The sequence below is a fragment of the Rutilus rutilus genome (assembly GCF_951802725.1).
Source record: "Rutilus rutilus genome assembly, chromosome: 11".
NCBI classification, from domain to species: domain Eukaryota; kingdom Metazoa; phylum Chordata; class Actinopteri; order Cypriniformes; family Leuciscidae; genus Rutilus; species Rutilus rutilus.
The window spans coordinates 16,850,671-16,922,759 of NC_140216.1; the positions used below are offsets into that span (position 1 = coordinate 16,850,671).

Below are 72,089 nucleotides of genomic sequence, written 5' to 3' on the forward strand. Positions count from 1 at the left end.
CGCGTCTGCAAAGGTAAGTTATTGTCTACCTTAGGAATAGGCGAGTATTCTGCCCGTAACTGGGCAAAGGAGGGGACACACGCAAGCAGACACAGAGGGACAAACACACAGCAACAAACGTCGTTCAGTGGCAACCCATGAATTCATTTGCAGCTTTTTGCAGGACCTCCCAAAGGTGCCCTCACACTACTGCAGATCCACAACATCCAAACAGTATCTGGAACCTGTGTTTCAGTTGATGGCTGATCTGTATGCAGTGTATTGTCGTGCTGCAGCAGAGAAGAATGTAACACCTTTGTCAAGGCAAGTGTTCACAGATGAGTTCAAGCATCTCAACCTAGGCCTTTACCACCCAAAAAAGGACCAGTGCAACATCTGTTGTGCTTTCAACAGAGGAGGGAGACTCGAGTCATATGACTTGACTCGAGTCAGACTCGAGTCGCAATTTTCTGGACTTGACTAGATCTCTGAAAAGACTCGACTTGACTTTAGACTTGCTCCTTGTGACTTTAGACTTGACTCGGACTTGTGCCTATTTACTTGAAATGACTTGTGGAAAAAAATGTTTTTCAATTATTGTGATTTTTTTATATATTTAAGAATGAACTATATATTTTCCAATAAGTCAGCGAACCCAAGCTACTCTTCTTTATACGCATGCGTAAACTGCTAGACGCTATCTACAACAGCAGATCCCTCCGCGGACAACATGGACACTGCACCAACAACACCAGCCCCAGCCCAGAGGATAATAAAGTTTGGGTTTAGAGATTATGCGTACACGGCCAAGAAAAGAACGACTGTGTGTAATATCTGCAGTGCCAAGATAAGTGATTCATCGGCCACAACTTCAAATTTCATTCGTCACTTCAAGTTGCACAGCGAGAAGTAAGTGGTTGGTCACTGGGCCAACGCAAAGGTTTTGCTAGTTTTCAAGCACGAGGTTTTCTGTGGTATCTATCTACTTCCAACTTAAATCAAACAGCTAGCGATATAATGTAAACTTGAGGTCCACATTCACCACGGGTGTGTTATCCGGTGCCTGTCAAAAACCTACTATGTAATGTCCAAATGTGCACCTCGGTCGATCTCAGCTAATGGCTGCTAAAACAGAGAGCTTTTAGGATGATAGTGGAGGGACAGGGACGTTTTTACTGCTTACCAGGTGAGACCAATTGGGACGGGCGTGTCGAAAATATCTGTACCGGTATTCCTGTTGCTCAAGAACATAAAAGAAAATGCAGTAAATAAATAATACAGCCAATTACCTGTGCTCCTTGAAAGCTCAAATGCTGCATTTATGCCGCTAAACTATTGGTTTGTCACTGTAACTACGTATACTATTGTGGATACAAGGCCAAATGCTTTTACATGTCAGAATCAGAGTTGAAACGAAAATTGCATTACACAAGTTATTTGACAGTAGTCAAACCACAAAATTTCTTTACGTTTTGGGTCAATTGGTTAAAAAAAATGAAAGGAAACACGTCGCCATTGTGGAGGGTGCCGATATTGGCATATCGACACACATGATTGATCATGTGTTGATAGGCTAATATCGGCACCCTTCGCAATGATTGACTTTGCTTGATTAGATTTGTTTTCTTAAAATTTCCATATAATATTTTGTGTTATGGGATCAAATCACCTGGATATTTAGGAGTAAGAACATACAAACTTTGGCATACAGTACTAATTTAGAATGCAATATCTTTTTTTTTTTTTTCTTTTTTTTTAAGATTATGTTTATAATTACTCTAGCCTAATGTTTAAAATGTGTCTATTACATCTTGTATCTCCGATTAAACATGATTTTGGGGAAATATTGTGTTAATGTTGGTACACAACAGTATATGATAGCAATATAAGGTATAGTAGTAGTAGTAGTAGCCTTTATTGTCACTTATCTGTATATATATGTAAGAGTTTGTGTATGTGTAGGCCTGGAGAGTCGCTACGCCTGGCATCATAACCTAGGTGCCTCAGTCCGCAGGATTGTCATAGCGATACACAGCAAGTTGCCTTGATCAGGTCCCAGATAGAGTCAACAATCAGCAGGTGTCTTTGGGGAGTAGGGGAAGGAACGCAAGAGTGTCTCACTGCAGTGCTCTTCCGGGGTAGTTGTTGTTCCAACAGCGGCCTTGGCCAAGGCCAGTGCTGGTTGAGGGGAGCTGAAAACAGATAAGATTGGGATTGTTTGGTCTTGGGGCGAGTAGTCGCATTCCAATTTACACGCCTATTCTCCTTGTCCATTCTGGTCTCCGAATCGATCCATTTGCCTTTGCAAAGCTGTGAGCTTCTCCATAATGTTATCCATATTGTGGTCCATAGTCCCAGTCTGAGTGCTGACAGCTCTACCCACTGCTTCAATCATGACGGGCACCCTTGGGCTTTGGACCGCTGTCACCGTCTTCTTCATTCCTCGATAAACCAGGGCAATGCCTAATCCAATCAGCAGAAGACCTGTTATCATGGTTCCGAATAGGTAGATATCTTCAATGTCCTCCACGGAAAGAGCCGCCAGACACATGACCCGCCACCTCTCCCACGCGTCCATCGTGTAGCCAGCTGCGAACGTTCCGGCAGGGCAGTCAGGTTCCCCCGAACCCAAGCTTCTCGTCGAGAAGATGGTGTCAATTGCGTTGAGAGACCAGTTGATCAAATCCATGATTTCTTAGTTTGGAGAGCAGTGCGGAGAGAGTCTCTCAAAGTACAAGACAGTAGACTAGACGAGACGAGAGGAGCAAAGCAGGGGAGGTAAGGGGTAGGAGAGGGAGAGAAAATGCGACCGCCTTCGTTGAGAGCCAAAGAGAAAGACTATGCAACAGGGTTAACATTATAATAACGCTATAATACCAACGTTAACGATACAATGTTTAATTTCCTGAAAAATAATGGTTTTGGAGATGTGAGGATTCCGACGGCGACAGTGACGATATATTTATATGGTGAAGGCAAGGAAGAGGTGATGAGAATATAATACCAACCATAGTAACTTTATTAAAAAAACAAGAACGTAATTCAACAAGAAAACAGTCCACCGGAGAGAAACAACACAACAGGGAACAAACACATGCAGGAAACTAGGAAAAGATAACAAAGTCCATGGATACAAATGCAAATCTGACTATATACACAGCAAATGTCAGAGTGTTAAAATCCCAGAGTTTTGATGACCAGAGTATAATTTATACACTTTGGAGTAAACTGGGCTTAAAGTACACTTGTCAGGTTTCACCATAAACTCTCTCAAGTGTTGTGTGTTGGTTCAGTGTTGATCTGGAGCTGTTGTAGTGTAAATGGTGGGATGATGAACTCTTTGAGAGTCAATCTGTTGCTGTACCGTCCGCACATGAGTTTAGGTTTCGATACGTCATCAGATCGACTACGCGTTGTCATTGGTTGAATCAAGATGCAGCCTCGACACCAGTTTCTTTCCAACTGACATCCGAAGACGTCGTCGACATTTTGATTTCGCAGGACTGCAGGTAAGAAACCACCAAGTGAATCATGCCGAATATTCCTGTTTGTCTTCTTGTTTTAATTCTCATAACTAAAACGCTAATGTAGAAGTAGAAGTGGTGTGACGTCTGGTAATTTTGTTTAACTAGCTAACTTACTATACATTGGTAACGTTAGCTAAAGTAATTGCCAGTGTTAAATCTGGTAAAACAGTTTTTTTGGTGGTAACGCTAATCAAATGATCAACCATTAAATGAAATTTCAAAATGAAAATGCAGCATTCATTTGTAAGCTGCCGCTCCCTATCTCGGGCCTTGTGCAGGCAAAATTGACTAACGTTAGAGCGTTAGCCTTGAAAGCTAACGTTAACGTTACAGATTCCCGTCTGAAATGACTGAGTATGACTTTATTTGCACTACATTTGGTATTGTGCGTGTTCAATAAACCAATTGCATTTTTATGTTGTAGTAACGTGAGGAAAACTACAGCAATGCTTTTCAAAGTGCAGTACCAAGGTCCTTGGCAAGGAAAGAAGTACATCAAACTCAATGAAGCATCATATCCAGCATTTCTCAGGGAGGGTAAGTTAATGTTAATAGCATTCTTCTCTTCGTTCTCTTTATAATGGAAGTTTAGATCAGTGGTCGTGTTAACCGAATATTTTCCGTCATTGACTGATTTTTTTTAGCAGTGACGGAAACAACTGAAAGTCAAATCAGGGTTCCTACAAAGTCGCGAAAGTTTGTAAAATGCTTGATTTTAATTTATTTTTTTATGACGTCAGATGTAACTAAAAATATAAATAAAACTGGCTGACAATCGTTATTTTTTATTTTTTGTTTAATTTCGCGAGGCGGCATCCTCTGTTACGAAGCACGTCTCGCATAATTCCATGTATTTGGCGCCTCGTGCAGCCTATTCGCCTGGCGCGCAAACATCTACATTAAGAAATGTTGCTTGCTTTCATTTGATCGATAACTGGCCTAGAAGATGATAAATAAAAACTGACTGCGTCGACGATCAACAGACAGAAAGGCATCCCGTTCTGTAAGAAACACACTGATGTGAGCGCTATGGGAGAATCAGCCTTCACCAGCCACTCCAAAGGTAATCGGAGACAAATATATACAATTATGAATTTGAATGAATTCTTTAAAAACATTAATAAGTTAATTAACATCGAATCAATATATAATTGTAATGTAGGGAGGGGAGGGGGATGTTCTTTCCGTCGTGCACGTTTGTGTGAGCGCTCTGGTTTCCATTTACAAAAGCTAAAGTAAACACCGAGACCATACTGAATGCTATCAACTCTCTCGGTCAACGTGTAGACGACCGCATGGAAGAATTTAGCACGCAGTTGCAACAGCACAGCTCCATGCTAGCTTCTATTGCTAAATCGGTGCAGTTCAACACAGAAGAGCTAAAAGAGTGTAAAACGAAAATAAAACACCTGGAAAAGAAAGTGGAGACACTGACTAAAGAAAATGAAGACATGAGGGGTCAGGTATTGAACAATGACAGATACAAAAGACGGTGGTGCCTGCGCATCAAAGGGAAAAAAGAAACGGCTAATGAAAACATAAGAACGGAGGTGGTGGAGCTTCTTCGCAGGATTGCACCGGACCTGGCGGTAAAGATGGATGAAGCGGTCGACGTTGTCCACAGAGTGGGAAGAAGGATGGACAACCGGCAACGACAAATAATCATTTTATTTGTGCGACGAGCAGTGAGAGATGACATCTGGAGGCGAACAAAAACTTCTCCAATCTGCAAAGAAGAGGGGATTCGCTTTACTGAAGATCTGACTCAAGAGGACTGGCGTTCCAGACAGGCTCTCTGGCCAATTTTGAAACCCAATTTTGGAAGCTTTTGCTAATAATAACCAATTGATAGACATCTGGAGAAGTTTACATAGTGGGGTGAAACAGTTTACCTGGCATAAACCTAATGGTCAAAACAAATCACGAATTGATTATTGGTTGATAGCAAACTCAATATCAGATCATGTCACAGAAACAGAAATTGCTAACTGTCCTTTAAGTGATCATTGTATTATTAACCTGAAAATCCGAAACAGTAATAAAACTAACAAACCAAAAGATTATTGGAAATTTAACTCTCAGTTACTAAAAAACTCAGAGTTTTGTCATTCCATTAAAAAAATTATTTTTGATATAAAAAATGACAATACACTAGACACATATATACGAAAATGGGAATTTCTGAAATTTAGTATTAGAAAGTATTCAATAACGTTTGGTAAAAAAGTGAATAAAGAAAAGAGAGCTCAAGAAGTAACAGTGGTTAAAGAACTCATGACACTTTATAGTAAATCAGATTGGAGTGAAGAGGACAAAGAAAAAATAAGTAATTTGCAATCCAAATTGGATAGAATGTATATAGATAAAGCTAAAGGTGCATATATTAGATCCAGGGCCCGGTGGATTGAAGAAGGAGAAAAGAATACTGCATACTTCTGCAAATTAGAAAAACGCAGACAAGAATATAATTCGATTTGTAGTCTAACAGTTGATGGAGAGGAATGTACAGAACCCAAACGCATTGAAAAAGAAGTTTTCAATTTTTATAGGAATCTTTATAAATCTTCCTACTCAGAACAAGATGCCTCATCTTTTTTTGATAAAATTAACAACTTGATTCCTGTTATTGATGAAAATTTTAAAGAAGTTTGTGATGAGGAACTAAGAATTGTAGAATTTGACTATGCTATAAAAAAAATGGCTTCTGATCGTTCGCCAGGTCCAGACGGTATTACATCTAATTTTTATAAACACTTTTGGGAAGACTTAAAATACCTATTGTTTCAGGCTATATATGAATGTATTAATCAAAAAGAACTGATGCAAACTATGAAACAAGGTATTATAAAATTGATTCCAAAACCTGGAAAAAATAAGAAAATATTAAGCAATTTAAGACCTATTACACTGTTGAATACAGACTACAAGATTCTAACAACAGTTTTGGCAGCAAGATTAAAGACGGGTATATCTAAATTAATCAGCCCAACACAATCTGGTTTTCTTAAAGGAAGATCCATCCATAATAACATCCGCCTGGTCCTGGATCTCATTGATTATAATTATTTAATTAAGGAAGATGGTTTTATCTTTTTTTTGGATTTCCATAAAGCATTCGATTCAGTGGAACATTTATTTATTGTTAACACACTGAGACACTTTGGCTTTGGAAATAAGTTTCTTGATATGATCACTATGTTGCATACGGATATTAATAGCTGTGTTTCCCTCTCAGAAGGTACATGTCCTAGATTTAAGGTTGAACGAGGAATAAGACAGGGCTGTAGTATTTCTCCTCTTTTATTCATTGCAGTGACTGAACTACTAGCAATTGCGGTCAAAAATTCAAATATTAAAGGTTTAGAGATAAACAACCACAAGTTACTCATAAGTCAGCTCGCTGACGATACAACTCTGTTTTTACAAAATAAGGAACAAATACCAGAGGCTGTAAAAGTAATAGAGCGGTTTTCACTAGCATCGGGCTTATATCTGAATCTGAGTAAATGTGAACTGATGAGCATTCATAACTGCTCTGAATCCTCACTATATAATATACCAGTCAAAAATGACATTAGATATCTAGGTATTTGGATTACCAAATCCTCAGATACAAGTGAAAAAAAGAATATCCAAGATAATATTGATAAATGTGGAAAAATTTTAAACAGTTGGCTACAAAGAGATTTAACATTATTTGGAAGAACGATGTTGACCAAGATTGAATCTATTTCCAGACTGATATATCCATCCTACTCTCTTGCTATTTCTCCAAAGTTAATTAAAGAAATTCATAGAATCAATTTTAATTTTATTTGGAAAAATAAACATCACTACATTAGAAAAGGAGATCTGTTGAAAAATTATGAGGAAGGGGGCATAAAGGCAATCGACTTTGAAATTATGAATGGAATATTGAAAATTAAATGGCTCCAATCCTTTTTGAGGAATGGCGAAGAGATATGGTTCTCCTTACCGGCATATATCTTTGATAAAGTGGGAGGTATTACATTTTTAATAACATGTGACTTTGAAATATCTAAATTGCCTATAAAACTTTCAACTTTTCATCAACAGGTTTTGTTACAGTGGAAACTGATGTTCAAACATAACTTCAGTCCCCACAATGTTCCATTATGGAACAACAGAGTTATATTGTGTAGAAGGAAATCTATGTTTCTGAAAGACTGGTGGGAAAAACAAATATGGTCAATTGTTCATATATTGGATGAAAATGGTAATATTCTTGAATTGGAGGAATTTAATTCTAAATATAATATTAACTGCTCAATTGTGGATTACAACAAAGTAACACAGAACATTCCAAAGGTCCTTATTCAAGCAATAAAGAATAATCTTTTGAACATTGCATCACCAAGACTACACAAAATTAAAATCGATTATTTGGACCTGGTAGATACAAAATGTAATAATAAATTCCTTAAGCAAACTCTTGTTAACATTTTGTACCCGGGTAGAACAAGAAGCACTCTCTTCTTTCTTGGTTATAACAAATCTGAAATATCTTCAATTAGAACAAAATTCCTAAAATATCCAATTCTCCCTAAATTTAAGGAAGTACATTTTAAAACAATAAATAATATATATCCCTCTAATGAGTTTGTAAAGAAAAGATTCAAGTTTGAGGTAGACAATTGTCATATCTGCAACATTAATGTTGAAACAACTGAACACCTGTTTTATGAATGTCAACTGGCTCAGAATTTATGGAAATCTCTTCACAACCTGTTGTCCTCCAGATCTATAAACATAGATTTCTTTTCATATCAAAACATTCAGATGGGTGTAATCCTACAAAATAAAAATGATGAATTTTTGGTCAATAATCTAATTATAGCAACAAAATATTATATACATAAATGTCGATTTGCTAAGTCCTCCCCCACATGGTCTGCACTTAAAAATGAACTTTTGTTGTTTCAAAACTGTCTTATAAAGGTTGAGAATGCCCAGGCTAAAAAACTGCATAAGAGTTTAATAACACTTCAGATGAGCTGAGTCCCTCTTATTTGGTTTGTTATGTTATTTATTTTGTTTTAGTTTATTTTTATTGTTTTGAGTTCTTTCAATCTAGTTTGTTCTCCCTTGTCATGTGAACAGTATAGAAAATGTCTTTTCAGATGATTTGCAGGAGGTGTGACTCTTAGTTTATAATACAATAAGATTTATATTGTACATTTTGAGAATGTCATTTTTCTTCTTTGGCAAACGTCTTCATTGTTTATTGTGATGAGGAAAAACTCAATAAAGTTATTAAAAAAAAAAAAAAAAAAAGCTAAAGTTTACATTTTAACGTCTGCAGCATTGTATGCATTGTAGCCAATCGAAAGTTTAGTTTTTCATGATGCTTATGGACTAAACTTTAAGGAGTGACCACCGCTTTTACCAGAGTGAGTTCTGTAAATATTAGTTCCGTGATAACCATAGCAATGGACGTGACAAAAAAACTCTGATATGACAATATAGCCTACTGTAGATCTGTGCATCATGTCTTACTGTGTAAATACAGACTAACAGAGCTGCCACTGCAAGAATAAATAAAACAAATCAGTGTTGGCTGAATATGTTTAGATTCAGTTAAATAGTCTATTGATAACACTTAAACACTCTTTTTCACGTGTCCTTTTTAAAACAATGTTTATTTATTAAAATAATATTTTAAGGAATTTAAGGAAGATATTCATGCATTGTATACTCATTATTATCATTATTATTATTCCAACCATCTACAAAAAACTCAACCAGTTGACAACAAATATACAAAAATATAACCATATTTTTAAAAAGTATCCAAAGAGTGATTTAATATACATAAGTTGTATTTATATTGAAGATTCTAATATTTTAGCTTGTAGTTTTTTAAAGGGGAGCCGTTTATACTATTTATATTATTATTTTTGTTGCTGCTTGAAAAATGGATTTAGGAAATAAAATGGAAATAAAACGAAAGCTATTTAATGTCTTATAATTAAAATATGAAATAGATTATAGTGCAATTTTTACGACCATATCCATCTAAATAAAGGGCAATGTGAAAGTCTTACGCAACCACTGGTTTAGATGTATGTGTATATGAAATTTTATTCTCAGCACCATGCTAGTCTACTGTAGCTTTGCCCATTACGATAGAAATAGTGCTAAAAAACATTATTGTTCTCCCAATTTGTTGCATTTTTAAACGCAAGTACATATGTTTTTTCTCTATTCAAAGCTAAAGAGAAGTTCAGCATACCCCCTAAGACAAACATGTGCTGGATGACACTGGAACAGAGGTTGACGAAGAGGTCTTCAGCGACATCCTGGATAGTAACACTGTTCCCCTCTCTAAAACATCCCTACTCCAAAAAAAGGCTATGTGAGTACATATTTAAAAGTAAGGTTAATCTTAATAAACAAATAAATAATGTTCTGGTGCATTTTAGAAGTCTCACACTTATTTTCTAAAGATCCCTATTGATTCATGCTAAAACAATTTTTTTTAAACATTTCCATCTTTGTTGATACTGTCTTTAGGAACACTTTTTTGACATAGACAGCAATGAGGGCTACATTACCTGGAAGATTAAAAACAATTTACTATCGTTTTCATAGGCTTCAATTTGCACAATGTTTGAAGGAGAGCATTGTGCAGAATAAAATTTCCCAGATAAACTACAGAAAATTAAAAAATGGCTTTTTAATCCAACCAATTGATTAATAATTGACAGGTTAATCGATTATAAAAAAAAAAATGTTAGTTGCATAACTAGTATTGTTATTGAAAAGAGTTTTGAGTTTTAATATTGATGTAGTATCAAAAGTTTTGGTCAGGTGTATATCATGCTTAAAGCAGGTGCTTCTGCCTTCTCAGGTTGGGATAGTGACATGGCCTCACTGCTGCTGCTGGTCTACCTACTGCCACCACCTCCAAGTGGAAAGAAGGGAGCTGTAAAGATCAGTACCCGGGAAGCTGTGGACCATGTAGTCAAATTTCATAAGGTCAGTGTGTCCTGATCTCCAAAGGCAATAGCCATTGTCAAAAGGCAATTGTGTAACCCCCCAGATTATTGATCTGTTTCTTTTCAATGTCACCTTCACAGAATTTTAAGTCTGATAATTTATGTTTTGCCTCCTTGAAGTGCATAGCGAATAGAGAGTGGGGTTCACCTCTTTTGACTGCAGTCTTGTGCTCGTTCATTCTTATTTTTAGTTGTCTGTCTTGCCAACGTATTGGAGTTTGCTGGGACATGTGATAAGGTAACCAACATTGATGACCTCTCTGTTTAATTCTCTCTCTTTGTGTGACCGTGGTACAAAAACCTTGGTTACCTTATCACATGCTGAATATATCCTGCATGGGAAAGCTAACTGTGCAATCAAAGGTTTCTATCAGAGTGTGACTTATCCATCAAAATGTGATGTTCAGTGTAGATTCATTTCAGTTTATTGTTATCTTACAGTCATGTCGCAGCCTTCAGGAGCACTCTGGTCCAAACCAGCGGAGGCAGCCCTACATCCTGGCAGTTAGGACGACAAGAAAGCACATCCACAAGTTCTACATTGCATTGGATGGTGATCTCCTTCCCTGCAAGGGCAAGTCTTCCCTGTCAGCCTTTGATTAACTTTTCAAAGCACATTATGTTTTTGGCATCTCCTATGATCAAGCCTTAAATGGCATGTACACATTTGTGCAGACCACCATCTACAACATTGATGTAGATCATTCTCACGGAACTCCCAGAGTCAAGGACCTTAGAGCTAAGCTCCTCAACTAAAGAGTTATGATGTTCAGATGCTGTGTTTGCAAGTCTGGGTCAGTCAATTGATGTGTGACCAGACTGGATGCCACCAGAGATTTTGGACTTTTTCAGGCTTTAGAAAACATCTCTATAACAAACATAACGTTAAAAGTCTAGATCAATTTGAGAACAAACCCGTCATAGTTGACGTATCTGATGAACCCGTAGTTAATTTAATTCTAGAGCAACCAGAGAATTCTCAAAGCTGTAATGAGACCAAACTACTTATGGTTTTGATAGAGATTTTCAATATATGGTTCCTGTACATGTGTTTGTATGAGTTTGTGGTTTTTGAACATCCATGAACATTGTTAAACCTGTTAACCGTTGCCAGAGCGCGGGCGCACTGAAGCGGTTTTATTTATATATAGTTCAAAGTTACTATCAGATTTAAAGTTATACCTTGACAAACTATACATCATTAAAAAGATATAAGACTCAAGTTTCAGAATTTGACCACTATTGTATTCTGAGAAACTTATAGCGACAGTTATTTCTTAATTTGTGTCAGGAGTTATGAAATGAAAAAATGAGTCGATACCTTTGATATGAATTATGCGCGTCAGCCGCTTTCATTCATAAAAAAAACTCCGTGCTGTCGTCATGACAGCGATACACAAAACAACGTCCTTCAGGGCTTTAGCTAAAAAAATTGCAGATTTGGAGAAATATTGATATATTCTCATAGGTTTACATCAGATTTCTATAGACAGGAATAATATTTATTGAATTTATACCCAAATGCGTCGATGTAATCATTATGAGCGTTTGCATACTCTGTTAATGTGTTTTCAATTCATACCAATAGCCTGAGGGCGCCCTCGCCGCCCAGTGCACAGTATTAGAACATGAAGAAGTGCCATAATCATGTGACAATCCAGGAAGCCTCGAACACACACACAGCTAACAACAGATCGCGCTGTAACTATGGCTGTAACATGCAGATACAGACATTTTGAAGACAATAAACATGTTTGCTATGATATTTGAGTTACCTGTGTTTTTCAATCCATGCCAGGTATTTCCATAATAATAGATTATATTTATAATGTAATGCTAATCTATATAGAATCGTTGTGCAGAACACTATCCAATAGTATATTTTCTGTCTGATTTTTTATCTGAAGCCAAATTAGATCACAGAAAATTATTTAAAATACTCGATTTGCTTTATAAAGTAAGTTTATAAGTACAAACATGGTTTTAATCTCATAAATTGTCGTGTATTGATGGTGTGCTAAGCTAACATGCTAGCTAGCCCTAGGTGCACCTGCCACCTAGAAGTTATATTTTTATTATTTTTTGAATGCTTACTGAAATGTTTCTTTATTCAAGAAATGCATTAGATACAGTTTAAAATGTAAGGGTGAACTTTGAGAAAAGAAATTAGTGACTGAAACCATATGAATAGCCTGTGAATAGCCAGTCGTTAGTAACTATAATGCAGACAAAAGAAATGCATATTTACAGCCATAACCAGGCTGGAGAGGTGTGAATGTGTGCAGGGGGAGACTGAGACTGAATGGGGCTCGTTTGCACCACCAAACAATAAAGAAAATATACTGGATAGATGGTTAGAAGATGGCAATAAACATCAGTAGCATTTTAGCATCAAATCAAAATAAAGTCACATGACATGGTCTTGAAAAACATTTCACTAAATACAGAGTTTTGGACTTATTATCTTAAGATTTTAAACATAAAATGTTTAGACATGTGGCATTAGCTGTAGTGCATTTCTAGATTGCTCCAGTGCCAACTTCAATTTTATTTTCATGAGGATATTTCATAAAAAATAATTTCTAATAACTTTACAAAACTTTGAAGCTATTTATAACAATTTTTGTCATTATGACAATAATTAATTCTACATTTACAATAAACTGCCAGGTGTCAGCTTTCAAATGAGATCATACTTGTGCTTTTAGTACAAAGGGTTCATGAACTGTATCTGTTTCAGTTTGGGTATGTCATTTCTTGGGATTTTTCAAAAGTGGGGTTACAGCTTAACAGGTTAAATAAACGGACATTGCACTGGAAAAAGCACTGACTTTGCGTATTTTTCACTTACTGATGGTTCTAGGTTTACACTGCAGGTGTTGGAAACTATTGTAACACTGTAAATAAAAAAGTACCAGCTTTAGAGTACATTTGTACTCTCCAAGTGTTAAATAATGAGCTCTGCAAAGGTTCTAGGTTTACACTGCAGGTGTTCAAAAGCACTAAAACGGTGTCAAAAGTACTAGTTATAAGAGTACATTTTAACTCTCCAGGTGTTCAAATGTAACTCTATTTTGAGAGTATATATTTTACACTTTTTACAGTGTTCACTGAACACCGAACTCTTGGACCTATATATACACTGAAACCAGTGTTCAGTGAACTCCTATAGAGTACATTGAACACTCTGATTTTTGCTGTGTATAATGTCATTGTTTATGACAACTTGCATTGCATCCTTAGGTACCTATGTACACAATGCACTTCACTTAAGCTCTGTGTTCCATCATCTTTATTGGGAATCAGCGAGAGGACTATTGCTGAAAGCATTGAGGCTGAGAAACAAACTCACTTTTATATGAACTCTGTCCACATACACCGAGTCTCTTCACACCCCACACAGATAGACTGTAAAAACAGCACAGTATTTTTGGTCTGGCAGTTTATCATGCAATTCGGAAGTATGGGCTGTGTCGGTTAAGCAGCACAGAGAGGGCCTTGCTCCACCCGGAGAGTTTCTCTCTTACCCAGTTGCCTGTGATGAGCGGCAGGGGTGAACCTGGTCAAGGGCTCTTTTATTCCCAGGCACTGGCAGACTCTTGTCCATGCTCTGTGTGTTCCTGGCTCTGTGACTTGGGAGAATTTGTCAATGTATAGTATTGCTGTGTGTGCCAGCGGCCCCAGAGGAGAAGGTAAAATAGGCAGCTTGCGAAAAACCTCAGAGTTTGTTCACAGACCAGCCTGCCGAAAAAGATCCCGCAAAGATTTCCCATATGTAATTAACTGTTTTAGGTAGGTAGCTATAAAACTACACTTTTTTCCTGCTGTTTAATTTCTTTTTCTGTAGCGTGGAATAGGACATTATTTCACGCTTGCTCAGCGCCCATTCGCAGACTGCTGTCTTCTTGTGTCTGTCTTTTCAGCTCTGCTCCAAACCAAGACAGCCAAGATATCATAGTTGTGCTTCTGACATTAAACCTATCCAAAATATGTTATTTGAACTTTGCTGTCACATTTACATTGGCTCTGTTAATTCCATTGGTTGAATTTCACTTATTTGTATCTGCACAATCAGGAATTTCATGTGAAGATCCCCACACAAATTTCACTCATGTTTATTTTGGCTCACTGACCAACAGAAAGCTGCTTGTTTTGAAATGACTTTAAACTATGCTTCATACATCTGTACATTATTGACAATAGACACTGTAACTTATTTTGCACACATTCTTGTGACCATGTATCCTTTTTTGAGAAAGTATTCCCAGATATTCAAATATTGAAAATGTATTAACGCAGTCGAATTAATTAAAATATTTGATTAATATTAATATTTTGTATTTGACCTATCATTTCTGTGTGTTTTATATGCTTGTTTGACAATAACATTATTAGCTTAGCAGCATGCTAACCCCAAACATAAATTTTGCATCTGGGTCTATGACATGATGTTCATTTCTTTGGTCTAAATCTATTAATTTATTTTAGAATACATTACAAATAAAAATAAAATAAAAATCAAACAATGATTCATTTTTAATATAAAAAAAATGTTTTATATTTTTGGGGAGACATGAAGTCAAAAACTTCAGGGTGATACTGCTATCCTAAAATTGTATGTGGTGTGACTCCCTTTTCATCCATGTATTTATGCATTTACCTCATCATTTGTATCAAAATATCATAACTGGAACTTCCGGTGAAATTAAAGACTTCTCTCTGGTGATGTATCCAGGATGTCTCCAATAATTTAGTCCACTAAACTCTACCCCTGCAAGAACAGGTTCATCTGCCCACATCTCAACATCCAATCAACAAGCGGTGCACAGAAACAAGGCCCCACCCTATATTTGCTGTTATTTAAAAACATGTTACACTTGTATGCATTGCTACATAATTCCATTGTATCACATTTTTTTACTTCATGGTTACACTACATGTTATTTTAGAGTCATTTCATTGAAACCAACATGATACAAAGAGTTCAGTATTTAGAACTTGCCACATGCAGTAGTGCCGTTTTGTCTGGCTGCTATCTATGTTGAGTGTTCAAAATCAGTCTGCCTATGTAGGCAGTAGACAGCAAGGCAGCTTGCTAGGTTTTGGAACATATGTTTTGTTCCCCCTCTTGTGGTTCTGGTCAATGCAGTGGAAAGCAGTGGGGAGTTACTCGGGCATAAAGATGAGGTTCAACCAACCCTGAGTGCCTTAGAGGTGAAGAGTCCATGCTAGAATATGTTTGTTGCTCCTGTATGAAAGTCAAGCAATGTGGGTCGTTTAATGGTCTTCAGCAGCTAAAGAAAATATCCCACAATTCCCCTTTTTCACACACGGTAAGGATTTTGGGCAATCAAAACAAACCCTGTTAACTACTGTGGTCCTTGGAAAAATTTGAAGGATTCTTGTGCGGTGTACGAAGATGTGTAAGTATGCGTATGTGTGTGTGTTTTTCAGCAAGACAGGTTTGCATTAGATGCTAATGACAGTAATCAAATGGGTTTACCGTGCATAGCGGTGCTGTCTGCCTCCCATGTCTTTGCCAGCCCTTAATCAACTGATCTGTTTCTAAACTAGTATCTCATGCCCAGTGTCGTTAGTTATATAGTGCTCACAGCAGGCAGCTGGTAGGCACGGCATCACAGAGCGCTTCTCGACCTCTGCCCAGAGGAAGACATGAAAGCCAATGAGGTTATTCATTTTCTGGGATGATGTCATTCTTAAATAGCCTATAATCAGCAGTTTCCTGCTAACTGATTGGAGGAGACAGACCAAGCTGGCTGCAGTGTACGGTTAGGCTTTGGACGCCCATATATCCTCATTTATGCCAATTAGAAAATGGCACAATGGCAAGATTTTTTTTAACTTCCCATGAATGTCTTTCAAAGGCAGGGATTAAAAACGAAAAAATAAATAATCAATTGGTTCACTCTGAGCAGAAACAGTATTTTAATGTTTCTGTTCATGTGTTCCTTCTGTAACATTATAGTTTTGAAAACTGTTTAATTAGAAAAAAATACCGTTAAAATGTTATTGTTATTTTGCCTATATTTTATACCAGAGCTTGAATTAAAACGTATACTAGTTATTTTCACTTAACCTCTTAACTCGTAACTAAGCTGTCGGCAAAACCTCATACAGTAGTTCCCCATCCACCTCAACATGAATGACGTCCTGCACACATTTTGGAGACCGTCTCTGCTTGTTTGCAGTGCAAGGGTAAATAAAAAAAACTGTTTCTTTGAATAAGTACAGGGTTTTCTTTAATCAAAACATGATGTGTAAAAAAGATAATGTTTTTTAATTTGACGTACGGAGAAGATTGTCATAAGCCCCGCGCAATGTCCGAGTGACGCAATTTTCATTATCAGGAAGGTCTGTGGATGTCAGCGCACACTGTTGCGTGCAGCCCAATTACTATTAATTTTTTTTTTCTCTTTTCTGGAAAATAATAAATAGTAGTGGTTCTACAGTAACCTGCAATTCTCGCTGGTTTCAAAACACACCACGCTGGAAATATCCAGCCATGGTAACATATCCTCGGATAAACTCCTGCGATCCAACAACTAATGCCAGCACATTGCCTTGCGACTTGCAAAGGAAGACTTGACAACTGAGCGCGGGCATTTCACTCTCATTGGAATGCGTCAATGTCACATTTGCATAGGCCGTACCATTTGAATTCATGATTGGTTGACTGCCAAATTAAAATCTTACACAGAACCATAAAATATTGTTATTAACCAGTTAATGGTAATTTCTAGTAAGCGTTTCTGTTCATATTGTTTAAACTTGAACAAGGTTTTCCGGTTTTTGTTTTTGTTTCTTGAACTGGATCAGAGAGCTGTCCAAAGGTCTCTCTCAAGAAGAAAGTGACAAATGCTAAAATGCCTAATATTATGGGTCAAACTAACGGAGATTGTCATAGTTTCTAAAGAAAATGTGAGTGGTATGCTGCTGTCACAGGTCGGGGTGGGCCAAACCAGACTGCACCCACCCCTAAACCACTATCACCCAGAGGAGCGTATCAAAGGAGGAGGCAGGAGGCAGGAGTAAAAGGAATAACAACTTTATTTTGTATTAAAAAGCAATTAAGAGGTCCTAGTCTAAAATTCCTTGTCCTCTCCTTCCCAGGGACCCAGAGCAGCACCGCCGCGGGTATAAACCGGCGAAACTCCCAGTGGGAGAGCGTTGGACAGGTGAATATCCCAGGTGAGTAGAGAGAACAGAGATCACTTCCTTCGCAGACGGGCGTCAGACTCACAGTGGGAGAGCGTTGGACAGGTGAATATCACAGGTGAGTAGAGAGAACGAAGGCCACTTCCTTCACAGACTGGCGTCAGACTCACAGTGGGAGAGCGTTGGACAGGTGAATATCACAGGTGAGTAGAGAGAACGGAGGCCACTTCCTTCACAGACTGGCGTCAGACTCACAGTGGGAGAGCGTTGGACAGGTGAGTATCACAGGTGAATAGAGAGAACGGAGATCACTTCCTTCGCAGACGGGCGTCAGACTCACAGTGGGAGAGCGTTGGACAGGTGAATATCACAGGTGAGTAGAGAGAACGGAGGCCACTTCCTTCACAGACTGGCGTCAGACTCACAGTGGGAGAGCGTCGGACAGGTGAGTATCACAGGTGAGTAGAGAGATCAAGGCTCGGCTGCAGCAGACTCCAAGTCGCAAGCGGAACGGAGCTACACTAGGACAGACAGAATCAACTTCAACAGCAGTGTACAGTTCTCACGTGTATTGCAGGGGACAGATAACTTCACACCATGCAGGTAGGCTTAGGGCTGCAGCAGACTCACAGTCGCAGGCTGAACGGGGCTTCTCTAAGACAGACAGAATCAACTTCAACAGCAGTGTACAGTTCTCACGTGTATTGCAGGGGACAGATAACTTCACACCATGCAGGTAGGCTTAGAGCTGCAGCAGACTCACAGTCGCAGGCTGAACGGGCTTCTCTAGGACAGACAGAATCAACTTCAACAGCAGTGTATAGTTCTCACGTGTGTTGCAGGGGACAGATAACTTCACACCATGCAGGTAGGCTTAGAGCTGCAGCAGACTCACAGTCGCAGGCTGAACGGGGCTTCTCTAGGACAGACAGAATCAACTTCAACAGCAGTGTATAGTTCTCACGTGTGTTGCAGGGGACAGATAACTTCACACCATGCAGGTAGGCTTAGAGCTGCAGCAGACTCACAGTCGCAGGCTGAACGGGGCTTCTCTAGGACAGACAGAATCAACTTCAACAGCAGTGTACAGTTCTCACGTGTGTTGCAGGGGACAGATAACTTCACACCATGCAGGTTGGCTTAGAGCTGCAGCAGACTCGCAGTCGCAGGCTGAACGGGGCTTCTCTAGGACAGACAGAATCAACTTCAACAGCAGTGTATAGTTCTCACGTGTGTTGCAGGGGACAGATAACTTCACACCATGCAGGTAGGCTTAGAGCTGCAGCAGACTCACAGTCGCAGGCTGAACGGGGCTTCTCTAGGACAGACAGAATCAACTTCAACAGCAGTGTATAGTTCTCACATGTGTTGCAGGGGACAGATAACTTCACACCATGCAGGTAGGCTTAGAGCTGCAGCAGACTCACAGTCGCAGGCTGAACGGGGCTTCTCTAGGACAAACAGAATCAATTTCAACAGCAGTGTATAGTTCTCAACAGCAATTACACAGTTCTCACATGGGGTGAACGTTATCTCACAGAGGTTCTTCTTTCTGAACACCGCACGTAGATGTAAGCAATCTCACTCAGCTCTCATGGTAAATAGTAGATCCCCAGGGCACATGGGCAGTTGCGGGGCAATAACAGGTATTCTTCCACACACACACACTGCAATCCAACTCTAAACATGTATTCGTGAGGGGAAACGTCAATTTACACACGGCAATTCCACTCTTCCAGTGCGCATAAGGCCAGCACTCACCCACAGCTCCTGGTCTACCGGACTGATGATCGCCAGGGGCGGACAGAACACTCGAGAGATTGGTCTTCACAGTCACAGACGGACTTCACTCTGCTGGACTCCAATCGGAGAGAGGAGATGAGGAAATCAACAGGAATCAATATTTCACTCGGTGAAAGGTGTACACATGCTCCAAACACTTCAATCCAATACCCAATTTAGTGTAAAACACATGCAGTTATGAGATTCAGTCTGATAACTACTCATCTCTCTCTTCCCCAGCTCAGTCAGCGAATTTCACTCCTCTTGACCGTCCCCGAGTCCTCTCAAATAACACTCCTTTTCCTTCAGGACGACCCCTCAACTGCAGTTCCATACACAAATCCCCACGGGAGAGAAGCCACCAACAATCAGGGGGAAGAACAATCCAGATCAACGGGCAGAAAAACAGCGCAACACCACACAGCACAACACAGCCTTCTCTTCCTTGTGTGTTTTTATCCTGTCAAGAAGCGGGAGTGGTCTCAATCAAACACTCAGCGTGAAGCCCTTACACCTGTCACCAATCTGCCGTTTAGTTGTCATGACGACAAACACTCATACAGGTCCGGGGATGGTGTTACGCTGAAAAACGTCCCGACGGGAACAATTCTCCAGAGGGGAATTGTTCCGGGGCTGTTTGTCACCCCGTGACATACCCCCCCCGCCAAACCGTTCTAGTCCCGAGAACGGTCTCCCAACACCCAGTCTCCGTACCTGGCTGGAGGCTGGCCCCGATTCTCCCGCTGAGAACGTCGAAGTGGAGAGCGGGGGGCTTCAGGTCGTGGTCCTGGGCCTAGGCCCCTTGGGATCACTGCCCATCCCACCAGTGGGAGCGTCCACGTCATCTCGGCCTGTGGGTTCTCTACCACTGGCTTAGAATAATTCGGGCAGGGGCGGATCAGGTTGCGATGTAAAACTCGTTCCGGGCCCGTCTTCCCTTCGGGCCGTAAGGCATATACAGGTTGGTCCGGATGGGGTTGTCGCTGAACGACGTATGGCTGAGCCTCCCATCGGTCGCTCAATTTTCCCTTCCCCCGTCGGCGATTATCCCGCAGCAGCACCCTCTCCCCGGGCAGTAGCGGAGCTTCTCGGGCAGTCCGATCGTATAGCCTCTTGTTCTTTAGCGCTGCCTGATTAATCCGGGCAGCGACTTGTTCATAGGCGGACTGGAGGCGTTGATGGTGACTTACTACCCAATCGGACAGACTACCTCCCTCTTCTTTCCCAGCGGTCCCCAAGAGCATATCCATTGGGAGCCTCAAATGTCGACCGAACATCAGGTAGGTAGGAGCATAACCGGTGGTACTGTGTATGCTGTTGTTATATGCCTGCATCACTGCTGGGAGCCTATCTGCCCACTGACCCTGCTGTTCTTCCTCCAGAGTCCCCAGCAAGCCCAATAGGGTTTGATTAAACCTCTCACACCCTCCGTTCCCTTGGGGGTGATACGGGGTCGTATGGGTCTTCTTACATCCGTACAGTTGGCATAATTCACGGATCACCTTCGACTCAAAGTTAGCCCCTTGGTCTGAATGGAGGATTTCAGGGCTTCCAAAGGGCTGAATCACATACCTCCAGAGAGCGCTGGCAGTCGTGAGGGCAGTTTGATCCACGGTGGGAATGGCCCAAGCATACTTGGTGAACAGATCGGTGACAACAAGAATATTTTGGATCTGATCCACCGGTCGTCCCAGAGTGAGAAAGTCCATTGCCACCATATGCAGGGGTGCCTTGGCCTGGATCGGGGCCAGGGGTGCCCGTGCTTCCCTCCTGGACTTGAACAAGGTGCAACGGGAACATCCCTGAAGGTAAGTCCTAATGGTGCCCTCCATCCCAGGCCAGTAGAAATGTCGCCTCAGCAAAGCCAATGTCCTCTCCTGCCCCTGATGTCCCATCCTAGCATGATACGCCTCCAACAAAGCCTGCCTTCGGCCTTCGGGGACCACGATCTGACAGACCTCCTCTCCTTGGCCTGGGTCCTGAAGCGCCCTACAGAGCACCCCGTTCCTCAGATAGAGTCTTTCTCTTTGTCCCAGCAGGCCCCGCACACTCCGAGGCTGAGTTCGACGTTCTTCCCCCTCAGGCCAGATCCTCTGCTCTACCCATGTCCGCACCCGCAGCACATCTCCATCTTCGCCCTGCCACAGCCTCCAGCGTTGTGGTTCCCATCCCCAACAGGGAGGGGGATCCTCAGGCGTCTGTCCCGGTGCTTCAACAACTCCCACCATCAGCCCCTCGTCGGACCCTGATCCTGGGGTCGGTATATGGCCGGCCGATCTCTCACCCGGTAGCCTGGATAGCACGTCAGCATTGGTGTGCTCTCTGCCTGGCCGATACTGAATCTGGTAATCAAAGTTGGCCAGTTGTGCCACCCAGCGTTGCTCTACTGCCCCCAGTTTGGCTGTTTGTAGGTGTACCAGCGGGTTATTGTCTGTAACCACCTGTACCTTAGTCCCCCACAGATAGTCTTTAAACTTTTCGCCCATCGCCCACTTCATGGCCAGTAGCTCGAGTTTAAAGGAGCTGTAATTCGAGTCATTCTTCTCGGCAGGATGTAAACTTCGGCTCGCATAGGCAATCACCTTTTCCTCCCCCTGTTGCTTCTGGGCCAAGACAGCTCCCAACCCTAGCTGGCTAGCATCGGTGTACAGGATGAAGGGCTGGTTAAAGTCGGCATATGCCAATATCGGGGCCTGTAGAAGCTCCTGTTTAAGCTGTTGGAACGCGGCTTCACAGGTTGGGTCCCATTGAATGGGAGGGGATCCTCGGCCCCGTGCTCGACCCATACCCCCCAACAGCTGGTTAATGGGCTTGGCGATTTTGGAGAAGTTCTTGATGAATCGCCTATAGTAGCCCACAAAGCCCAGGAATGACCGAACTTGGCGCACCGTTTGGGGAGCTGTCCACTCTTGCACTGCCCTCACTTTTTCTGGGTCAACGGAGATCCCTGCCGCACTGACCACGTGTCCCAAAAACTTAACCTCTTTCTTGAAGAGCTGGCATTTGTCGGGCTGTAGCTTTAGTCCATAGCGTTCTAGGGAGCGGAAGACTCGCCCAAGATGCTCCAGGTGGGACTCGAAATCGGGAGAGTAAGTGATGATGTCGTCCAGATAGACAAGGGTGGTATCCATCACTTGGCTGCCCAAGCAGCGCTGCATCAGCCGCTGGAATGTAGCGGGGGCGTTGCAGAGGCCGAACGGCATCCGGTCCCACTCATAGAGACCGAAAGGGGTGGTAAATGCCGTCTTCTCCCGGTCTCGCTCGTCCATCTGCACCTGCCAATAGCCGCTGGCCAAGTCGAGGGTGGAGTACCAGGCAGCTTGAGTAAGGCTCGTCAAAGAATCTTCCACTCGGGGCAGCGGGAAAGCATCCCTCTTGGTTACCTGGTTCAACCGACGGTAATCTACACAAAACCTCCAAGACCCTGTCTTCTTGCGGACTAACACTATCGGTGCGGCCCAAGGGCTGCTGCTCTCACGAATAATCCCCTTGTCGAGCATTCCTCGCAACAGAGTGCGGATCTCAGTGTACAGGGTCGGGGGTACAGGTCGGTAGCGCTCTCGGCTCGGCGCGGCATCCCCAGTTGGAATCTGGTGTTTCACTACATCGGTGCGACCATAGTCTTCCTCGTGAGTGGAAAACAGGTGCTGCCACTTCCTCAAGAATTCATGAAGTTGTCCCACTTGCTCTTCCCGCAGTCCGTCGCCTCGTAACGACTCTCCCCTCAAGTGAGCCGGCAGTCCTCCGGTCTCTTCCACTCCGGGACCGGCCCGGGCCAAGGCCACTTCGACCACTGTGGGACCCACCCGCTGGAAGTTAACTTCATCCTGCTCACAAACCTGTTGCGGCTTTACTGAGGTCACCCGGACCAAGCATTGACGATGATACAGGTGAATAAGGAAGGGACTCGTGTTCCTAACTCTCACCGAGACTCGACCTCCCCGAACAGTTGCCAGTCCTCGAGCCACCTCCACCTTGGGACCCTCTTCATGGGGTTCCACCATAACCCACTCTTGCGGAGTATAACGTCGAGGGGGCAGTCTGGCCCAGATTACAGCCTCACTCTGAGCGGGGATCGACAGGGCGTAACGACAGGCCACTCTTCCTGTACTCTCCCGATCGTGCTGTTGTTCGGCCAGACATATCCGGCGGCAGTCGGCTCGGATGCGATCCCACTCCCGACTGGCTGGGGTTACGGTTGCTTGCGCCGGTCCGCTCCGGAATAACTCCTCCCAGCACTCCGAGATGACATTCATCCCAATCAAGGCCCGATGGGACCCCAGACACGGGTCTCGGACAACCACTACCCCCTTCTGAGGCACTACAACTCCATGGATCTTCAAATCAGTCACGAGGTACCCCACATACGGTATGTCCAGCCCGTTGGCCCCACGTAGCGTCAACCAGGGGGCTTCGGCAGGAGGCCTACCATTGGTGCCAAACAGCTCATAGGCCAGACTTTCAGCAAATAAGGTCACTTGGGAGCCAGTGTCCAAGAGACAGTGTATTTCTTGGCCATTAACTTGGGCCATCACCACCGGACAACGGCCTATCAAATGATTCTGAGAGGATGCAGAAGGAGAGGGGTCTAATAAGGGGGTCCCGACCACTTGACCCACAGTGGCCGGAAACTCTAAAAACCCCCTCGTGATGCTCGTCTAGCGGAACACTGGCGGAAGTAGTGCCCAGGCTCTCCACAGCCATTACAGATGGGCCGCCCCTGTTCGTCCCACTGGAATCGGGAGCCCACTGGCCGGGGAGGACGGCGTTCCGAAGGGCGACTCCCATCAGAATAAGCCCGCTCTCGGGAATGGAAAGATGGCGGTGGGCGCTCTCGACGGAGCTCTTCTATAACGGACTTGGACAACTCGGACATTTGTTCCCGAACATCTCGCTTCAACTCTTCCCGCAGGGCCTGCTTCCAATCGGGTGCCGGAGGGGCCGGGAGGGGGTCAACAACGTTGGCAGCTAGACAGCTGGGAGCTTCCACATGTTCCGCCTGGTCACGCTCGAGGGCCAGGGCTTCTCGTCTCAGCTCCTCAAAGGTTAAGTCTGGTCCTCTCCTAAGCTGCACCCGCAAGCTCTGGCGTACGGGGCCCTCTCGCAGTCGAGAATACTGCTCCCGCAGTTGCAAGGCAAAGGCCCGCACAGATTGTCGAGGACCTTGGCGAGAATTGAAGAACTTCGTCCTCAGAACAGCTACCGGGGTGGTGTCTCCATACTGCCCCGTGAGAAAGTCGAAAATGGCCTGGATCGTCGCTCGGTTGGCTTCCGGTGCTGCCTGAACTTCTCTTCTCGCCTCCCCTTCCAGGGAGTTCAAAACAAACTGGACCTTCTGTAGGGCACTCAACCCTTGGACCCCCGCCAGATATTCCACCTGGGTCTTCCACAGGGACAAACTTACTTCAGACCCCGGACCTCCATACCTCGGGGCCCATGGAGCACCCATGAAAATTGGCATGACGGGTTGCCGATTCCCAGGCTCTTCCCCCTCCGCCATCTCGGCCTCTGACCGCTCAACTCAAGGTGAATCCTGCCGACTACGCCAAATGTCTGTCACAGGTCGGGGTGGGCCAAACCAGACTGCACCCACCCCTAAACCACTATCACCCAGAGGAGCGTATCAAAGGAGGAGGCAGGAGGCAGGAGTAAAAGGAATAACAACTTTATTTTGTATTAAAAAGCAATTAAGAGGTCCTAGTCTAAAATTCCTTGTCCTCTCCTTCCCAGGGACCCAGAGCAGCACCGCCGCGGGTATAAACCGGCGAAACTCCCAGTGGGAGAGCGTTGGACAGGTGAATATCCCAGGTGAGTAGAGAGAACAGAGATCACTTCCTTCGCAGACGGGCGTCAGACTCACAGTGGGAGAGCGTTGGACAGGTGAATATCACAGGTGAGTAGAGAGAACGAAGGCCACTTCCTTCACAGACTGGCGTCAGACTCACAGTGGGAGAGCGTTGGACAGGTGAATATCACAGGTGAGTAGAGAGAACGGAGGCCACTTCCTTCACAGACTGGCGTCAGACTCACAGTGGGAGAGCGTTGGACAGGTGAGTATCACAGGTGAATAGAGAGAACGGAGATCACTTCCTTCGCAGACGGGCGTCAGACTCACAGTGGGAGAGCGTTGGACAGGTGAATATCACAGGTGAGTAGAGAGAACGGAGGCCACTTCCTTCACAGACTGGCGTCAGACTCACAGTGGGAGAGCGTCGGACAGGTGAGTATCACAGGTGAGTAGAGAGATCAAGGCTCGGCTGCAGCAGACTCCAAGTCGCAAGCGGAACGGAGCTACACTAGGACAGACAGAATCAACTTCAACAGCAGTGTACAGTTCTCACGTGTATTGCAGGGGACAGATAACTTCACACCATGCAGGTAGGCTTAGAGCTGCAGCAGACTCACAGTCGCAGGCTGAACGGGCTTCTCTAGGACAGACAGAATCAACTTCAACAGCAGTGTATAGTTCTCACGTGTGTTGCAGGGGACAGATAACTTCACACCATGCAGGTAGGCTTAGAGCTGCAGCAGACTCACAGTCGCAGGCTGAACGGGGCTTCTCTAGGACAGACAGAATCAACTTCAACAGCAGTGTATAGTTCTCACGTGTGTTGCAGGGGACAGATAACTTCACACCATGCAGGTAGGCTTAGAGCTGCAGCAGACTCACAGTCGCAGGCTGAACGGGGCTTCTCTAGGACAGACAGAATCAACTTCAACAGCAGTGTATAGTTCTCACATGTGTTGCAGGGGACAGATAACTTCACACCATGCAGGTAGGCTTAGAGCTGCAGCAGACTCACAGTCGCAGGCTGAACGGGGCTTCTCTAGGACAAACAGAATCAATTTCAACAGCAGTGTATAGTTCTCAACAGCAATTACACAGTTCTCACATGGGGTGAACGTTATCTCACAGAGGTTCTTCTTTCTGAACACCGCACGTAGATGTAAGCAATCTCACTCAGCTCTCATGGTAAATAGTAGATCCCCAGGGCACATGGGCAGTTGCGGGGCAATAACAGGTATTCCTCCACAGACACACTGCAATCCAACTCTAAACATGTATTCGTGAGGGGAAACGTCAATTTACACACGGCAATTCCACTCTTCCAGTGCGCATAAGGCCAGCTCTCACCCACAGCTCCTGGTCTACCGGACTGATGATCGCCAGGGGCGGACAGAACACTCGAGAGATTGGTCTTCACAGTCACAGACGGACTTCACTCTGCTGGACTCCAATCGGAGAGAGGAGATGAGGAAATCAACAGGAATCAATATTTCACTCGGTGAAAGGTGTACACATGCTCCAAACACTTCAATCCAATACCCAATTTAGTGTAAAACACATGCAGTTATGAGATTCAGTCTGATAACTACTCATCTCTCTCTTCCCCAGCTCAGTCAGCGAATTTCACTCCTCTTGACCGTCCCCGAGTCCTCTCAAATAACACTCCTTTTCCTTCAGGACGACCCCTCAACTGCAGTTCCATACACAAATCCCCACGGGAGAGAAGCCACCAACAATCAGGGGGAAGAACAATCCAGATCAACGGGCAGAAAAACAGCGCAACACCACACAGCACAACACAGCCTTCTCTTCCTTGTGTGTTTTTATCCTGTCAAGAAGCGGGAGTGGTCTCAATCAAACACTCAGCGTGAAGCCCTTACACCTGTCACCAATCTGCCGTTTAGTTGTCATGACGACAAACACTCATACAGGTCCGGGGATGGTGTTACGCTGAAAAACGTCCCGACGGGAACAATTCTCCAGAGGGGAATTGTTCCGGGGCTGTTTGTCACCCCGTGACACTGCCATAGCTAGGTTGTTGTAGGTGATTGCTGGCTATTGTTACATGATTGTGGTTGCTAAAGTGTTTGAAGGGTTGTTAGCATGTTGCTATACAGTTCTGGATGTGATCTACAGTGTTCTGGATGGTTTCTAAGGAATTGCTACAGTAGATGGTTGCTTTCTAACCCAAGTAAAAGGAGCCCACCCCAAATTCTGGTGTCTAGATAAGGCTCAGATAATTTCTTCAGTGTAAAGACAATGTCATATTAGAGTAATGTCTGTGAGAATTTGCAAGCAAAAAAAGATCCATTGTCCACTGTTAATATATGGAGTACAGCTTACACAGAAGTCCAAGAAGCTTTCTGTAGGTCAACGCTGTGAATTTGTGTGGAAAAACTTCGATTCAAAATCGGTGTTGGGAAATGTTTCGTAAAAATCTCCAATTAGTTCACCTATTAGTTATAGTTATCCTCCGAGATGATTATTCGGTGCAGAAATTCAGAGGTATAAACATTTAAATATGAATGCTTCTCTTCAGGCCGACAAACATCTGCATGTCATGCCATACTGTAAATGCAACATTTTTGTCATCAAATCAGGTGATCTGATTTATTTTACATCGAACTGTGAAGAAAACTGGTCAACCAATAGGATTTGCTCTTTTTGTCACATACCCATCATTTGGTGTTGCTCATGATCATACTATTTTGCTGAATTTGTTCTCTTGTCTTTGTAATCTTGTATTTGGTGTTATTAATAAACACAAAAGTTGTTTTGAAAACAAAAGTCTGAACAGATGTTTGAAAACATGTAAATATTGTTTGAAACAATATTGTTTGTTACAAGTGGGTGTCAGAAATGCAAAGTGGTGTGAACAGGCCTTAAATGTCCTTAAACAGGCTGAATTGTCCACTCTCAATATGCATGAAGTACCGCTCAGACAGTAATCACTTTCAAACCAAGCAGCGTTCTGTGGAACTTGAACTCATTTCGAAATCTGTGTTGGGAAATGTTTCACCCTCATGCAAAATTTCTGACCGCACTTATTCCTATAGAATGGACCGAATTGTGCCCATTAAATATCACTGAGCAACAGTAAACGTGACCCCAGTTTAAGTCTATTGATTTTATCTACTCTAAAAAATAATTCTGTGGCTTAGTAAATATTACAGTAATATTTAACTTTATTAACTTAATACAATCTCTGAATATTGTTTACTTGATTGTTTGAGTTAAACATACAAAAATAACTGACTAAAAATCCAACAGTTAATTTTATCTAAAATTTACAGTTATATTTAATTTTTTTTCACCAAAAGAATTTAGTATTTGACTAACCAATTATTTATTTATAATACACAATACATTTGTTAAATTTCTATCAAAATATTTGAGAATGGAGAATTAAACTGATCTGTTTCAAGAAACAAAAATATTACTTAATTCAAATCAATATTATTCATATATTTAACACTCTTAAGAAATTAAGTAAGTTTACTCAATTAAAACAATGCACCCCTCCCCGGGGTGGCTGTTTGAATTCTCTCCAGTCCAGAACAGTTCTCTCTTCTCAGCGTCGCAGAATTGGTGCATTTCCTCTGTGAAATTCAGGTTTGTGTATGTTTTATTTTATCTATAAAATCATTACTGTGTTTTAAATCACTTTATTTAATGCAAAACAACATACAGAGGCGTAATGTGACACCTAAACGAGAGCCTGTCTTTTCGCGTGATTGAAATGCCTTGCATAAAACACAAGACTTTATTCCTAATGATAATGAATATAATTAATTTGGATGATAAAATGTCCTCAGAACTGTGCAATGTTTGTTTATTGGCAGGCTATGGAGTCAGTCGCTCGCAGTATCTTTCGGCTATGAGTGAAATGCAGGAAGGCGGTCTGAAGTTCGAAGTTCACCCGCAGAGCACGAGTCCGTCTCCGGCACGAGAACCAGCACTGATCCGGTGGAAATTGGATAACAGACTGGTTGATTACACTTGAATTAGGCTACCTGAATGTTTAAATGTTTCATTTTTACTTTTAAAATGTTTGTTAAATGAGTTTAAATGTAGGCAATATTGTATACATGTTAAAACAGTGTAAAATATGCTGTATTGGTGTTCTCATCGACAATAAAGGCCAATGTCATGTATACTGGTGGTTGTATGGAATACTATTTTACAAAGGTTTAGAGGAAATAAAAAAATATATATATTACTCATAAATAAAAACAGTTAATATTACTCATAAATATTGTTTTTTAAATGTTTAAATGTTAAATTATTTCTATACAATTTCAATTGGTAATGTACCAGATGCAGTTACACTGTAAAAAATAATTCTGTGGCTTAGTAAATATTACAGAAATTTTTAACTTTATTAACTTAATAAAATCTCTGAATATTGTTTACTTGATTGTTTGAGTTAAACATACTAAAATAATTGAGTAAAAATCCAACAGTTAATTTGATAAAATTTTTTACAGATATATTTAAGTTTTTTTTCAATAAAATTATTTAGTATTTTACAAACCAATTATTTCTTTATAATACACTTAATATATTTGTGAAATTTCTATCAAAATATTTGAGAATGTTGAATTAAACTGATCTGTTTCAAGAAACAAAAATATTACTTAATTCAAATCAATATTATTAATATATTTAACACACTCTTAAAACTGAGTAAGTTTAATCAATTAAAACAATGCACCCCTCCCCCGCCCTCTGACGTGACGACAACTCGGCGGTTGAGTGAGCACGGGCTGTTTGAACTCTCCAGTCTCCAGAACAACAGTTCTCTTCTCAGCGTCGCAGATTTGGTGCATTTCCTCTGTGAAATTCAGGTTTGTGTATATTGTATTTTATCTATAAAATCATTACTGTGCTTTAAATCATTTTATTTAATGCAAAACAACATACAGAGGCGTAATTCGACACCTAAACAAGAGTTGCGCAGGTCTTTTCGCGTGATTGAAACGCCTTGCATAAACACTCGACTTTATTCCTAATGATAATGAATATAATTCATTTGGATGATAAAATGTCCTCAGAACTGTCACTGTTTGTTTATTGGCAGGTTATGGAGTCAGTCGCTCGCAGTATCTTTCGGCTCTGAGTGAAATGCAGGACGGCGGTATGAATATGAAAGTATCCCAGCTAGCAAAAATTGTGCGGGCCGAAAGCGGCTCGATTAAGGCTAAAACAATCGGCCGATCCTCGGCATGAATCTAGGTCCGATTGCTCTGCGAGCGCTCGGTTTTAACGCGGCCCGATTAAGGCTAAAGACACACAGCCAAGCGCTCGGTTTTAACGCGGCCCGATTGCGGAACCCCGAGTGAGAGGACATAAGCTCGCCTCCAATCCCGTTCCTTATTTGGGCTTATTTTAACTTTGATTTCCATTCATATCAGGTTAATACTAAAATTGCTTAGCAGCCGTTATTTATGCAAGATAAACAGAAAGTAAAACAGCACAAGGAAGACAGGTTTCATGTTTAATGCATTTTTTATTAGACCACACTACAAAAATAGGATAAACACATTTTTTAATAACAGATTTGAATAGAATAGAAATAATATCACAGCATTAATGTAGAATCAAGGAGTTCAAATACAACTTTCCATTATCAACATTTTTTACTTTGAAACATTTAATTCTGGCCCACTGCATTTAGTTGTCTATGCACACACACTTTTTAATAACAGATTTGATTTGAATTGAAATAATAGAATATAAATAATATCACAGCATTAATGTAGAATCAAGGAGTTCAAATACCATTTTCCAATATCAACATTTTTAACTTTGAAACATTTAATTCTGTCCCACTGCGTTTGAGTTGTCTACGCACACACTTTTTAATAACAGATTTGAATTGAAACGAATAGAATAGAATAGAAATATCACAGCATTAATGTAGAATCAAGGAGTTCAAATACCATTTTCTAATATCAAAATTTTTAACTTTGAAACATTTAATTCTGGCCCACCGCGTTTTTGAGTTGTCTGCCTGTTCGCCCTCTGGCTTCGGCCAGCATCCCTATCAGAGGCTAGCCACAGCCACCTGGTGATGAGCAGCTCTGTTTCCTCTTCTGTAGAATCTTTGGTCAGGGCATTGCGGCGGACTGCATCTGAGAAAAACACAAGATAGAAGAGGGCAGCATGACCACGTGATGTTACTCAGCAACCACCAAAACTTCATTTGGATGCAGGGCTCTACACTTACATTTCTTTTTAATTTAAAAAGTTTAGGAGCACAGTCAAAAATTTAGGAGCACCTTCTGATCAATGACAAATTAACCTACCCATTAAAAGGCGATATTTAATCAAATTACTTGCAGGGGCTTTTTTTTTTTTTTTTTTAAGCGCATATTCTTAACTAAATCACAGCCTTTGTGATTTCATGATAGCACTATGCTATATTATGATTGTAAATGGTTTAGATCGCGTAGCCTTAGAAAACGGTGTAATAATGTTATTCATGGATTCTCGTCTGTGGAATGCGCCACTTCCGGTATTTTGCCGGTTACTCAACACGGGTAAATTGCAATTGAGTTTTTTTTTAAATCAAGTACTCGACTTTAATCGAGGAATCGTTACAGCCCTAGTTTCAATGGAGGGTGCACCCATAGAACCTGATCAGGTCAGTCGCACTGGTGCTCCTAAATACTTTGTCACTGTCACACCCAGTAAAAAAAAAAAAAAAAAGTCGCACTGTAGAGCCCTGGGATGTCACCACAGTGCAGTTATCCAGAACTGACACTCACCCAGAACCACACTTTTAATTCTCGCCAGTGAAGTGTTCATTGCTCTTTTCAGGACCCAGCCCACAGTGTCTTTAAGAGTCATGCCTCCGACCATTCCAAGGAGAACAGTCTGAAACAAAGACATGTAACTCGTTAGTTATTTAAGGAATATAGCATGAGTGAGAGTGGGCACTGTCTTTTAGGAATGATCTGATTAACGCATAATTTAACTCACCAAATTCTTCTTCTCCTCTGGATTCTTTAATGTCTCCTCCAAACATTGTAGCTCCTAAATAGTTGAAAGTGGGAGGCCAAAATGTGTTGGGTCTGGCGTGAAGTCTGGAACTGCTGGAGATTTGTAGGAGCTGCATCAGGATGAGCAACTGCTGCTCTCTGATAGAATCAAGCTGGATAAGGATCTCCTTAGCAATTGCTGTAAGACACAAGAAAAAGCAGGCATAACAGATTAGTAGCAAAACATTGTACGTAGATATGTCAGAGTAAACCGAGAGAGATCACTTTGTAGAATTCCTACCTGTAGACACAGCCTCCTGAGAAGACTTGGTGTTGAGACTCCATGGTCTTCCATGGTGTTGTTTTCCATGGTTGTGTTGACATTTCTGCCTTTATAACTGAGGGGATTATAATCAGAGGAAGGTTAAGTTTAAAATAAAAATGTTGAATGTAATATATTTTTCTCCTGGTCCTTATTTTAAATAGGTCATAAAAAATATCAATATTATCGATATAACCGATATGAAACGCTTACATCATGATACAGTTTTCAGCCATATTGCCCAGCCCTAGGGTAGCTAATAAACTTTTCAAACCTGTCTGTACAGACCGCATTTAGCCAAAGGTAATGTTGATGTTAGCTATAAAGTGCGATTTCAGTTTGCGCCATAAAAGTACAACTAAAGGCCAATTCACACCGCAGACAAACGCCAGGAAACACCAACAAAAAAAGTCACCAACAAAAGTTGGCCGTTGTATTCAGAATGTTATGAAAAATAAGTGTCATGTTCACACTGCCCCAACAGACAGACACCGACAAACTCAAGCACCCACGGAAAAACGAGATATTCATTCATTTTAACCAATACAAGTAAAAGATTGCAGCTTTCAGACACAACTTTCTTCTCGTTTTATATTGTTAAATGTCGAGAGTGCATCTGTTACAGGCCCCTGTGCAAAAGACCATTAAATGCACTTCACGGCGTCATGTCACAGCATTCACAAAATGGCGGACGGTCTGCACATAGATCTTCACAACCCAGAACATTAATACACAAAATATTTGCAGCATGAACGAATGACAGGACTCGTGTGCATATTAAGTTGTTGTATCATACCTGTAAAAACAGGAGCGAACGTGTCAGCGTAATCATAATCCCCAGCAACTGTGAGGTCGCCGGCGCAGCTGCTCCTCTAACGTTATAAGAGTCCTCAGTTCATTTTCATAATAAGAGTCCCGATCTCACTCAGCAACAGACATGACCCAGCTTTCAGCAGACCAAAGTCCCACATCATTCCTCTATTTACATAAGTAAAATAAATATTTTCTTACAGGATCAAAATGTGCACATACTTTAGGACAAAACGTGTTTGTTGGCGTTTGTCTGTGCGGTATGAATTGGCCTTAAGCCAGCTAACATTTGTTCCACTTTATTTTCTTCCACAGATCAAAGACTGTGCTCGTAAATATCATTCACGTAAATTGCATTCAATAAAAATGGTGTCTAGCCTAGCGACTAATTCTTTGCCAACTAGCAGAACGAAAATATGATCTGCTAGCGCAAAAACAGCGCAGCTACCGTTAGTCAACATTAGCTTCGTTCGCGCCATAAAAGTAGCATATTACCCCCATTTGCACTACTTTACTCAGACAAAAATTTGATATTGTTGTCCTAATCTTTCTTTTCGTTTCATCTAGGGAAGCACTGTCAAATGAACATGAACAAAGTTTAAACGGATCGATAATAATCAACATTTAATCAGCAACAGTTCGAAATATGTAGGTCGACGTAACTCGATTGAAACTATGCTCGGCATGAAATGTTGATGCTTTTTAAGGAAATTGAACACAAGACTTACCTCAAGTTCACTGTAATGACGCAGGATCGAAAAGGGATGATTTTAATTCAGGCGTTGAGTTTTATCTCACCGAAAGTGAGACACGTCATGCGTGCTGACGCTTGCTGCAGCTACTGTTGAAATCGGCTTCATACTGGTAAACGCATCTGAGCCGAGCGCCCAGAGTTTAACCGTCACTGCTGGTAAACATTTGAAATAGCAAGTAAAATGAATTTGAGACTCAGTGTTGCTAACAAGACGTTGTGCATGTAGGCTACCCATCCCATCAACCCAAGTAAACACAGGATAGCTAACGTTACATCTTAAAAATTATGTTGGCCGGTAGAAACATATTTTGGCCGGCATTTTGTTTCTGTTACCCACCATTGGTAAACGAGCCAAAAGTTAACAAAGTTGTATGTATAGATGCCTGCCTGCAGGTGGCAAAGTGACTTGGCCTTATTGCGGTTGCCACTACTCAGCCGATGCGCGACTGACTGCAATCACCGTGACTGTGCGAGTGATGTCAAGCGCCCATGCATGTTTAAAATACACGTAAAGAATCTTCATGACAACTAAATATTTTTGCTATGGTTATAAATATTAAAGAATGCTCTGTGCAAAATGACACTCGACGAGTATAACAAATACAGTCAGGAGTTTACGTCAATTTTAAAATAATTTTTATGTTAATTATTGCTACATTAAAACCATCCTTTATTTAACCTAAGCCGAGACATTTCCAGAAGTGGTCCAGATCATACAGAAGCTAGAGCCGAGTTACCAGTTACGGTGAACATGAATCGGCCCAGTGCTTTACAGCCGTAACAAAAATGCATGTGCCAGAGCGAGCTGCGGGCCACAATCGGCCCGGTTAACACACGCCGATGCCGAGTCTAAGCCGCAGGCGCCGCGGGGCAGCCGAGCTCGGGCCGATTATACATGCTATCTGGGATGAGTATACTCAGATGTACTTTTTTTTTTTACTTGCATTTACTAAATTCATACAGTATATTTAATTGATTTCACAGCTATAAAATTTACTACATTTTTTTGTGTAAAAACGTTTCACCAAAAACTTGAGTAAATAGCCTAGTTAAACTTTTTAGAGTGTATGCTTTCATCCAAATGAGAATGTGAACTATATTGTTCCTATAGCTCAATTCCAAGCCACCGTTCATATTCACTGCACAAACATTAGGTATGTTCTGATGTTTTGGGTGTAACTTTTTTAAGTTTGAGTCATTAAAGGGATAGTTCACTTTGAAATGAAATTTTGGTATGTTTTAGCTTACCTCAAGGGCATCCAAGATGTAGGTGTCTTTTTTTCCGCAGTAGTTTCAATTTTGATATTTTTAGGTCAAACCGTTCTTGTCTGTCAGTCATAATGCAGGTCGATGGTCACTGTCTCAAAACACAAGCACAGAGTCCAAATTAAAACAATTCCCCATTGTCCAAATTAAACAATTCCCCATCGTAAGTACACATTGATGGCCTAAGACATGAAACGAGCGGTTTGTGTGAGAAAACGAACAGTATTTATATCGTTGTTATCTCTTGAACACAGCACACGTCCAAATGATCTGACGGCGCGGGCGGGTATAGATATATAAATAGATGTCGCCTTGGCTACTGAAGTTCATTGGAACGAAACCGTAGCCAAGGCGACATCTATGTATACCCGCCCGCGCCGTCAGATCATTTGGACGTGTGCTGTGTTCAAGAGATAACAACGATATAAATACTGTTCGTTTTCTCACACAAACCGCTCGTTTTGTGTCTTAGGCCATCAATGTGTACTTACGATGGTGAATTGTTTAATTTGGACGATGGGGAATTGTTTTAATTTGGACTCTGTGCTTGTGTTTTGAGACAGTGACCATCGACCTGCATTATATGACTGACAGACAAGAACGTTTTGACGTAAAAATATCAAAATTGAAACTACTGCGGAAACAAAGACACCTACATCTTGGATGCCCTTGAGGTAAGCTAAAACATATCAAAAATTAATTTCAAAGTGAACTATCCCTTTAAATTAGTATAACAGTAACTAAGCATATTCAATCTTCCAAGAAACAGTTTTTTTTTTTTTCTTCAAAGTAATGATGGAACACAGCTGGGAATTGAGTGTTGTGAACAAAAACTCAACTTTGTTATCGAAAAGTTGGGTACCCTGTTAAATCGAAACCACACTGTAAAATATCTGCTTTGCAGCACTTTTTCCATGGCTTCAACCATATAATTCAAAATGCAATAATCAGCAAGTAAACACTGGCCATTTGTGACGGCTGCAATATAAAACCATAGCCTTGGACAGTACTTCTTGAGATTTAGTTTATTAGGCTGAGATTAGGATTTTCCTTGAGCAGCTTTCACTATTCACTTCTTTTTTTTTTTTCTTTTTTTTTTTTTGGTGGCTTTACTGCAAGAGAAGCAACCGGAGCCATTAAGATTTAATTACTACTTATTCGACTGTTACTTGAAGGGCTGTGTCCTATAGCAGCCACCTACATAAGAGTGAGTCGCCTCTGATTGATGAATTGTATTCAGAGGAGTGCGGGTTTAATAGGACACATTTTAGAGAGGAAAGTGGAAAGCACACTCAAAATGATTGGAGAAAAGCAGCCCTTTGAAGAGAACTCAAACCAGTCTCAAATACGTTCCTGGTCATAATTGTTACTATAGAAAGCAAAACCCATCATTTTAGTACACAATGTAACCTGTCATTGCTGTCAGCATGCATATTCCCCATCTGAAAAACACATACTGTACATTTATACCAGGCCAAAGAGTGTCTGCAACAAAACATCCTAAAATTATTATACAGTATGTGTGAACACAGGACAAATGCAATGCATAAAATAGCGTGTCATATTTTCCTGATGGTGTGTTTCATTAGGTGTTAAAAAACATTTAATGGGGCCAAATCTAAACATTAAATTAGAACTTACAGAGGAGTATTCCTATGGTAGAGTTTAGATCTTTTTTAAAACATTTTTAAAAAAGTACAGTTGCCCCTAATTTTTTTTTTGGACGCTTAAGTCACACTTCATTTATAAATGTCCATATGAAGACCTCCGATGCAAAAGCCTCTAAAAGCCACCTCTGTCAAAAATTAGATGATTATATTGAGTGAATGCTCTCCGCACATAGGCCCCGTTTACACGAAGGAAAGACACAGGTATTTCCCTGCGGTTTGGCCTCTCATTTACACGAAAACCCAGTTTTTTATCACAGAAAACGATTATTTCTAAAAACTCCGGCCAAAGTGGAGATTTCTACGGAGCCCCTAAAGGGACGTGGTGGTGGAAAAAAAAATGTAGGTTGGGAGAAATTTTTTTTTCCCAAATCTTTTGCGTTCCCCCGAAAAACTTTGCGTTCCCTCGCAAAGTAATTTGTACTGTATATTCGTTGATCACACACACCTGCACCTTATCTGCAACCTCATCACTTCCACTAAATAAGCACACACCTCGCCCCAGCTCATGGTCCGATCTTGTTTCTACTCGAAGTGGATACCTACCTTGTTTTCTCCAGTGTCTCCATTTCTCTGTTCCCACCTGTGTTTCCCTGTGTCTCCATCGAGGTGTGTACATCCAGGCCACCATCCATCTCTCCATCCATCCATCGATCCTGCAAGATAAGACATTCCATTCACCGCCAGAGTCCCGCTCTCCAGACTATCCATTGCACTATTCACTTACCTGCTCACCACCATCCGCCCAATTGTTGTCAATAAACATCCTGTTTGCTTTTATCTCCCTCATCTGTGTCTGCTTCCCTAACATACATACATACATACATACACACACATATTATATATATATATATATATATATATATATATATATATATATATATATATATATATATATATATATATATATATATACACACAGTCAAGGCCGAAATTATTCATACCCCTGGCAAATTCTTACTTAAAGTTACTTTTATTCAACCAGCAAGTTTTTTTCTTGATTAGAAATGACACAGGCGTCTTCCAGAAGATAATAAGACGATGTACAAGAGGCATCATTGTGGAAAAAAATATTACTCTTTTATATTACATTTGAACAAAAAGTGGCATGTCCAAAATTATTCATACCCTTTGCAAACTGTCACAGTCTATGGGAAAATCCAAAGATCTATACCATTCCAAATAGTCCAAGCTGTTCTAAAGCATCCTAATTACCCTGATTCATTGGGAACAGCTGTTTTAATCAACTCAACAGGTGAAAAACAGAAGCTCTCTGCTGTTGGTTTGTGGACAGTCATGGCTAAGACAAAGGAGCTCACTGAGGACCTGCGGCTGCGCACAAGTCAGGAAATGGCTATAAGACCATATCTAAATGTTTTGAAGTTCCAGTGGCTACAGTGCAAAGTATTATTAAAAAATACAAGACGTTCCACACTGTGAAAAATCTCAGAGGACGTGGTCGGAAGCCAAAAGTGACACCTGTGCTGACCAGGAGGATAGTGAGAGAGGTAAAAAATAATCCAAAGGATCACCACCAAGGCCATCCTGATGAATCTGGTCTCTGCTGGTGGCAACATCTCAAGGCAGACAGTCCAACGGACACTGCACACCGCTGGGTTCAACGGACGCAGACCAAGGAGGACACCACTTCTCCAGATAAGGCACACAAAAGCCCGCTTGGCCTTTGCAAATGCTCATCTGGACAAAGAAGAAGACTTCTGGTCTTCTGTTTTATGGTCAGATGAAACAAAAATGTAATTGTTTGGCCACAATGATGTAGCTTTCATTTGGCGTAAAAAAGGAGAAGCCTTCAACCCTATGAACACCATCCCCACTGTCAAACATGGTGGTGGGAACCTAATGTTTTGGGGTTGTTTTTCCAGGGACCAGGGAACCTAATCACAGTAAACAGCACCATGAAAAAGGAGCAATACATCAAAATTCTCAACAACAACATCAGGCAGTCTGCAGAGAAACTTGGCCTTGAGGACCAGTGGACATTTCAGCACAACAACGACCCAAAACACACAGCAAAAGTGGTGAAGAAATGGTTAGCAGACAAAAACATTAACATTTTGCAGTGGCCCAGCCAGAGTCCTGACTTAAATTCCATTGAGAATCTGTGGAGGGAGCTAAAGATCAGGGTGATGGCAAGTAGACCCTCCAACCTGAAAGAGTTTGAGCTCATCGCTAAAGATGAATGGGCAAAAATACCAGTGGAGACATGCAAAAAGCTGGTCAGCAATTATAGCAAGCGCTTGATTGCTGTAATAGCCAATAAAGGCTTTTCTATTGATTATTGAGACGGGTATGAATAATTTCGGACATGCCACTTTTTGTTCAAATGTAAATAAAAGATGAGTAATAATTTTTTCCACAATGATGCCTCTTGTACATCATCTTATTATCTTCTGGGAGATGCCTGTGTCATTTCTAATCAAGAAAAAACTTGCTGGTTGAATAAAAGTAACGTTAAGTAAGAATTTGCCAGGGGTATGAATAATTTCTTTTGAATTTCTTTTTGAATATTTATTTATATATATATATATATATAGTGCACCATTAAGTTAAAACATTAAGGCCTGGTTTAGATTAAACCAGGATTAGGCCTTAGTTCAACTAAATAATAATAATAATAATAATAATAATAATAAAAAAGCATCTTGAGACAAAATAATGGCACCGACATATATTAAGATATGCCAGTGTAAATTTCTTTCAGTTAAAACCTCTCAAACATCCATTTTAGTCTGGGACTAGGCTTAAGCCTTGTTTGTGAAAAAAAAGCAAAAAAAAAAAAAGCAAACGTAGTGTCATGCTATGTGGTTGTCAAATGTTGATGTAATGTTCATGGTTAATGTGGTGAATGCCTCTGTGAACTTTACCTTGACAGACCAGTTATTTAATTTGAATAAGATGAATAAATGTACTCCAAGTGGCCAAAAAAGACAGATGGCACAAGCTATCCATGGCCTTTGTCATCCACACAGTGGATCTCCAACACATAATCCTTACAAACCAGAAAATAGCATATCAGATCTGATGCATGAGATTGCACAAGTGCACAAAAGAGGCTAAAGACATAGGTAATATTCAACGAGTCTGTAACTGCACCAGTATACAAGCCATTAATAATGGTTTTGCAATTTCCACTGGCTTTGAGCTCTGCCCATCAGCTGTCTGACACAAATATTTTGTTGTCAGCTCAAGTTGCTTTTTTACCTAGTCAACCAAAAAGTAAAGGTTTATAGCCGTGGATCAACAGCGCCCCCTGCTAGTGATAATGACAAAGTTTTTTCCCCTTCCAGCATTCAGTACTATTTCGCTAAGCAAAGCATTACTATTGCTCATAAAATACATTTTATAAGAGAACAGACTTATTTTTTTTTTTACCTGGCAAACACACACACACACACACAAAAACAATAAACTGAAAACTCATCGTTTTCAAATCTACAGACCAGAATATCATTGGTTGGTGAATTAAATCTAGAAAACACTCTGAACACACGAATAAACAAGCAATGATATAGCAATAAACTAGAAACCACCATGAACAGCATAGTAACACAATAGCATTATGGTGGTGTGTTTTGCATAAGCAAACACCTCTTCGGAAAATGTAAAAAATACAGTTCCAGTAACAGTAAATAGAAGTCACCTCTAACTAACATATATAGCATAGAAATGGCCTAGCATTATGTAGGCTATAGTATATAACAAATACATTATATATGCCATTTTTAACATACTTTAACAGAATGTTTATCTGCTAATAGAAAATTCCTTGTCATATTTCAATTATATATATATATTCACAAATATATTGTTGAAGATAGTCCCCAACATAACCAAAAGATGGCACATCATTCCATCCAATAATACTCTGCCAAACTGAACCTATTTAAAGAGTTTCAGGTTCTTGAAGAACTGCATATAGTATGTATTTATTACACCAACGACTGCACTGCAAAATACCCCTCTGTCAAGCTCCTGGAGTTTGCAGTTGACACCACACTCATAGGCCTCATTCAGGACAGTGACGAGTCTGCTTATAGACAGGAGGTTAAAGAGCTGGCTATCTGGTGCAGTTATAACAACCTGGAGCTGAACATGCTCAAAACAATGGGAATGATTGTGGAAATCAGGAGAAACACCCCAGCATTATTCCCACTCACCATCATGAGCAGCACAGTGGCAGCAGTGGAGGTGCCATTCAGGTTCCTGGGCACCACCATCTCACAGGACCTGATGTGGGAGTTCCACATAGACTCCTTTGCAATAAATTCCCAGCAGAGACATACTTCCTTTGCCAGCTGAGGAAGTTCAACTTGTCACAGGAGCTGCTGATAGAGTTCTACTCTGCAGTCATTGAATCCGTCCTCTGCACTTCTATAACTGTCTGGTTCAGCTCAGCTACCAAATCAGAACTCAACTCAGGCGACTACAGTGGATAGTTCGGACTGCTGAGTATCACTGGTACAACCCTCCCCACTCTCCAAGAACTGTCCAGAGTGAGTAGAAGGGCTAGCATTAAAGCAGATAATCTTGACCATGGCTACATGCCTAAATGCATTAAGTTGCTTCCATGTGATTGGCCGATTAGATATTTGCATTAAGGAGCAGTTGAACAGGTGTACCTAATAAAGTGGTCGGTCAGTGTAAAACGGTTAGCAACTTTATTGCTGTGTGATTTGTGGCTTTTAGGCTACCTAAAGATGCACTGGAGACTTGTTGACTGGATATTAGTTGCCTTGTTTAATTTGTTTTAAAAAAATTGATGATCCAAAAACTGGGAGTAAGCTGGTAAGTCTACTTTGCTCAGTAAATAAACAGATTTGGAAGACAGTTTTGGGTTGTGTTGTGTACCACAAGTGTTGCAAGTGGTACACTGCAGTTGATGATTAATGTTAACTTGCTTACCCATACAGTGAAAAATACTGTGACAAAAACAGTTAATCATGTTCCAAAAATTCCCAGAAAGGCCCCAGAAATGAGTTACCCTTGCAGCTATAGTCCCTTCAGTAAAGATGCTATAGTGCTGCAATAAATGTCATAGATTCATTCTACCCGAGAAGGGAGCTATTGTTTGTCAGACACCAGTGAGCAGATTAGCTTGGCATAAGGCCTTGAGGCTTAACTTTTTGAACAGAACTTCAGTCAGCAGTTTGCAACTGACAGTTAACCACCCTGATTTGGAGTCTTACCTTTATGTGCTCACATAGGGATTTATAGTTCACTATTCTTATGAGTTGATGACGTGTCCCATTTAAAAAAAAAAAAAAAAAAAAAAAAAACCATGTCAAGTATTTTATGTGATGATGCACAACTTAGGGAAATTATATATTTTGCATTAAATGTGCTAAATGGGGAAGCAACATTACATGACTGATGAATCCATGTTCTTGTGCGTATAGTTTCAGATAAAAGATAATGTTTATGTATACTTTCATGACAAAAGACTTGACCATTTAAAAGGATTGAGGTTGTAGGAGGATCAAGCAACATTAGTAAACTATGCCATAATGCTGATGAAATATATATTACATCTCTTGAAAGTTTATATTTTATAAATCTCGATATGTGCGTGGAAAATTAAGTATTTCAATGCAATTTTTGCAGTGAGTACGCAATGTTTATACATTAGGCCCCTGGAGTGAAGCATTTGCTTACTTATAACAATCATTTGGTCCTGAGCAGAAGCACTTGTGCCTTTTATTTTTTATTTTATGTATACTGCTGTTCAAAAGTCTGGGATTAGAAAGAAATTAATACCGTTATTCAGCAAGGATGCATTAGAATGTTAATGTCTTTACTGTCATATTTGATAAATGTTACAAAATATTTCTATATTGATTCAGAAAAAGTGACAAAGCGTCACGAGAGACAGCATAAAAGTACCTTATGTCTCAAAGCACATAACATTACAATAATAATGAGCGACAACTTAAAGAGCTCTGACTTTTACCACTTGACAGCTGCAGTTTGATTTCGGCATTGATAGTGTTGCTATCATTAATACTATTAGTGATAGTAGTATTCTTATACCATCTCACAATTTTACTGTTTTTACTATATTTTTGATCTAATTAAATAATATTTAAAATATATCCTAAAAAATAAATCCTAGGACCACAAACATTTGAATACTAGTGCATTTCCTCTTGGAATTGCTCTGTTTATATATTTTTATTTTTATCTTTAATAAGCTATCTTTCAGTTTCTTGTAATTCTACTACACATTCTTAACCCTCATCCTTCCCTCACGTTTTGTAACAAATCATTCCCTTGCGGGTCAAAATGACCCGAAGCCCTAAAATTATACTTCATTTATTTTATTTATTTTTTGACCAGAAAGCTTATTTTATTTAATTTTGATAATATTTTTTTCTTCTTCTATTTTTTAATGCATTTTTTATCTACCTTTAAATTACTAGATTTAATCAATAAATAATCAATAAATAGTCATTTAGAAGCACATTCCTCACATTCTTTCAACTTAAATTCAAAATAACTCACAATTTCATGCCTACACCTTTTAATTCAGCTCAAAATATTTGACATTGGGTATCTTTGCCGACCTCTTGTGGAAAGAAAATAATATGACATGATCTTTCATGACTCTAGCCACTAGATGGCCTTATAGGACTACGTGGAGCAAATTAGCATTTTCCTCTGGGTCCTAAAGTGATTTCTCTTCTGTATGCATTCAGATACACATGTAGACATTATAAAATAATTTTTGGTAAAGTTTTTGCATTTTTAGTTTGAATCTTTAGCATTTTTAGGTTTTTATGTATGTGCTGAAGCATTCCTCACATTCCATTCCTTCCTATGGGGGGCAATTTGATCTGATTTGTTACTTTTTTAAATTTCAACCACAAAACTCCTTGAATCCATTAAATTAAAATGACCAGAAGGAAGGATGAGGGAAGACATTTCTGAAATATCTGGTCAATGGTTTTTAACCATTAACCACTTTTGTAATTTTATCAAACATGATGTTTCATTAATCAAAAATTCCATTCATTCATTGCAATAGGAGAGGAAGAATTGTCTAAACTTGTTAAATCATCTAAGTCAACAACATTTATGTTAGACCCTATACCAACTAAGCTACTGAAAGAAATGCTTCCAGAGGTCATAGGTCCTTTTCTTAATATCATTAATTCATCTTTGTCACTAGGATATTTACCGGAAACTTTTAAGCTGGCTATTATTAAACCTCTTATTAAAAAAACGCAACTTGATCCTAGAGAGTTAGTCAATTACAGGCCGATACTAGAAAAAGCAGTATCCTCACAACTATGTTCGTTTTTAGAAAGAAATGGTATCTGCGAGGATTTCCAATCAGGATTTAGATTGTACCATAGTACTGAGACTGCTCTCATTAGAGTTACAAATGTTTTGCTCTTATCATCCGATCGTGGTTGTATATCTCTATTAGTGTTACTTGATCTTAGTGCTGAATTTGATACCATTGACCACAACATTCTTTTAAATAGACTCGAAAATTATGTTGCCATTATTGGAATTGCATTAGCATGGTTTAAATCATACTTATCTGACCATTATCAGTTTGTAGCAGTAAATTAAGAAATGTCTTATCGATCACAAGTTCACTATGGAGTACCTCAAGGCTCAGTACTAGGACCGTTGCTGTTCACTCTGTACATGCTACCCTTGGGAGATATCATTAGGAAGCATGGGATTAGTTTTCACTGTTATGCCGATGATACTCAGCTCTATATCTCTTTGCACCCTGACAAAACTTGCCAATTCAAGAAATTAACGGAATGCATAGCTGATTTAAAAATTTATATGACTAATAATTTCCTATTACTTAGTTCTGAAAAAAACAAAGTTTGTAATGATTGGACCAAAAATCTCTGCACATACTAACCTAGAAGAATGCGGTTTTACAGATGCTAGAAACGTGGCTTCCAAATGAAAGATTGGTATCAAAGAGCACACCCAGGTTCCTAACCGAAGACGAAGACTTGACAGAGCAGCCATCAATTGTTACTGCAATTCTTCAGGAAGAACCGCATTCTTCTGTCTAACAATTGATGGCTATTTATATATATAAAATAACTAAATTAATAGCTTTTTTTAATACAAAAATGAAACATCACTGAACTTACTTAAGCTGCACTGTGACGCTATTTTCTTCTGGAAACAAACTTTTTTTGCATTATTTTCCTGTTATTTCTGTAATGCTGCTTTGAAACAATCTGTATTGTAAAAAGTGCTATATAAATAAATGTGACTTGACTTGATGATGTGACACCAACCACATTACATAATTTATCAAATCCATTGCTACTGATATTTGTGTAATTAGCTTAATATTTTTCCATCTAAAATAAGAAAATGTGCAGCATAGTTGCTTCTTTGTGCCCTTATTTCACATGAATCTTGTTTCTTCCTTGTTGATCAGATAATGTTAAGCTGTTCTGCTAGATGTGTGGATCAGTGAAGGAGCTCCATTAGAGGTGCTCACACACCATATGGGAATTGAGGTTCTTATGGTGATCAATGTTTGCACTTTTTTTCAAAGGTAAGTGGAGCAGGCGTTTACCTTTGATTCTCTGTAAACCAATTTCCAATTTGCTTACGATCAATGTTCATGGCCTTGCATAAGCCAGCATCATCAGTTAAAGTGAGACTGAGATGTTCTCCATGATTAGAGAGCATGGTCATTTGATAGAATGCACAGGAGAATTCTATAGATTACCCACAGAAATCAATAATATTACCAGCGATCCTTCAGGGATTTATCACTAGAGATTTCCTGGTTTAAAAACAAAGCAATTGATTAACATCTGGAACCAATGTATAACCATTTTGATTTGAGCACTGTCTTAATTTATTACTAAAAAACAGTGACTCTTCATATGACTTCATTAATGTTCTCTATGCTGTTTCGTACACAGAGAGCAGCAGTCTAAAAGCATCAATTGGCAGTCTCAACGGTGAGCAACATGAGACCCAGATCACTGCTGTGAATAAGACAGATATGGCCCTTTTTATTTAAAAGTGAAGCTTGTTAAAATAAGTGTTCTATCCCAATTTAATATGCAAATGTCAAATAACCCTACACTGTTTGCTTGTGCCAAGGAGGTCTATCCACTTGTTAAGTCGTGATGTTTCTGGGTCCAAGCCATCACTCATTTCACTTGAGAATACTATATCTCAATGGTCGTTTATGAGCCTTGTTTATTCATATTGCACATTTAAGCTATGTTTTCAAAAACGTACGGTGTACAATCTCCATCCTCACAGCATTCCGGACACCAATATTTTAACAGTGAATCACTATGTGCCATCTGGGATTTTGGTATGAAGATAAATGTTAAGATTGTTATTTTTCGGTAGTATTACATCACATCCTGAGTGTATTTTAGCACCGTTTGTTGTTTGCTTTTGGCATCTGTAAGAACGTTTGGACCCTGAAGTGGCGACATATGACATCAGACTTAACAAGCATATTACTTCTTGAGATACCTATACATTAGCATCCCTAAAAATGTCAATGGCAGTTGATTAGTTGGCACATGCAGTCCAATAAGTATGCAAACAGTGGCTGCATCTGAAATGACATACTTCCCCACTACATTTTTTAGTTGGTGAAAAAAGTAGATATCCGAATTCACAGTATTAACAGTAACAGTAGGCAAAAAGTACCTGGGTCTAATCTGATCTAATTAATTGACTGACCACACTGTATCGCAACGGTTCAGATCTGATTTGTGTGACCAATGGTTCTCTTTCATTTTCTGGAATATCTGCATTGGTTTCTATGTCAGTGAAGTTGCATTGTTATGCCTACACCATGGTACTGGACTACTACTAGGCAGCAGAAGAAACATGGTTGGTGTGCACAGCTTTATTCCGTGCTGTTGTCTCAAAATACAAAGAGGTGTAGATCAGGCTGACTAGAGGTTTATTGTGTTTTGTTTGACTTGCATTTTGAAACAACACAAACTTATTTCTGCAATGAATTGCAGCATGTTTCTTACAACAATGTCTATCATGTTTACATTTTACAGGGGGTGAAAAAGTGACAGGCGGGTAAGCTACGTGAAATCCTTCGAATAGGCAAGGGAGATAAATCACTTTTAGAAAAAAAAATCTAAAGTAACACTGTCCATTTGCAACACCCGCAGGTAAAGTTACAGCGGGAGGCTGCATCTCTCTTTCCTCATCTGAGCCCATTGAGTTTTAACAGAGCCCTAAATTGTGCAGTGGGTTTGTTATGGGGTAATTGAGAATGAATGGGGGAAAGTCACGTGAAAGGAGGCAATGCCTCCATCTCACTATGATTGGATATGACTGTATATAATTGGTTTGTGCAAAAAATCCCACTTCTTATTTTCATGCATATTTGTCTGAATGAACAAAATTATGGGAAAACATTAAGGGGAAGGCTAATTAAAAAGTAAGTAAACAACTCAGCCACTTCAGATATCGCCACTTTGTCACATCAAAATCAAACTTGAAATGGTCTGAAAACATGATGACTGTTTTTTTTTTTTTTTTTTTTTTTTTGGAGCAATCAGCTTGGTGACAGGTACATCTTCCGTGTTTACCGAGCTTGATGACTGATAAAAATAAGTTGACTATTAAAAAGAACACATGAACATCAGTTCAGAAATAAAATATATTGTTTCGATTGTTACTGCATTTAGTTATTAGTTTGAAATAAATGTAAATTTTTTTTAAAATACCTAATCTAATGAGATTTATACATGAATAGTATTTCAAACCACATTAGGCTATAGCTTGAAACAGATTTGTAAAAATATTTTTTCTTGTGATTTTGTGCCATTCACACTTGCTAAATATGAATGGATTCAAATTGTGATATACACAATATTCGGATTAGGACTGATAGTCTAAATAAGGCTTTAGTTTTAGGGATGATTCATTCTTACTTTTTTCTAAAAATCATAAAAAAAATCGTTTTCTCATGAGATTGAGTGAAATGATTGAAATGGGTGACGGAGTGTTTGGAAAGTTTGTGTTGTTCGTAAAAATAATCTTTAAATATTTGCGATATAGCTTATTGATTGTGAATTGGGTAGATGGGGTGTACACATGCATGAGGAGACATTGTTTTCCATGTTGTGCTTCATTTCAGATATGTCTTCTGGAAGAACTGAGTGTGGGTGAGTGCTCATTTTTATAGTGAAATACAAATAGTGTAGAGACAACACTCTATTCCCTGTGCTCACTCAAGTTTATCAACACCAGAGAATTTCAGCTGCTGTTTTTAATCCCATCTGTCTGTCTCTCTATATATAGCAGGCTACTGCTGTATGGGATGAATATAGTATTAAAATGATTAACACGTGCAAGCACACTTATCAATGAACTTGATACATGTTGCAGAAATGTTTTATCCATGCCTTTCAACTTGCGTGTGCACAATTCAAAATTGAATATTTGTACAAATTGCTTCACATTCAGAGACATTTTTGTGAATACAAATGTTTTCCTTTGTATTAGTGTATCATAATTTGCATGCAACAAAGAAGATGTTGCATGTGTGGATCAGGTGACACGCGTGCATTCATTGACGTCTTTTCTGAGTCGATCTCATTTGATTAATTTGGATTTTGAGACTTTCTTTTCGCGGTTTTTAAGCATTTCACAACCTACACACAAACAACTACAAATGAATAGGCCTGGTGCTAATTATTAATGTGTGCACAACTACCCATCTATTTGACAAATTCACAAATGTGCGTCACTACATTTAAACTAATACAATACAACTTGTGTGTGCAAAAGACATAGTTAATACAAAACCTCGATTTTGTATTAATGTAGGCCAGAATTTGTGCATGCAACAAGTAAGATGTGCATTTGTGGATCAGGTGACACGCGTGCATTCATTGACTCGTTTCTGAGTCGATCCTATTTGATTCATTTGGATTTTGAGACTTTCATTTCGCGGGTTTCGCCTTGCACGATCCACACACAGATGTCTGAGAAAACCTGCTACCACTAGATGGCAGTATTCTGCTAAAACAGACAACGGCAGCATAATCAAGCGTTCTTCCCCATTAATGAGAGTGATATTGAAGCACCAAATTTAGTACACAATATAGGCCTACCTTATTAATAAAGCATACTTTATAGAGGCAAACAGATTACATCAGATTATGAACAACACCCATAGAAAACCATTATAAAACGCTTAATGTGCAATCGCGCGTTGCATGTTCAATAAGGTGTATTGGCTACTGAGTTTAAATATTAAATATCTTACTGCATCGACGTTAAGCTTTTTCTGTATAATATGCTCTATGGGAGGAAAACTATATAGCCTACAGACAAGAGCCTACATGAACGCGGCGCGGCGTTTCAAGTTAATAAAATGTTCCTTCCTGTTAAAAAAAAACGTGAAATTTCGCAGTTGCGTTCATATTATATGCTTATTTTTATCTGACTATACATTGTATACATAGTATACAAGCTTTGGAATTTGAAAATGTCTGTTTTTAAATGTTAAAGACGATTTTTGCAGTACATTTGTTTTCCCTTGACCCTTAAGCCACTGTTATAGGCTATAGTCTGACTATAGCACGATGAGTTTTAACAATATGCAACCATTGTATATCGACATGAAATACGTGTGTATAGCTGCATATTTCTACATGAGAATGCTTTGACGCGCTAACCACAGCTCATGATGCACAAGGGAACGACTGCCAATTCCACTAACTGCGTTAAAACGTATAATTTGTTTTAATTCAAATTACTTTTAATATTTAAAAACAGACATTTTCAAATTCCAAAGCTCGTAGAAGGTTCCTGTAAGACTGACTTACAAGTAAAATTTGGACAATACTTCCCTTCATGTATGTAGCCTGTATTCTGCAGAAAAATACTGTAATTCACCAAAAGGGGTTTTTCATGTTCAAAATGGTTGTAGTATGTTAGACTAGACTGGCTTACTACAAGTGAAATTGTCCCAATACCTCCCTTCATGTAGCCTATTTACAGTAAACAATTATTATTTTATACAAAAATCACTGTAATTAACCAAACGGGTTTTTGGTGACTTACTACAGGTGAATAATGCAAAATTTCACCTGACTTATCACTAGGAACGTACTACAACCTTTGGAACATGAATAGAAAAACTATTTACAGTAATTTAAAAAATTGTACTGTTCAATCGAGATATTGGCTGGACATACAGTAACAGTAGGCTAAGTCAGTCTGCCCACTAGGCATTTACTATAACCTTGGAGGTATGTTCATTTGAATGAATGACTGGATGTTTATATTTTTTTGACTGTGAGTGGAATTTGCAGATGGTCCCTTTATAAAATGGGCGAATATCAAACCTAAAACTTACTTCACTGCGCTCTCGGACCAGATGCTCTCCCATACACATGCAAAGTTAAACGCAACTGCAGAATTTCATGTTAAGCTTTTTCTTTTTAACAGGCTCAGGAAGGAACATTTTATTAAAGGGATACTCCACTTTTTTCGGAAATAAGCTCATTTTACATCTCCCCCAGAGTTAAACAGTTGAGTTTTACCGTTTTAGAATCCATTCAGCCGATCTCCGGGTCTGACGGTACCACTTTTAGCATAGCTTAGCACAGATCATTGATTCTGATGAGTCCAGTAGCATTTCTTTCAAAATGACCAAAGAGTTTCAATATTTTTCCTATTTAAAACTTGACTCTTCTGTAGTTAAACCGTGTACTAAGATCGACGGACAGCCGCACAGTTCCTTGATTATTACGCTGGAATGAGAGTAGTTCCTAGCCATATAGGCTTAGAAAATCGCAACTTTTCATTTTCCGTCGATCTTAGTACACGGTTTAACTACAGAAGAGTCAAGTTTTAAATAGGAAAAATATTGAAACTCTTTGGTCATTTTGAAAGAAATGCTACTGGACTCATCAGAATCAATGATCTGTGCTAAGCTATGCTAAAAGTGGTACCGTCAGACCCGGAGTTCAGCTGAATGGATTCTAAAACGGTAAAACTCAACTGTTTAACTCTGGGGGAGATGTAAAATGAGCTTATTTCCGAAAAAAGTGGAGTATCCCTTTAACTTGAAACGCCGCGCGTCGCGTTCATGTAGACTCCTGTCTGTAGGCTATATAGTTTTCCTCCCATAGAGCATATTATAAAGAAAAAGCTTAACGTCAATGCAGTAAGACGGTGATATTTAAACTCAGTAGCCAATACACCTTATTGAACATGCAACGCGCGATTGCACGTTAAGCGTTTTATAATGGTTTTCTATGGGTGTTGTTCATAATCTGTTGTAATCTGTTTGCCTCTATAAAGTATGCTTTATTAATAAGGTAGGCCTATATTGTGTACTAAATTTGGTGCTTCAATATCACTCTCATTAAGCGTCTTAAATGGGGAAGAACGCTTGATTATGCTGCTGTTGTCTGTTTTAGAAAACCTGCTACCACTAGATGGCAGTAGCTATTCTGCTAAGACATCTGTGTGTGGATCGTGCAAGGCGAAACCCGCGAAATGAAAGTCTCAAAATCCAAATGAATCAAATAGGATCGACTCAGAAACGAGTCAATGAATGCACGCGTGTCACCTGATCCACAAATGCACATCTTACTTGTTGCATGCACAAATTCTGGCCTACATTAATACAAAATCGAGGTTTTGTATTAACAACTATGTCTCTATTTGTACAAAATGCTGAACATTCATGTGATTTTGGATTTTTCACACACAAGTTGTATTGTATAAGTTTAAATGTAGTGACGCACATTTGTGAATTTGTCAAATAGATGGGTAGTTGTGCACACATTAATAATTAGCACCAGGCCTATTCATTTGTAGTTGTTTGTGTGTAGGTTGTGAAATGCTTAAAAACCGCGAAAAGAAAGTCTCAAAATCCAAATTAATCAAATGAGATCGACTCAGAAAAGACGTCAATGAATGCACGAGTGTCACCTGATCCACACATGCACATCTTCTTTGTTGCATGCAAATTATGATACACTAATACAAAGGAAAACATTTGTATTCACAAAAATGTCTCTATTTGTACAAATTGCTTCACATTCATTCAATTTAGAATTTTGCACACGCAAGTTGAAAGGCATGGATAAAACATTTCTGCAACATGTATCAAGTTCATTGATAAGTGTGCTTGCACATGTTAATCATTTTGATATTATATTCATCCCATAACTGCTGTGATGTTCTCTAATCTTCATGAATGTATCCATATGCGTTTTGTACTTTCAGCCTTTGCTGAAATTCTATCTTCTATATACTGGCTGGCTGAAAGAGTCAGAGATCAGAGTCGTGTTGGCCAGTCTTTGATATCTGGTGTTAATGATCTGCTCATGATACTCATTGTTCACTGTAATGATGTTTCAATGTGTCCATTTGTAGGCCCCTTCTGAAATACTGGGATGTGGGTCACTTGCATAAAAAGTGTCCATGATATAGAATACCAAAGTTTAGTAAAACATTGTCAAGTACATAGACAGATACTGTTTGTGTTTGTGATGATGGTGAACTCAGAAATGAGGGGAGACTAGATCCAAGTGCAGAAAAAAATAATAAAAATAAATAAAGAAAACATAAAAAAAAGGATGGAAACAACTAAACAATAAAGACAGCCGAGACTTACAAAGTACAAATTATATATATATATATATATATATACACACATGAAACAAGGAACATCTGGGAACAATCAAGGAACTAATTATTAAAGAAACTACAAACAGACCAGACTAGGACGGAAAACAGGAACCAAAACGTCAACATGAAAGTCCAGAGCAAAACAAAGTCTCTATACAGTGGTCTACTATTTCCAGTAGATTTTCGAACCCATTGCGCTTTGGAGGAGGATTCAGTTCAGAACTCCAAACACAAATAAAAGTCGTGAAACAGCTGTGTTATTGTCAGAGCTTGTGCTGCCGATATGGGGCAACTGCAGCGCCTGACCCAGGAGGCTGGTCTCGTCTTGCTCTTGTGGTAATTTGTTGGCACACGAAATCGTGATGGCAGTGGCGCCGATCAAAGTCGGCCAAAATTTCTAACCTGATTGCACCAGTCATTCTGCGCAGCGCTGCATTAAGTCAAACTGACCTATATTCTCATTGATTCATTGTCTTGTCATGCATTTATGAGTTCTGTTTGTTTATTGGTTGTCATAGTCATGTGTTCCCTTGAATCATGCATTTAAGCCCAGATGTTTGAATTGTCTAGTGGTCGTGTATTAAAGTATGTTGCACTGTACCAGGTCTCCATGTTCCAGGTCATGGTCTCGAGTCAAGTTTATAACTAATTTAGTTTATACGTTTATTTTGTTCCATATTTTAGATTTAATTCATGGTTTATGATTCACGTTTTGGACTTTGGTTGACTGTAAATAAACTGCACTTGGTTTTGTTGTATCATTATCTTCATCTGCTCCATGTCAACATATTGTTGCCCTATTGTTAGTTTGTTACACTGAACTAACCTTGCCTTGTCATAAAAAGTGACATTATTATCTGACATTTGAGATTTACTGACCTTGACACACAGTCATGAGGGTCTGCAGGGGTCTTTTATATAATTTTTAGGTTTTGTTTTCTCTGAATGTTTCTATACTGTATATTGTTTGGATTTTTTTTTTTTTTTTTTTTTGGTTGCACTACAACCAAAATTGTGTTTTGCCTAATGGTTAGAGTTGGACTGGTGACCCAAAGGTTGCTGGTTCGATTCTAGTACCGGCAGGAAAATGACTCTACCCCCACTCTACTCTAAAAGGCACCTACCCCCCAATCGCTCCCCAGGCGCCACACAGGCTGCCCGCTGCTCCGGCTGAGCAGTGTGTGTGTTCACTACTCAGCTCCTAATGTGAGTGCACTTATTTGGATGGGTTAAATGCAGAGGTCGAATTCCAAGTATGGGTTACCATACTTGGCCATCAAGTGTCACTTTCACTTTACATGACTGACTTGGTGTACAAACATATTTTAAATATTAAGCATTCAAACTGTTTTGTAAGAAATTAACTTAATGTTTTTATTTTTAAGAATTTCAATAATGACGCTTTTACTTCATTATGATATCAGGAAAGGTCAGTCACTTGTTTTAGACTATGCATCCAAAAAAAAAAAAAAAAACATAAAAATGAATTTTAATCTAGAACTTAAACATGGTCATCATAAAAGAAGTCATTGTTTTTGTGAATTTTCATGTCGTGCTTTAGGGGAGTTCATGTCTATTGTGGTTATGGCCCTGGAATGAATAACTATTTTTAGGTTTCTCTCATGTGTGCCTGCTAGTTCTTCACTAGTTAGCATTAAAATGTTGCTTACCATGAAGGCCAAGGGCTTACATCTACTGCCGGCATAGGTAATGCTCAAAGAACAGGCAAAATGGAGAGTAGCCTGTTCTCTGATGATAGCTTAGATGTACAGTATATACACATTACATTTAGCCGACACTTTTATCCAAAGCGACTTACAAATGAGAGCAATAGAAGCAACCAAGCCAACAATAGGGAAACAAAGTGTTGGGACTAGTCCCAGTTAGTCTAGAACAGTACACACAGCAAGTAAAAACAAAACAAAAAAGTGTTGACTGAAAAGAGCCGTTTCTTGAAAATTAAGCTCGGGTTGAGTTAGGCAGGTCATTCCACCAGCTTGGTACAGTTAGAGTAAATGTCTGTGAAAGTGATTTTGTGTCTCTTTGGGGAAGCACCACAAGGCACTGTTCGCTTGCTATAAGCAATATCACACAAGTAACTGTGTGATATGTTCGTGCACTTTCTACAACACAGCGTTGTGACAGAAGACCTGACACAGAGGGGTGATTCTTGCGAAATTAGACTTATGAGGCGTCATGAAGCATTTTGATGATACAAGTAAATGCTATCAAAATAAGGATACAGTTATAAACATCTCTATACTGTTTTGCACATGATTTCAAATGACATCAATTTTGTTGTTTTTTCCACATTTAAGGGGACATTTTTCCATTACCGCAACGTGTCCATGACTGGATTTGGGTTCTTTGAGATGGAAATATTTATAATTAAAAAATATAAAAAATAAAAAGCTTCAGTGCATGTTATACTATAAACCAGTGGCATAGCCATGAGATTTCTGATTGCTTAAAATAAAATAATAAAATATGCATAACCTACTTCGCGTGAGAGTTCATGCGGTGACAATGGCAGCATTGTGCAAAGTACAATATTAGGCACGAACAGATGAGCGAGAAGGAGAAAATAAGCCATCTACATCTGAGTTTGCCTCAGCTTACTACATGACGACAGCGAGTGAAGCGGCTAGGAGACAGAAACGCACATTTTTCATCACAGGAATAGCGGTGAGACTTCTACTCAGATCGGCACAATGCGCAATGACTTGTTTGCAATTGATGAACCGCCTTCACAACCAGTGATGACCACATTTCCTGTATAGCCTATATCTGTTGTATATGAAGAGTTTGGTTTCAAAACACGATAAATCCATTATGATTAATTTGAGTAATAATGTGTTTTCTTTACCAATAGAGTGGAAAGATGAAAACCACTATTTTTTGTTTCAAACTTTCACATTGCATATTTAGGTTATAATAACATAAAACTTTCAAATCCAGATTTTGATTTTCAAATATTTATTATAAAAAAGGATTAGTTTCCCCCCAAAATGCAATAAATTCATAACAGTTTTTTTTCCCCAAAATGCAATTAATCCATTGAATCAATATAAAATTTTTTTTTCATATTTTAACTGTTGAAAATACACAACAAAGTAAGTTGATCCACATATGACAGCCTCTGAACTTGGTCAATACTAATCTTATATAACTTACAGGCACTGGACTAAAAATAGCCGACATTAAATCACCATTGCTAAGAAATACCTCCTGAACTTTTTTTACGGCGATCAGCTGTAAAATGGCTTGGTCCTGCTCGGTTTTCGTTGACTTTGAGTAAAACAATTCAACTTTTTTCAAGAGAACCCCTGGGGTCAAAGTGTCAGCGTGACAGAAGTTTGATTCTGTCGTGTGAGAACAAGCAACAGTCGGCATTTTTCCTCCTCCCGCGTACCTCATCTTTTTAATCTCCTCAAGTAGCCTAAAATGATTAGATTTCGATAGCTTACGTTTCTTCCCCACCGCAGGGTCACCAATGCCGTCAAAATTATTATAAAAAATAAAATAAAAAAATGCGTGGATCACAAAGTAGAAGGAAAACTAGAATGCCGGGTTTATTCAAAGCGCCGCAGTTTACGGTTTACAAAGCGTGGAATGGTGCGCTCACTGCGCTGTGATTAGTTGAGCTTGAGCGTATCGCATTCTGCAGAGAAAGGGAAAAGGAAAGGGAGAAAACATGACAGAATAACACGGCGGATATCGCATTTTACGTAAAATTAAAAATGGACTTTTCAACACCGACCAGATAGGCTACTATACAGATTTTTGCGGGAACTAAATATATATAACGTTTGTCGCGTTTTGGAACCAAACTCTTCATATATTTGCTGAGTAAGATGACATCATTGACACTTTTTATAATCGCCCTCGTAGACTCATGTAAAAGATAATAATCGCCGAGCTATGTCGTAGGCTGCTATAGCCTAGGCTATATATATATATATATATATATATATATATATATATATATATATATATTAGTTGCCCCCTTATTTTAAGATGGCCCCCCCCCCCCAAAATAAAATTCTGGCTACGCCCCTGCTATAAACATTTACAGTAAAGAAACGTGGTATTTGGTGATCATTGGTAAATGTAATGACAATAATAAGGAATATAAATGTGTCCATCCATCCATCCATCTTCTACCGCTTATCCGGGGCCGGGTCGCGGGGGCAGCAGTCTAAGCAGGGATGCCCAGACTTCCCTCTCCCTAGACACTTCCTCCAGCTCTTCCGGGGGGACACCGAGGCGTTCCCAGGCCAGCCGGGAGACATAGTCTCTCCAGCGTGTCCTAGGTCTTCCCCGGGGTCTCCTCCCGGTGGGACATGCCCGGAACACCTTCCCGGGAAGGCGTCCAGGAGGCATCCGGAAAAGATGCCCGAGCCACCTCAACTGACGCCTCTCGATGTGGAGGAGCAGCGGCTCTACTCTGAGCTCCTCCCGAGTGACCGAGCTTCTCACCCTATCTCTAAGGGATCGCCCAGCCACCCTGCGGAGAAAGCTCATTTCGGCCGCTTGTATCCGGGATCTTGTCCTTTCGGTCATGACCCACAGCTCATGACCATAGGTGAGAGTAGGAACGTAGATTGACTGGTAAATCGAGAGCTTCGCCTTGCGGCTCAGCTCCTTCTTTACCACGACAGACCGGTACAGGGACCGCATTACTGCAGAAGCTGCACCGATCCGCCTGTCAATCTCCCGTTCCATCCTTCCCTCACTCGTGAACAAGACCCCAAGATACTTGAACTCCTCCACTTGAGGCAGGAGCTCTCCACCAACCTGAAGCGAGCAAACCACCCTTTTCCGACTGAGAACCATGGCCTCGGACTTGGAGGTGCTGATTTTCATCCCAGCCGCTTCACACTCGGCTGCAAACCGTCCCAGTGCATGCTGGAGGTCCTGGTCTGATGAGGCCAACACGACAACATCATCCGCAAAGAGCAGAGATGAAATCGTGTGGTCCCCAAACCCGACCCCCTCCGGCCCCTGGCTGCGCCTAGAAATTCTGTCCATAAAAATTATGAACAGAACCGGCGACAAAGGGCAGCCCTGCCGGAGTCCAACACGCACCGGGAACAAGTCTGACTTACTGCTGGCAATACGAACCAAGCTCCTGCTCCGGTCGTACAGGGACCGGATAGCCCTTAGCAAAGGGCCCCGGACCCCATACTCCCGGAGCACCCTCCACAGGCCGCCGCGAGGGACACAGTCGAATGCCTTCTCCAAATCCACAAAGCACATGTAGATTGGTTGGGCAAACTCCCATGAGCCCTCCAGCACCCTGTAGAGGGTATAGAGCTGGTCCAGTGTTCCACGACCGGGACGAAAACCACACTGTTCCTCCTGAATCCGAGGTTCTACTATCGGCCGGATTCTCCTCTCCAGTACCCTGGCATAGACTTTCCCAGGGAGGCTGAGAAGTGTGATCCCCCTATAGTTGGAGCACACCCTCCGATCCCCCTTCTTGAAAAGAGGGACCACCACCCCGGTCTGCCAGTCCAAAGGTACTGTCCCCAACCGCCACGCGATGTTGCAGAGGCGTGTCAGCCAAGACAGCCCCACAACATCCAGAGACTTGAGGTGCTCAGGGCGGATCTCATCCACCCCCGGTGCCTTGCCACCGAGGAGTTTCTTGACTACCTCGGTGACTTCAGCTTGGGTGATGGACGAGTCCGCCTCCGAGCCCTCAGCCTCTGCATCCTCAATGGAAGACGTGACGGCGGGATTGAGGAGATCCTCGAAGTATTCCTTCCACCGTCCGGTGATATCCCCAGTCGAGGTCAACAGCTGCCCACCTCCACTGTAAACAGCGTTGGTAGGGCACTGCTTCCCCCTCCTGAGGCGCCGGACGGTTTGCCAGAATCTCTTCGAGGCCGACCGATAGTCCTTCTCCATGGCCTCACCGAACTCCTCCCAGGCCCGAGTTTTTGCCTCCACAACCACCCGGGCTGCAGTCCGCTTGGCCCGTCGGTACCCATCAGCTGCCTCAGGAGTCCCACAAGCCAGCCAGGCCCGATAGGACTCCTTCTTCAGCTTGACGGCATCCCTTACTTCCGGTGTCCACCACCGGGTTCGGGGATTGCCGCCTCGACAGGCACCGGAGACCTTACGGCCACAGCTCCGAGTGGCCGCGTTGACAATGGAGGTGGAGAACATGGTCCACTCGGACTCAATATCTCCAGACTCCCTCGGGATCTGGTCGAAGCTCTGCCGGAGGTGGGAGTTGAAGATCTCTCTGACAGGAGATTCGGCCAAACGTTCCCAACAGACCCTCACAGTACGTTTGGGTCTGCCGAGTCTGTCCAGCTTCCTCCCCCGCCATCGGATCCAACTCACCACCAGGTGGTGATCAGTTGACAGCTCCGCCCCTCTCTTCGCCCGAGTGTCCAAGACATACGGCCGGAGGTCAGATGAAATGACCACAAAGTCGATCATCGACCTCCGGCCTAGGGTGTCCTGGTGCCATGTGCACTGATGGACACCCTTGAACATGGTGTTCGTTATGGACAAGCTGTAACTAGCACAGAAGTCCAATAACAGAACACCACTCGGGTTCAGATCAGGGGGGCCGTTCCTCCCAATCACGCCCCTCCAGGTGTCACTGTCGCTGCCCACGTGGGCGTTGAAGTCCCCCAGTAAAACGATGGAGTCCCCAGTCGGAGCACTTTCCAGCACCCCTCCCAGAGACTCCAAGAAGGCCGGGTACTCTGCACTGCCGTTCGGCCCGTAAGCACAAACGACAGTGAGAGACCTATCCCCGACCCGAAGGCGTAGGGAAGCTACCCTCTCGTTCACCGGGGTGAACTCCAACACATGGCGGCTGAGCTGGGGGGCTATAAGCAAACCCACACCAGCCCGCCGCCTCTCACCATGGGCAACTCCAGAGTGGTGAAGAGTCCATCCTCTCTCGAGGAGTGTGGTTCCAGAGCCCAAGCCGTGCGTAGAGGTGATCCCAACTATCTCTAGTCGGAATCTCTGAACCTCACGCACAAGCTCAGGCTCCTTCCCCGCCAGAGAGGTGACATTCCATGTCCCTAGAGCTAGATTCCGCGTCCAGGGATCGGGTTGTCTAGGCTCCCGCCTTCGACTGCCGCCCGATCCACTTTGCACCGGCCCCTTACGGTCCCTCCTGCAGGTGGTGGGTCCACGGGAGGGTGGCCCCACGTCACTCCTTCGGGCTGAGCCCGGCCGGACCCCATGGGGGGAGGCCCGACCACCAGGCGCTCGCATACGAGCCCCAACCCCGGGCCTGGCTCCAGGGTGGGGCCCCGGCTGCGCCATACCGGGCGACGTCACGGTCCTCCTTTTTTTGGGCATCATAAGGGGTTTTGAACCGCTCTTATGGTGCCTTCACGTGCTATGGTAATTATGGTAAATACCAAAAGCCGACGTGGAAAATGCACATGAACACCCCCTCATGTGGTATTTTCAACTGGGCAACTCGTAGAATATTTTGATGCACGAGTTGCCGAGATGAGATAACCTTTGACCTTTTCAAAATGACGGAGAGCAACGCAAGAGTCGTGAATACTGTTAGCGGATAGTTTTTGTAGCCTATACAATGTTGTGTCATTAACAATTGTAATATAATGCGTTAACACTCAATTTTCAACTTCGCCGCAATTTCCTTGGTTCATATTTAATCATTTTTTGTCATGTTTTATTTATTTTTTAATTATTAATTATGTTTTAATCATCAGAAAGCACCACACTTAAGGTTTTTTTTTTTTTTTTTTTTTGTAAAGATAAAAAAGATACTCTACTGACACAGACCTTGCGGGTACTACATTACGACAACAAAAGCACTTGAACACAACACACTGGTAAATACCAGTTCACAAGTGGAAAATATCATCTTTTCCATAGCACGTGAAGGCAGCATAAGTCTGACCCGTCGCCTAGGACCTGTTTGCCTTGGGTGACCCTACCAGGGGCATATAGCCCCAGACAACATAGCTCCTAGGTTCATTCGGGTACTCAAACCCCTCCACCACGGTAAGGTGGCAGTTCAAGGAGGGGTATAAATGTGTCAAAGACCAATTTTCTCATCCTCCGCAACAATTTTCAATCATTGTTTAAGTCCTCAAGGAACTAACATTTTCAAGGAATTTTGTTGGAAGGGACATAATTTACTGTGACACTCAAGATGGCTACCAGGTAAGCTACCATATTTTTTTTTCTCTCCAGATAAAAGTTACAATTTTGTTTGTCATAGTGCCTACACAACTTTTTAGTTCTCATTACTGAAACATGAGTTTGTGAAGTTTTAAAAAATGTTGCCATTTATTTTTTTGATTACTATATACCCTATTATGGTCTGAATATAAAAAGATAGGGAAAGTTTAGCTAACCCTCATTTAGCTTCCACAGTTAGCAAGAATGTTTAAGGTCGCTCATCCTCTGCAATGCCATTATCATTCACTGCAACAACTGAAGGCCTGTTGCGGTGGAGATACTCAATGTTTCGGTAATGAGAAACAGACTTATGAAGGAGGGACGTGCACTATAACTCTTGCTAATTTCAATATAACTTGATATTTGCCTTAAACACTTCTTGAGCAGATTGCGTAATACTTGTATTTATACAATTAATGCAATTATTAATACTTCATAATTGTGTGATACTCCAATTCATCTTTGTCTTTTTGAATTCCACCCTAACAGCTGACATCCACAAAACTGGGAGCCAAACACACGGGAGGTTGTCATGCTTTTGTGGAAAAAATTGCCAGTGCTTTTCTGCAAATTGCCACATGTTCTCTGAGGGAAGAGATGAGGACCCTGACAGAACAGAGGCCACCATAGAGGTTGGACAGTGGGTCCTGGTTGAATACGATGGTGACTTGTTCCCTGGTACAGTCACACAGGTTAATTTAATTTCAAGATTTCTGTTAATATGTGAATATTTCTCCAGTTACATTATAGTACATGCTGTCCAGCCAAAATGTGTAGAGAGAGACTATAAAAATGTTTCTTAAAACAGATTGCTTAAGGGCAGTATAAAGTCGACACCATGACTTGTGCAGGGGAGAACCGCTTCTATGTACCGAGCATCAGATTTCCAGGAGAAAGGGGCTGGTACTATCGTCAGGACATACAGGACATAATCCCAGAACCACTTCCTGTCACCTCCTCTGCTAGACATTTCTGCATTTTACCTGACTTGGGCAAAACACAAAAAACGCTCATGAATGAGTTACAGTTGGGGGAAAATGTGATTGGTACAAAGCAGTCGTTCCAGTTGTTTGACCAACTCATAAATCGAGTTGCTGCTATTCAAGTTCTCCACATGAAATTATTCTCAGAAAAAGGTTGTGTGGTTGAATGTCAGGACCAAAGTGTTTTAGCTAAACTAAAATCTTTTTACAAGAGCACATGATGCTGTTACATTTAAATGTTTCTCAGGACCACATGATGGTATGTTACATTGAAAAGGTTCTCACGAACACATGATTGTATGTTATGCTAGAATGATAATATTTATACTAATGGTTGTATATTTGTTAGTACTACAGTGTAGGCTACATGACATGATTCTTTATGAGCATACGATTGTAACTTGTATACAAAACACTTGTTAACACAAGGCATGGTACTGTGATGATTACGATAAATGAGAAAATGAAACACTGTTTATGAAATAAATATTCTTTTAAAAATTGTATGTTTTAAATATGTAAAATATGGTTAGGCATCAAACCCCTTTGTCAACAGTGAATGTGTGAGCTAAATCTCATTTCCGAAACACTGATCCTCATTACCGAAATGGCATTTTCATTACCGCAACGTATCTTTTTTACAAATTAAGTAATAATTAGATAATCATATTTTGTTTTAAAATGTATATACATATCATAGGGCTGGACCCGAATATTCGTTCGGTGGGTTGGTATTCGATTTGAAAATTTGACATTGGAATATTCTTTTTTTTTTTTTTTTTTCACACCTGGGATCCCCCGCAAAACAGTTCTCATTCGCGCTTGAATAAGGCCGGCGACACACTGGCTGCGTGGCGTGTCCTTTTTTATTTCGGCTCCCATGTTAACAGGTTGGAGTTTGCACACTGCTTGCGTGAGACACGCGTCTCAGGCGCGACTGGAGCCATGCGGAAAACGTGTGCATGCTAGAAATAGAACCGATGCCTAAGTGTTCCAACAACGGGAGTATTCTCTGGCTAGAGCGCAGAACAGCGGAGTTTGTATGGACCGAAGTGCATGCCTGAGCTTGTGTTTTGGGTTAAGCTGCGTTGCTTTGACATTGTGGAAAATAGAATAATAGAAACAAAATGTATTAGCCTTTTTACCCGTTATTATCAATCTAAATTAATCTCGTTTTTAATTTAACTTAATTTCGTTTTTCTTTATTTAAATTTCGTTTAAATTTCGCTCATTCGGTTTTCTTTATTTAAATCTACCCTTTACTGTGTCAGTAATTTGTTAGTCAGAAAAATATTAGACTACCTTAAAAGTATTGCTTAATTTAAAGGTACAATATGTATTTTTTTTTTTTTTTTGCTTTAAAAATAGCAAAAATCACTATATCTGTTATATATTTTTTTTAGTTGTGTACTTACATTATCCCGACTGTTTCCAACAACTTTCAAACAAGACACAGACCGTTTCTTTATTTCCTTTTGTCACTGTCAATATCCCCTTCTCCCTGGTTTCCGCTTGTACTGCCATAGTAACCAGAGCCCTCTGATAGTAACCAAGGCGACAGTCATGGACAACTGTGTAGTTCGTAATGTCTATCTGCACACTGTTGTTGTTTCGTTCAAACATTATGGACCATGGCAAGCAGACTTTGGATAAAAAAGGAGAAAACGAGAATCAATATCAGCGCGGTGTTTTCGAGATGCCGAGAGCTCCACGTCCGAGACTTCGACCGCTCCTACATGTAACTTTACTTTATTAAACAGGTGAGCACATTTACATAAAACTAATCAATGTTATATAGTTCAACAATGATAAAATGTTAGAATATGATCTGTATGTTATTCTAATGTTGATCTAGCTTACTGCTAGTCTCATACAGACAAACTAACACATAGAATAACAAATTTCAACATATTCAAATGCAGTTTAGTGTGATAGTGTAATGTTAGACCAAGTGAAACAGCGCTGCGTTACCTCACAAGTTTAATTTGCCTAATAAACTGACCTGTGAGTAGTAATTCTGCACTTGCGTGTAGTTCGGTAGAATGAAATGTCCATATTCCTTTTATATCCGCTGGACTCACGTCGCGTGTGGAGCTGATAGCTGTCTCTTAGCAATCCCGACCTGCTTCATATCACAGTCATGATAAAAACATCGATGTATTTACTCATCCATAAACATTATTAGATCGGTCGGCTTGACCTTGACGACAAGATCCATAATTCTTAGCAAATGTTGCGTCATCAAACTACGCCTTTGTTATTGTAAGAGGTTAGTGACCCCTAGCGGCGAAAATATTACACATTGTACGTTTAACAGACCTGTGTGTGTGCGTTTTATATCACTAGTGCAGTGTCCGTTCTCGGAGCATAATAAGCCCTGCTCGCCTGTGGTGCGCCGCTTCCCGCACGCGCTGTTCTGTAGTTTACTTAAAGGGGGGATGAAACACTCAGTTTCAGTCAATCTCATGTTAATCTTGAGTACCTATAGAGTAGTATTGCATCCTTCATATCTCCAAAAAGTCTTTAGTTGTATTATATTTATAAAAGAAAGATAGGCTGTAGCTGTACCGAGTCTTTCCGGAAAAGTCTTTCCATTTCTGCCTAGACTATCTGCACTTACATGAAGAAAGAACTACAAACAAGTCTGGGGAAACGTTAGAGTATTTCAAACTGACAATGGAAATGAAAAGAAGCATGTGTGCACACAGAAGTGACATGAGACCAGCGGTGGACAGTTGAGTATCTTTATTTAAGAGTAAAAATAGTCTCTCTCTCTCTCTCTCACACACTCTCTCTCTCTCACACTCTCTCTCTCTCTCTCACACACTCTCTCTCTCTCTCACACACACACACACACACTCTCTCTCTCTCTCTCTCACACTTTCTCTCTCTCTCACACCCTCTCTCTCTCACACACTCTCTCACACACACACTCTCTCATACTCTCACACACTCTCTCTCACTCTCTCACACCCTCTCACTCTCTCTCTCACTCTCTCACTCACAAACACGCACACAAACACACGCAGAGTGTGGGGTGCACAGTCAACCAGATACACTCACACTAACCAAATGTATATGGGTGACTGTGCACCCCAACTCCAGCATTTACTCTCAGGTTGAGGGTGTCTCTGCAAATAATCATGAAGGTTTCCATGTCCTGGATGTTTTCAAAAATGAATGTGAAAGGCTCCATGGCATCGCTCCACTTCATCGACTCCATCAGCACCCTCCACGCTTTCATTTGGTCATCTTGATCCATCAACATGTATGACGGTTCTTGCACCTGGCCAGTGAAAAGACCAAGACTGTGCCTCACGATGTATTCTGCCTGGTACATATGTTTCAATGTGAGGGGCAGCTCCTCCACTTCTACCTGTTCCTCCTATGATAAAGTAAAATACCATAAATTAAGACTACACTACAACATAAGATGTTTTGGGTCTTTCAAAAGGGGCCTAAAGACATCTTTTCAGCATAAATGAAATAGTTATTATGAGTTATGGTTATTGATACGTGCTCCGAGGATATGGTGTTTTTGTTGTTGTTTTTGCTGTCACTCTCTCTCCGCTGTCACCTCTCAGGGCGGTGCTGCTGGCTGTCCATCATCATTACGACGTGTTAATACATCAGGTAAGGAGCGGGTGCTACTATTGTATGTTTTTGTTTTTACGTAGTGTAGATTAGGTAGGGCGTGCTGAGCGCCGTCGACTTTGTTTTGTTTTATTTTCTTGTTGTAGTAGTTTAGTGGGGATGGGAATGTAGTTAGATTGTGGGTTTTGTTTTGTTTATTTCTTTAATTTAGCCCCGCTCAGGCTCCTACTCCCTGGGTACGGTACTCGTGCATCACGACCAACCCATTAATGCATGGCATATCTTCCTGCTGGACTTCCTGCTGCTGTTGGTAAACTAGACAAACAACAATCACCAGAGACCTTATCATCCTCCAAAAAGGAACTTTCTGAACAGATTTTGTGATTGATGTGTAGTCATTTGGATGGTTTGAAGCAGTGGATTGTGAATCTGAAGGGTGATTTTTGGTGGATTGAGATTGGGCCTGCCGGTGGTAGTGGAGCCATCTTCCTCTATCTAGCCAGCTCCAGGCTTTCCAGCCACCACCACCAGGCTGGCTCAAGGCTTTTTTCAGCCACTATCACCAGGCCGGCTCCAGGCTTCCAGCCACTACCACCAGGCCGGCTCCAGGCTTCCAGCCACTACCACCAGGCCGGTAGGTTCCAGGCTTCCAGTTTCCAGGGTTAGCAGAACATGGCTCCTCCAAAGTTGAGGAACACAGAGGAGGAATATGCAACCATCATTCAGGTTAATGAACTGTTACAACAGCAAAGAGATATGTTCATGGCTCTGTTACAGCAACAACAGGAAATGTTCAAGGACTTTGTTAAAATTATTATGGACTCAGTGAACACCAGAATGGATAATGTTTCCAAAGAATTACAAGAGCTAAAAGCAAGTTTACAATATACACAGAAGGACGTAGATGAACTTAAAGTCACTCAAGCTAAACAGTCTGAGCATGAAAAAATCACAGAAACTGCTACAGTGAAAATCTGTGAGAGTCTGCAAGTTATGTGTGACAAACAAGAATATCTTGAAGGTCAATCAAGGAGAAATAATATTGTGATTGATGGAGTTCCTGAATCCACTGGGGAATCCTGGGCAGACTCTGAAGAAAAGGTGAAGGACATTTTTAGGCAAAAACTACAATTACAAAGAGACATGGAGATGGAGCGTGCACACCGAATAGGAAAACCTGGAGCTGCTAGAAACAGACCAAGATCTATTGTTGTCAAATTTATGAACTTCAAGGACAAAGCTGCTGTTATGCAAAGAGCAAAGAACCTCAAGGGCACAAACATTTTCATTAATGATGATTACACTGATGCTGTGCGGTTAAAAAGAAAGGAACTGATGCCAAAGTTGAAAGAAGCACGTGATAAAGGAGACATTGCCTACCTCAGACACGACAAACTCATCATCCATTCCCGCACTAGCACCTCTAAGTAATCTCTGCGCAACTCTGAAGGTATGACAGCACATAAAACTCATGTATTCATTACCAAGAAAAGGCTTAAGACTAGCACATATTAATATAAACAGTCTCAGGAATAAAATCAATGATGTTGCTGAACTGTTAAATGAGTATAAAATACACATTCTTGCTATCTCGGAGACTCACTTGGACTCTTCCTTTGATGACACAGAACTATTTATTGAAGGTTACAACATATACAGAAATGACAGAAATGGTTTTGGTGGGGGGAGTAGCTTTTTATATTCAGAATCACTTGCCAGTAAAAATAAGAACTGATTTAATGAGTTTTAATATCGAAATATTATGGTTGCAAATGCATCTACCTCACCGAAAGTCGATACTTCTGTGCTGCTGTTACCGGTCACCAAGTGCCAATTGTGAATATCTTGACACTATCTGTAAAATGTTGGATATAAATACTAATGTAAGTCAGGACATATATTTTATGGGTGACTTAAACATTGACTGGTTTTCTAAAGACTGCCACTTGAAAAAAAAAAACTGTTAACTATTGCAAATGCATGTGGACTTACTCAACTTATAAATAAGCCTACAAGAATATGTTTTAAGAGTGATGGCTCCAGAACATCTACCTGTATAGATCATATTTTCACAAACCGTCCTGAACTGTGTAAAAAGGTACTGTCTATTCCTACTGGTAGCAGTGATCATAATCTGATCATTTCTGTGTTAACAACCAAGTTGAGTGGATCTGGAACTGCAGTCTTATTTAAAAGATCTTATAAATTGTTTAAAAATGACAAGTTTATTGAAGATGTTCAAGCTATATGCTGGTCTGATGTGTTGGCAGCCAGTAATCCAGAAATTGCCCTCTTTAAATTTAACAATTTATTCTTGTCATTGATTGAGAAACATGCGCCTTTAAAGAAGTTTACTGTCAGGAACAATGTCACACCTTGGTTGGATGATGAACTGAAAAATTCTATGAAAATAAGAGGTCAAATGAAAAGAACAGCAGTTACTACAGGAAATAAATGTGATTGGGACCTATATTGTAAAATGAGAAATTCTGTTACTAAACTTAATAAAAAGAAGAAGAAAATCTATTTTGATAATCATGTTAAAAACATAGGTAATGATAGTAGGAAGTTATGGAATGTTTTAAATCAATTGACTGATAAGAAAAATAAAATAATTCCATCTTTTCTGGAAACAGGGGATAAATTTATAACTAAGCCAATAGATATTGCAAATTATCTTAATGATTATTTTATAAGAAAAGTAGACAAACTAAGAGAAAATATGCCTAATCTAAGTAATGACATATCTCACCTATTAATAAGAAACGAACTGATGAAAAATAAAAACTTAAGGTTTAAATTAGAAAGTGTAAATACAGATCAAGTAAAGAATCTTTTGAAGTCCTGTAAAAACAAACCACCGGGTGTCGACCGTCTTGACAGCAGGCTTCTTAAACTAGCTGCTGACTCTATTGCCCCTGTTCTAACTCACATCATTAACCTTAGTTTTATCTGTTGTACCTGCCCACATGCATGGAAGCAGGCTAAAATAGTTCCTCTGCCTAAAGATAAAAAACTGCCTTTCTCTGGTCCCAACAGTCGCCCGATAAGTATATTACCTGTATTATCTAAAATAATGGAATCTATAGTATATGATCAAATTAACAACTATTTTTATACAAACGATTTATTAACAGATTTTCAGCATGCATACAGAAAAAGTCACTCCACTGCCACTGCACTGACTCATATGTCCGATGATTGGCTTAGAGAGACTGAAAAGAGAAATATTATTGGTGCTGTATTTTTTTATTTTTCTGCTGCCTTTGACATCATAGATCACGAATTGTTATTAGCAAAATTATCTTGTTATGGTTTTGAGCAGTCAGCAATCACATGGATGTACAGTTATCTGTCAAACAGAACACAGACAGTGTTTTTTAATGGCAGTTTCTCAGGTATCAGAGATATCACATGTGGAGTACCCCAAGGCAGTTGTCTGGGTCCATTATTATTTAATATTTTTACTAATGATTTACCGTACATTTTACATAAGGCTAACATTGTTATGTATGCTGACGATTCAACTATATATACATCAGCAAGTACACAAATGGAACTAGAAACTGTTTTAAATATAGAATTACAATATGTAGTAGATTGGATCAAATTAAATAAACTGGCACTAAACACAGTAAAAACTAACTGCATGATTTTAGGTTCAAATTATAACATTAATCAAAATCCTGTAATTAATATTAAAATTAATAACGTAAATATTAAACAGGTGCACGAGACCAAACTGCTGGGTGTAACAGTTGACTCTAGATTATCATGGAAAACACACATTAATAATATTATTGCAAAAATGGGAAGAGGTATATCTATTATGAAAAGACATGCACATTTTTTAACTTCAAATATTATGAATTATGCGATGAAAGCACTAATATTGACATATCTCGACTATTGCCCAGCAGTTTGGTCAAATGCCACTGGTGAATATATGAATAAATTACAACTTATACAGAATAGAGCTGCTCGTGTAGCACTTAGGTGCAACTATAGGAGAAATATTATATTAATGCACAAAGATCTTAACTGGTTGTTGGTTGAAGACAGACTGTTGTATTCACTGTTAATTCTCATAAGAAATATTTCCATCTCAAAATTGCCTTCTGTTTTGTTTAAGCATCTTTCTTTCAGTGTAGACAATCATCAGTACAGTACCAGACATGCAACTAAAGGCAACTTCACCTTACCCATAGCAAGAACAAATGCCATAAAAAACACTGTTATGTTCAGAGGTATGAAGGAATGGAATAAATTGCCAAAGCATATTATACTTACTAACAATTTAAATAAATTCAAATTATATGTAAAACAGCATCTATCAAAATAATACATCTGACTGTTTATATTTATTTATATATGTGTGTGAATGTGTGTACATGCACATGTGTAGGTATATTTATAGGCGTATGTGTATGAATGTGTTTTTATATGTGTGTATATTTCATGCACGTATGAGGGTACATATGTACGTTGATTTGTGTATATACATGTGTATATGTAGGTGTATATGTGTATGTGTATTTACCTTTTCCAATTACTTGTTGTATTTTTAAAAACTTGTTTGTTTTTTTTGTTTTTTGTTTATGTACATATTTTTCAGGACCCCAGGAAGAATAGCTGCAGCATGGCTGTAGCTAATGGGGATCCTTTCAATAAAAACATAAAAACATAAAACGGTATTTGTCTCTCTCTCTCTTTTGTCAAGTCAAGTCAAGTATATTTGTATAGCGCTTTTCACAATACAGATTGTATCAAAGCAGCTTCACAGTATTAAATTAAAATAATACAACAAGGTTTGTTTCTAGAGGAATTTATTGATTGATAAAATCAGATTAAATATCCCCAGAATATCCCCAACTGAGCAAGCCAAAGGCAACAGTGGCAAGGAACCGAAAAACTCCATCAAATGACCTAATGGTGTCCTAAAACTCCATCAGGTGACCCAATGGAGGAAAAAAAAAACCTTGGGAGAACCCAGGCTCAGTCGGGGGCCAGTTCTCCTCTGGCGTTTATTAACTAGAGGCCGGATTGTAATTTGAACTGTAAGATTAAAAATATTATATGAATGCCTGGCTGAAGAGATGCGACTTTAATCTAGTTTTAAACTGTAGTTTTAAACGAGTCTGAGCAACGAACACTATCAGGAAGGCTATTCCAGAGTTTTGGAGCTAAATGTGAAAATGCTCTCCCTCCTTTGGTGGTTCTGGATATCCTAGGTATGACCAAAAGCCTTGAATTTAGTGATCTTAAAGAGCGCGATGGATTATAGGGCGATAGAAGATCCGTTAAATAGACTGGAGCTAAGCCGTTTAGGGCTTTATAAGTCAGTAGCAATACCTTATAATTAATACGGAACTTTATAGGTAACCAATGCAGTGATGATAAAATCGGTGTTATATGATCATATTTTCTTGATCTAGTAAGAACTCTAGCGGCGGCATTCTGGACTAACTGTAGCTTGTTTATTGAGGATGCAGGACAACCAGCTAATAAAGCATTACAGTAATCTAGTCTCGAGGTCATGAATGCATGAACTAACTTTTCTGCATCAGAAACTGATAGCATATTACGTAGCTTAGCAATGTTTCTAAGGTGGAAAAAGGCGGTTTTTGTAACATATGAAATATGATTTTCAAAAGACAGGTTGTAATCGAGTATAACACCCAGGTCTTTTACTGTAGAGGATAAAGTAACAGGACATCCTACTATATTAAAGTTGTATTGCGAGAGGTTTTGCGGGTGGTTTTTTGAACCGATAATTAGTACCTCTGTTTTGTCTGGATTTAATAAAAGAAAATTACGCGTCATCCAATCTTTTATATCGTTAACACACTCTGTCAATTTGGATAATTTAGCGTTTTCATCTGGCCGTGACGAAATATATATTTGAGTGTCATCAGCATAACAATGGAAACTAATTCCATGTTTCCTTATAATATTTCCAAGTGGCATCATATATACTGAGAATAACAGAGGGCCTAACACAGGGCCTTGCGGCACTCCATGGTTTACTGGAGTTATGATCGATTTTTCTCCATTTAAATAGACAAAATGGTAGCGGTCAGATAGGTATGATCTAAACCAGCTTAATGCTTGTCCTTGAACACCAGTATAATTTTGTAGTCGATCTAAGAGTATTGTGTGATCTATAGTATCGAACGCAGCACTAAGATCAAGTAAAACTAGTATTGAGATACAGCCGCTAGTCAGAAGCTAAAAGTAAATCATTTGTGATTTTAACGAGCGCAGTTTCAGTGCTATGATGCGGTCTGAATCCAGACTGAAACTTTTCATAGATATCATTTTCTTGCAAGAAAGAACACAATTGAGCAGACACCACTTTTTCTAATATTTTAGACATAAATGGAAGATTTGAAATGGGTCTATAATTTGCTAGGTTATTATGATCTAATTGTGGTTTCTTAATAAGAGGTTTTAAAACTGCCAGTTTAAATGTTCTTGGAACATGACCTAAAGATAAAGACGAGTTAATAATATTGAGGAGAGGCTCTTCCACTACAGGTAACACTTCTTTCAGTAGCTTAGTTGGTATAGGATCTAATAAACATGT

At 40.2% G+C, this 72,089-nt stretch overlaps 1 protein-coding gene and 1 long non-coding RNA gene across 3 annotated transcripts; one reads left to right on the forward strand and one right to left on the reverse strand.

Moving 5' to 3' along the window:
* Window positions 1-3,942: 3,942 nt before the first annotated feature.
* On the forward strand, window positions 3,943-19,986 carry LOC311299397 (uncharacterized protein; the record flags this gene model as incomplete). The annotated part of the gene is made up of 6 exons (XM_084422941.1): window positions 3,943-4,043; window positions 9,739-9,882; window positions 10,378-10,505; window positions 10,967-11,099; window positions 17,657-17,734; window positions 19,793-19,986. The coding sequence occupies exons 1-6, from the start codon at window positions 3,953-3,955 to the stop codon at window positions 19,984-19,986; spliced, it is 768 nt and encodes a 255-aa protein (XP_084279067.1). The 5' UTR covers window positions 3,943-3,952.
* Window positions 19,987-32,062: 12,076 nt separating this feature from the next.
* Window positions 32,063-34,160, reverse strand: LOC311300402. Of its 2 annotated transcripts, none has more exons than XR_014629300.1 (4): window positions 34,115-34,160; window positions 32,556-32,652; window positions 32,256-32,453; window positions 32,063-32,150 (listed from the first exon to the last, which is right to left on the reverse strand). It is a non-coding gene; the product is annotated as an uncharacterized lncRNA (long non-coding RNA). The 2 variants fall into 2 exon arrangements; XR_014629301.1 differs by lacking the exon at window positions 34,115-34,160 and adding an exon at window positions 33,373-33,785.
* Between the last annotated feature and the right edge of the window lie 37,929 nt (window positions 34,161-72,089).